The sequence below is a fragment of the Cupressus sempervirens genome, chromosome 7, assembly GCF_028749045.1.
Source record: "Cupressus sempervirens isolate cs-2001-9-10 chromosome 7, ASM2874904v1, whole genome shotgun sequence".
NCBI classification, from domain to species: domain Eukaryota; kingdom Viridiplantae; phylum Streptophyta; class Pinopsida; order Cupressales; family Cupressaceae; genus Cupressus; species Cupressus sempervirens.
Genome location: NC_143124.1, coordinates 509,214,722 through 509,286,810, shown reverse-complemented (window position 1 = coordinate 509,286,810; position 72,089 = coordinate 509,214,722).

Sequence of the window (72,089 nt, the reverse complement as noted above, 5' to 3'; positions counted from 1 at the left end):
ACTTTTGAACCAAGTTGCAAATAAAAAACAACAAGTTTCAGTGATTGTTGAGTCTGAACGTCAAGCTGCATTCAAGAACTATGTTATAGTCAGGAGTCAAGTTACAAATATAAGCTAAGGTACATTCTAATAATGAGATTAGTACACATGAAATAAATGTTGTATTACCTAATAGAGAAGCACACAATTATTCTAAAGTTGAGAGATCTATTGAAGAAAATAGAGCAGAGCCAAGAATGTAAAAGTATGTCAAGAGACATCACCCTACTACACAAATTACTGGAGATAAAGAAGCCATAACTATGATATGAAACAAGTTGAGAAGTGATACATACCTAATAAGAATTCATGAGCCTAAATTAGTTAGGGATGAATTAGAGAATGAGGACTAGAGTCAAGTGTAGGGAGAAGAGATTAAAAAAATTGAGATGAACAAAACCTAGTCACTTGTACCCATACCAAAGAACAAGAATATTGGAACCAAGTGGGTGTACAGGAACAAGTTAGATTAGAATGGTGAAGTCACAAGAAATAGAGAAAGATTAGTTTTCAAGGAGTATTCTCAAGAAGAAGGAATAGACTATGGAGAAAAAAATTACCTTATTACAAGACTAGGAGTAAGAACACTACTTGCTTACTCTGCATACAAAGGTTTCAAAGTGTACCAAATGGATGTGAAATCTACATTTCAGAATTATATATTAGGGGAAGAGGTTTACATCAAATAAGCTAAAGGATTTTTTGATGCTAACAATAAGAACATGGTATGTAGACTACACAAATCTTTATATGGTTTAAAGAAAGCACCTAGAGCATGGTATGAGAGACTTCATAATTATCTTGTGAGGATTAGTTTTGAAATAACTAATGAAAAAAATGGTGTAGGAGCACCTAACCCTCCATTCTCCATATAATCTATCATTTTAACTCTTCATGAGTTCTACTCAAAGGAATTTGTGCCTAAGAGACATTTGTAATAGGTAGAAATAGTTATCTAATAAATGAAGCCTTCTTGTAAGGCTTAGTCATGATTGGTGTTTTATAAACCATGGGTTTTTTACTATGACCATTAGGCACATCTTAGTACTAGGATAGAAAAGGTATGTTCTTAGGTTTCTAAAATTATATACTTGGCTAACACTGGGAATCCTTTGTTAACCAACCCAACTTGGCATGGTCTTGGAGCTCAGCATGGTTTGGGAGCTCGATAATATTGAGAATTACTAGTGAAGATTTTAGATTAACTTTCCTTTTTTATTTGAACCAACTCCATTGACACTATATCTAACATTGGTTAACATTGAAATGCTAGTATAGGATAGGTGTGTTCTTAGGCTTCTAAACCCTAGTACTTGGCTAACAGTAGGAACCCTTTGTTAACATACCCAACTCAGCATGGTCTTAGAGCTTGGCATGGTTTGGGAGTTTGATAGTGCTTGAGAATTACTAGTGCAGAGTTTATGCTGAATTTCCTTTGTTGACCAAACCAACTCAATTGACACTATCTTTGAACTCGGTTAACACTAAAATGCTTGGCACATATGGTGGAACTATCTTCAATGGCCAAGTAGGCTTGGCTAATACTGACTACTTGGAAAGACTGATAGTTTTTTGTCACATTTAACAAACTTTCACCTAATCACTCCCAATAATCACAAACTTTGAAAATTAGTTGGATTCATTGGGAAAGGTCTTAAAATAGCCCTTTTAGGTAAGTGGTGTAGAAACCCAAGATAACTCTGATACACCTTGTAAAAGGTGGATGGACAAAATAAAATAAGATAGAAAAATACTCAATGTGTTGCAGCACTAATATATTTCATTACCTATTTTTTCCATATCAATAACATTAAAATATGCCTCTATTTATTGAGGTCTTTGATTTTTTTTAGAAACATCTAAATTATCCAACATAGGACAAATAGACTTTTCTAGAACTATCTAAACATAATCACTTCTAGAACTTTACCTAGCCATATTCGGTAATCTAGGAATTTCTAGAATCCTCTATTATGCTTTTACATTTCATTTGAGGGGAAATTACACATTCCAACACTCCCACCTAATTTCAACCTCAAATTTTGTCACATACAAATCCAAATCCCTTCTTTTTCCTAATGCCAAAATGCCATTTTTTAATAATCTTCATATCTATGAATACATGACTGCGGTTTGCCTCATCTACCAAGATGTGTGACTCCTTTTTTCTTCCAAGGATGCAACCTTTAAATTTCTGCAAAAATTTTATTAGCAATTGGCTGAATTTTTTACCAATGATTTCCTGTTTTCATAGGATCCACTGATAATCTTGCCTCATCTGTCACAAATGTCAGTGATAGGATTCACTAATAACCTTAATCAGATTCATGTCTTCTTTTAGCTACCCCTGATAACTTCATCTATCACAAATGCTAACAAGGTTCTCCAAATAATCTTTCTTTGCAAAATAAAAAATCTCTTTGCTGCCACAAATGGTGAAAAACAAATTCCTTTTTCTTCAGCCATCCCTTGATTAGTTGCTTCTATAAAAAATGGTGAGAAGATTCTCCCCATTAACTTTTCTCTAATTTGTTTATCACAAATGGTGATAAGGTTTTCTTACCCTATCTTTTATACCAATTGTAGAAACCCAGGACAACTTTGATACACCTTGTGAAAGGTGAATGGACAAAACAAACTAAAATGGAAAAATAATCAATGTGTTTTGGCACTAATATATTTCATTAACCATTTTGTCCATATAAATAACATTACAAGTTTCCTCTATTTATAGAGGTCTTTTATTATTTTTAGAAACATGTAAATTAGCTAACATAGGACAAATATATTTTTCTAGAGCTATCTAAACATAAATCACTTCTAGAACTTTACCTAACCCTATTTGGTAATCTAGAAATTTCTCGAATCCTCTAATATGGTTTTACATTTCATTTGAGTGGAAATTACACATTCCAACTAGTGGAAGAAAGAGACACACAAAATATGTAATTTTGCATTTTGAATCAATAAAAGATCTCATTTTTCTTGTAACATGTTGCATTTTCGTAATGTATAGACTACTATGGCTTTATATATGTGAATAAATGATTGACATTAAATCTTCAACATCTTAATAGAAGAGTACAATTTTTTTGAGGGTTTGAAGTGCTTTATAACTGAAGTTATTTGAATTTCTTTCTCAAGTGCACCAAAACCCTCCATTTGGTGACTAGTTTTAGGAATGATGCCCTAACTAGCAGTCCCACAATGGGAATTTCATCCCAATTGGTAAAATGAAAGTTAGGAGGATGTACAATATGGTCCCTAAAGAATGGTAGATGGAAAGAAAGGAAATCTCTATTTTACCAAACCCTAGGACAAACATATCTATGTATTTGGTGCAGGAAAATAGGTGTTGAAGTGTTGCATGCACTTAGGGGATGGATAAATCCAATTTGACAGTGGATAATGATATCTAGTGGATCCCTACATGTTTCTTAGTTGGTGTCTTAACTTGGGCATTCATCTATTTTGTGCTTCCTTCACAAAACCTATCAATTAGGCCTAAAAGGCAATTTTTCTATCTATGATCCTTGGGAACAAGATAGGTAGATCAAACCCACTAGTTTGAGTTGGATAAATATTTTGGAACCTTTCAACTCCCCTATAAAATCATAGGTTCCCATTGCAAGCCTAAACCTAGTATTTGGGGATTTTGTGCTTAAAACCTAGTTGTGCTCTTTTGGGTGCCTATGCTATGCTTTGTGTAACTTTGTTTCAAAGGTGTAGAGCCCTCTCTTGACTCCATTTTGGGGTGTTTCAAGTAGTTCAAGGACACACCACAATATTTTTTATTGCTTAAGGGGTATCTCCACATCAAACACTAAGCTATACTTGAATATTGAAGGTGTAAAAGGTATTTTACTAGCTGAAATTTTTGTTGATGATATCATATTTGGAGGTCACAATGCATTGTTCAAGACATTTGCTAATGAAATGATGAAAGAATTTGAGATTTCCATGTTTGAAGAAATTAAATTCTTTGTAGGCTTGAAAGTGTATCAAATGGAATATGGTATTTATATCACCCAATCTAAGTATGTGAAGGAAATATTGAAAACTTTTGGATTGGAAGATTCAGAGCCTGTTAGCACACCTATGGTGATAGGAGATAAAATATCAAAGAATGATGATTCTATTGATGTGAATCAAACTTTCTATAGGTATATGATTGGAAAGATGCAATATGTAGTTTATAGTAGACCTAACATTGCATTATTTGTTGGGATTGTTGCAAGATTTTCTACAAATCCTAAGGAGAATCATTTGATGGTTATTAAGAGGATTATGAGATATCAAAAAGAAATGGAGGACATTGGTCTATATTACAATAAATATGAAAAAAATTAATTGAGAGCCTATATAGATGTTGATTGGGATGGAAATTTTCATGATAGAAAAAATACAAGTGGTGAAATATTTTTCTTGGGAAAGAGACTAGTTATGTGGACTAGTAAGAAACAAAATTGCATATCACAATCTACTATCAAAGATGAATATGTTGTTGCTTCAGTGAATTGTACCAATATTGTATGGATCAAATAGCTACTCAAAGGAATGAAGGAGGAAATTACTAAACCTTTTATATTCTACTATGATAACACAAGTGAAATAAACATATCTAAGAAACCTATGATGCACAAAAAGACAAAACATATAGCTATCAAGTCTCATTACTTGAGAGATTTGGTTCAAGAAAAAGAAGTGAAGATGGAATATATACCAAAGAATAAATAGCTGATATATTCAAAAAATATTTTCCTAAAGATGCTCATGAGTATCTAAGAGGTAAAATAGGGGTGATACCCCTATCTAAAGCTATTTAAAAAGCATGAGAAGTGCCTTGCATCAACTAATATGAATGACATATGAACTACACATTGATGTAGTGGATCTTACTTTAGGAGCAGCCTAAAGAAATAAAAGAGCTAGACCAAAAGATTAGTCACAAGTAAGGTGACAGAGGGAGAATCTAAATTGTTTAACATCTACATGTTGAGATGATAAGTCTTTGGCATTGTTGTCAAAGATGTAGAAGTTAGAATGCCCAACAAAGTGACAAAGTGAGAAAGAACTTTACCTTGAAAGAGGGAAAGTTACCTTATAGGGAGTAACTAGAGAATTCAAAAAGTTAGAGGGATTTAGTAAGATAGAGATTAGAAAAACACTATGAGGAATATATGAAAGAACAAAGGAGATTGATAGAGATACATTACCCTACATAGAGGAAGGACATATACAGATAGAAAAAGAAAAATGCAAGTCTTTTTGGTATAAGTTTTCAATCAATGCCAAAGAGGGAGATTTTTGAAAACAAGATTGTTTGTTTCAAATCTAGAACAATCATTATATTGTCAATGATGTCAAACCTATAACTTTCTAGTGGGACAATTGATTATTTTGTCTAAATGCTATCATTTTTTTGATTGATTAAGAGAATTTGATCAAATGTAATAACAAGAGTGCCTAAAGGAAAGGTTGAGTTATTTATTATAGAAAAGAAGTACTAAGACCAAGTAAGACATGGATAATATGTTGTATTATTTATCTACTTAAAGATGAAGTTGATGGATACACTAGCTAAGTCTAAAAGAACATAGAAAGCAAAATCTATCTGTTATGCTTGATAGAGTGATTAGGTGGTGATGAGGAAAGTTAGTTCAAGCCAAGAAAAAAATCAGCTAGTACTGAGAAAAGTGAAGATCTAGTGTATGTCAAGCAAATTTTAGTTGGTGCCAAGCATCAATAAACTTTAGTATGTGCTAAGTGAACTATCAGTGGATGCCAATAAACATAGTATGTGTTGAGCATTAGAGATTAGTTAATGTTGAGCATTAGAGGTGGGAAAAAGTTGATTTCTTGGATTGTGTGAACCTTGTGGAAGATAAGCTTGATGAACTAGAGGCACAAAATTCAAGGTAAACCATTTTGAGGTGAATTCAAGAAGGATTGAGAAGGAAGTTTCTAGAGAGAGAAAAAGGAAAACATGGAAGATTAAATGAATCTAACCTAACCCTAGAATGGATGATTGTTATTATCTAGAAAAAGAGCTAAATTATCTTTATAATAGGATACAAGACTTGAATCAATAGTTGGCATGTGTGAGAACCCAAGGAAAACAAGAAGTCTAAGTTTCTTCTTCATATGGTGGAGGAACTATATAATCTACAATTGGTATACAAAGCAAGAAGGCTTAAGAGGATGAATGCTTGAAGGGTGAACAAGCTATCAAAGGTTTGGTGAATGAAACCAAGTAGAATGGATAACTAAAACAAAGATCTATAATCTACAATTGAGTTGTGATTTGTTATCAGATCAAATCCTTACTATTACTTTCTAATCATTGTATCAGTCTAGGATAAATCCTTTGGATTAAGGTTGGCCTAACAAACATTTGTAAATCCTTTAACTGGGTGACATTGTAATGGAATGGTCTAAAATCCTCTAACAAGGCTCACTCTAAGAGGGTGATTGAAATCCTTTAACTAGGTCAGATTTAATAGTGTGTATTGTAACCTTTAATAGGGTTGGCCTTTCACAAAGCATCACTTTAGAAGAGTGAAAATTAGTAGCATCTGATTGGTGGTTTTTCCCAAATTGAGTTTCCACATAAAATCTTTGTGTCATATGTGTGAATGATTCTATTATGTTTCAAGTTTACATTTCTTCAAAGTGATTTTGACCTAGGATAGTAACCTACAAGTTTAAGTTTTGAATGATATAATGGATGCATGTAAGATATATGATAAGGAGATATATGTATAAGTTTTGTTAAGCATTGAAAAGTTTTATTGGGATATTTGGACCTTGGATAACTGATTGACCCACCCCCCTCTATTATTCTAAATTATTCCAACACAAGAACCTTATTCATACCTATTAGGAAATGATATGCATGGGAGTCTAACTCTCTAAACAGTCAATTGACATAAAGAAATGGTTCTCAAACATCTAAAGGTAGGATATAAGGCTTTGGCACACTGAGAAAGTTGATATAAACTCCTTCACTAGGTAATGGAAATGTAGTGAAGCATATGAAGGTAATATGATCATTAAAGGGAACTTGATATGCAAAAACACATATAATGCATGTGATTTGTTTGACATAATGTCTTTCTCAAGTGCCTATGTGCAGACATGATTCATGGTTGATCATCTATTAAATGAAGTATTGGTGTTGTTAATGAGCATTGGGATCATTCAACATAAGGGAGGATGGAAATAATATCATTCACAATCTTTTTATTTAAATACATTCTACTGAGACTTCAATAAAGATGTGATACATTCTTCACTTTCAAGTTTGGCCTCTTGATGTAATGTGTTAAAATATAATAGCAATGAAAAAGCATCAAATTTTCATAATTAAACTAGTGAAGAAGACTTATCCCATTCATGGTGACTGATAAAACCCAAGTAGGATAGTCATGCATCTTGAATGAGAATCAGGCCTTTGTGTAGAAGTAAATCAATCTCTAACCAAAGTATGATTAGTATAGTTTGAAGGCTCGATGCTATGGAATTAGGTGAAGTTGGGAAGAGTGTAGAGAGTACAAGTGATCTACTAGACATAATACTTGGCCATCTCCCCATTCATTCATGCCCCTATGTACCGAGTCTATCATATTTCTATTGATTTGGGTATGTTTGTAAAGATATTGTCATGGTTAAGTTTGATAAATGCACATTTACAATTGATACACTGCACCTTTTGGAGCCCTAAAAGAACTGCAACAATTTGGCACAAATGATTAGATTTTGAGATGATAGAAGAATCAAATATCACATAATTGGTGGTTAAAAAGAAATGGAAATCCTCCTTATAGGTGAATGGACCTCTCATGACATGGCATGGTAAGATGGAGTAATAGTATATATGCACATGAAGCTAATACTTTCCCAATGTCCATCAACCCTTTAAAAAATGTGACATGACTATGATAGATTCATGAAACTCATAGGGAAGAATATTAAAGGGTAATAATCAATCAATCAAGGGAATTCCATCCAAGAATTTAGTAACATCTATCTAGAAGTCATAAACATGCAAGAGACTGATTGATGAAATGAACACAGGTCAATAATCGGAATGGAATGTATAACTAAAAGACACATTATTTGGGACATCTCCACTAATAAGTTATTGGGAGATTCTTAATTGTCAAATAGTGGGTGTTGACACATGTCTTCAAGTAAATGACTAAGACTCATCCCATTATGTTTTTTCAAGTTTTGTAAGTCTATAACGAGGGTGAAATTAACCATCAAATCTATGATAACAAAGAAAGCTAGAAAAGATTAATCATAATCTTTCAAGAATCAGTTAGGTGGGTAACTAAAAGGTCACTTATATAGAAAGATGTTAAATAGGAAATTGAATAATGGTATAGGGGCTTCTTTTCCTAGTCTACAAGTCATGAGGTTGTTGCAAGGAAGAATGCACTTTGGTTTTGTAATAGAGAAATCAGGGAAGATTATATATTCTTCTACAAAAGTTGATTGTAATCACTTGGATAAGAAAATAGTGTGGTTTCTATTGTTTTGTGCATAAAATGAATAGAAGTTTATATTTAATAGACCTTATGGTCTGAATATATCTTTCTTGGATTGATACTAATCATTTGGTCACATCTTTCTTGTTTTGGATGCAGTCCTATAGTCTCTTATAATTTATAGAATAAATAACATTTTCTTTCATTTTCTTTGCAACGTAAAGAAGGATTAAATAAATGGTTGTGTGGCTATTTGATGATCTTTCTCTCTTTATTTTAATCTATAAATATAGAAATTGTATTCATTTCATGTCTATCGATGAATGCTAGAAATCCTTAGTATCTTTAGGTTAAGGATACATCCTATTATTCAATTCATTATGAATCTTTCAACAAGGGAGTTGTACCTCTCAATTTAGAGGAGAGTTATTAGCCTATGATAGCTCATCCAACTATTAGTTTTGTTTTTTCTTCTTTTTGGGTATTTAAGAATCAATTTATTTCATTATTATTGAAGGACAAATTTGTTTACTAACAAATTTTTGGTAACCCTACTAGGGAATGGGCATAAGGATTTAGTTACTATCTTTTGATTTTTTGGTTTTCATTTCATCTCTATGTATAGGAGACTAGTGATTTTGTGTAATGACCATGCTAGAAAGAAGGGTCTTAAAGAATAAAGAGCCCAACCCTACCATCTTGGACATCAAGAAGACTAATGAAAAAGTGCTGCAATATTTGTGGAAGCACTACAAAGATAGAATTTCACATACTATAAAAAAAAATATTAGCCTTGAAGATGATCATACTTCTACCTTGCTTTGGAGGAGTTTGTGTCATAGGTTCCACAAAGTGAAGACCTAGAAGAATATAAGAAAAGTGTATAACAACTTCAAAAATAGCTAGAAATTCACGACATAGAGGCTTCAGTTATTCAAGTCTCATCCCTCTCATACAACTACCTTGCCATGAAGGAGAAAGAGGTTCAACAAGAAATCTCTGAGCCTCATGAAGAACAAGCATTGGTGAATCTAAATCAACAAGGTTCTAAAAACATAGTAATCTTGGAAGATAATGTTGCATGTGATTATTTTCTACTTCCACAATGCAAAGGTAATGATGCAAACAATCCTCCTTGCATAAAGGTCTATAATGACCATATTCTAGAATCTTTCTCCTCTAAATATAATAATATTTTTAACCTTCTTGATTCTTCTCTTGCACATTGTTTTAATAAGGCTTGTGGTGAAGATGAAACTACAAAGAATATACTCATACCCACAGAAAAACAAATGGTGTAGCATAATGAATATCAAACATCAATAAAATTTGAATGCATAAGTGGAGGAAATATTCTCGAGTCCATTCCTCTTCATAAGGATACAAGTAATGGTATTTCATTTTCCTCTAACAACTCAAAAATGAATATTTTTAGCCACTCATGCAATCTGAAAATATTAGTCCTTTAGATTCCATAATTTTAATAGAAAATGAAAAAGTTGTGCTGTATGTAGTATTGTGTCATGGAAATAAGATTGAGCATGGTCAAGCATCTGCAATTCTATTGGGTGGTGATTCTTTGAATGAAGACAATACTGTCAAAGGGTTCTTGTTAGAAATCAAGAAAGAAGATCCAAAGGTGAATGCTTGGGTAATAATTATGTAGCTTGCCTAATCAAGGAATTTTAAAGTCCATATGTAGCACCAAGCAAGGTAGAGGAATTGTGCATAGAACTAAAGAATAAGGTTACCTAGAGTAGGCTTAACACTTTATACTTGCCAATAGAATCTTATGAACACATAGACCACCCTCTATTCTAGCTATCATCTTTGGATGAGAAAGATTGTCTCTTTTCACTTAGGATAGAAAGTGCTAAGACAAGTAGTGATGCAAGAGCATCCAGAGGTATAAGGTAAATCTTGTGTCACCCAAAAAAAAAAACCTAGATATAGTTTCTGATTCATGTGTTTTCATTTCTAGATACCCATTTGGGTCAAATAAAGGTTGCAACTCTCATAGTTCCACTATTAGTGTTCTGGGTTAGAGTTTTAAATCACCTTGGGATATGTATAAATGTCAAAAAAAATAGGAGTATGTAATTGAGCCATAATTTTGGTGAATTAGAGGGTGTAAATTGGTCAGATGATTGTAATTGTAATTTAGAGCATTCCAGAAAAAGAATCAGGTCAAAAGGCCCCATGGTTTGAAAGTTATTGTAGTTTTTCAGCTTCTGGGGGACCTCCTAAGAATGCTTCAAAGTTAGGTTAGGGGCATTAAATGAGATTGAATAGGGCCAAAAAATGGGGGATGAGCATAGCTGGTCCATAGGGTTGTAGAGCACTTCAAGAGTCTTCTGGAAGTTTGGCTACCATTTTTGGACTCTTCTAATTTTGTGTCAACCTTTAATGCGACTTTTGGAGCCTTCTGTTTGGGCAATGGGTGCCAACTAGCACTTTCTAGAATTTATTCCTAATCCTTAACCCTTCGGGGTCTATTTAAAAATTTTTTTGGCATTGTAAAAGGTAGTTTGGAGTGGAGTTTGAGAGAAGGTACTAGGAGAAGAAATTATCTCTAGATTTATACTATTGTAAGCCCTTAGGGCATGTTTTGAAGTCTATTTTTGTTGTACTGAATGTATTAGCTTATTTACATAGTTAATAAAGTTTTCCCTTTCTTGTTGTGTCCATTCTATTATTTGGCTTGACTGCATCAAGTAGCACATGAAGAGAATGCCAAATTCCCAAGGCAATGCATGTAATGCTACAATATAAGCAATAATATAGAAACAAAGAACAAGTACAATGAACATAACAATTTTTTTTTTATAAAAACAACTTAATACAAGTACAAGTACAATGATAGAGCGACTCTCAATTTGAGAACCTCAAAATAAAAGAAGATGTCATCCAAATACATTTCCATTAAGATACTAATACATATTGAGTTCAGTACAATAATGAAGTATAATATCATTCTTAAACGTCTATGTCCAACATATGGACCCTTCAAGAAAAAAATTTGTTCTAAAAGAAACTTCAACAGTAATCCTTAGCTACCTGATAATCAACTTGAAACATCTGAAAACACAAAGAATTGCAACAAAACACAAAGAGGGCTCAGTACGCACTGAGTTGAAAAGTGTAATCCACCTGCATACATGTTAGAATAAACCTACCCATATTCATAATGCAGATATCTGATCCACTTAACATAGTGCAATCCTAAAATTAATATGCAAGAAGTATACATCTACTTATCAATGCAAAATTAAACTCGCACTAAGAATATCCAATAAATGAATCATATATATACCAAGGTGTCATTGTTATGGCACTAAGATTCTACATCCATGTATGGTATGCTCATAGTCAACACATAACAAAATTCTCTATTATACTAAGTGTCAATGACAGAATAGAGGTTTTCCTTGTTCTTCATACTTAACCCTTTAGGTTTAAGTCATAGGTAAAGCCAATTATCTTTTAGTCTATAATCAACCCACCCAATTCATTTTAACATTTTCATTGAATTAAATAACTAAATAGGATTAACCAAATTCAGCCACCTCGATATACGATCATTACAGCTATCCTTAAAATACAAATCAAACAGATATCTAAGAATGCATATGCAACAGATCTCATATCAGTATACAAAATAACACTACATTCTTCATCTATTTGAAAGTCATTTTTTGTTGCCAAATTTTAGAAGTAGAACTTAGACCACTATAACAAAAAAAACAAATACTATAATATTAAGATCTCATAAATATAACTAAACTGACACATCAGTTTAATGATATTTACCGATCTTAGTACTATACCATTTAACCCTACTGTCATAACAATCTATATTTATCCTTCAGAATGAGAAGATAGTAAGATCAAAGTACAAATGATATTCTTGTTTTAAAATGAATTTCATCAACATATATCATAATCGATACTTTATTTGAAATGAACTTTCCATTTCAATAGTAAATGGAGAACAGTTCTGATACTCAATAAATAGTAGAGTATAACTTTTAAAGTAAGAGGATTCCATTTCATTTCAAACATTATAACTATATTAGAATACTTCATAACAAAATTTAAACACCACTGACAGTTTTCTCCATAATTAGATTCAATCAGTGTTTGAACAGAGGGTCAATAATAATGTTTCCATTCATGTTTAACTATACATCTAAATTGCTGTGATTTTAGTTCTACTCACAATCAAATTTTTGGGTTTATAAAACCTTAAAACAAAAACATTACACAAGGTAACTATCAGCTGAAAATATGTTTTCTCATTATAAAAATATTCCCTTTTAAAACTACAATATCATCATTCAACATCACTTAACGTTTCATATTACAATGACCAACTTCAAACTTTTCCTTTTTACAACAACTAAACAATTTCCTAAATATAAAAGAGTGAATTAAATGCAATCGAGGAGTCCTTTATTGTCAAGTAAGCATAGTTTATTATTAATTCAAAGTAAACTAATTGACAAAATATTACTATTTGACATCGGATAACCATAGATAACCAAAGTTTCCACATTTTCATGCGACTGTTCTAAATGGTTATGGATAGATTTATAACTTATTCAAATTAGAAAGTGTTCGATTGTTACCTAATAATACTTGCTTCCAAAGTCATAGATATACCAAAAGTATGCTATTTCAACTATACAACAATAAATTCAACAACATTTCAATGTCAATAATTCTATAATAGCTAACATAACCAAAACTCATTCCCTTAATTCGATGATAAGCTGCAACTCATCTTTCAACATCACATATTAATTAAGATATGGATGTTCATTCAAAATCCATGAATTCGCAAGTTCATGCTAACTAATTACGTAAATGTCAATGTCAAAAATTTACTGCTGACTGTTAACATACTCATATGTTCTTGTACCAAAATTTATGCTATATAGATTTCCCATCCAAAAGTATTGACTACGAACAATATAATGGTTGGGCCTAAAATTCCCCAAATCTGCTAAAGCTGACATAGTCTACATAATATCTAAATCTTTACTTCACGCAAACTGTTCAAACAATAATTGTGCCTCAGAATTCAAGCAAACTATTTGATATTATGACTAAACACTTAATCCATGCAAATTTATAAAGTCGCAAGCATGTATTTCTTATTGGGTTCAACTCGGTGAAACCACATGTTTGGGACAAAGCCCAAAATATATGCATACAATGATTCTCAAAACATTTCACTATACTTCACATTCAAGTATGGATACGTGCAGACCTGCACTACACACAGTTCCCAAGTTTGCATATATCCATGCTTGAGTGTCAAATATTCACCATTTAAAACTGATACATGCATATCAAAATACAAATACAAATTGTAAAGAGAGAGAGAGTAGGGTAAGAAATTGCCCCTACTTGTAAATTAGTAAAGGGTATATGCTCAGCACGAAGCACTTCAGCAACTCACCATCAGAGCCAAAACCCAACTCAAATCCACACTTCCAAAATGCCAAACAAATAAACTTGCTTGAAACAAAGGATAAAGTAATCAACAGAATAAATTGAATGCAATGCTAGCAAATGATTGGTTGTGTGAAACTCAACAGTGCTTGGCCTCATTAGAAAGTATCTCCTTCCAACCAACACCCTTTTTGTTGCCGATTCTTCAGCAACAGAACACAAATGTTATGCTTATGCAGAGTAATAAGTCCAAATTATTAATATTGCTTCCTTACAAACCCAAACTTGCAAATGTATGGTGATCAAAACCTTTAGTGCAATTAAGGCCTCATTAACTTGCATTAACTCAACTGTGATACTTTACAGGGGCAAGTACATATAGCAATCTCAATGCGACCACCATGTTTGGATTTCAAAACAATGAATATATTACCTTTTACATAGTATTTGAAACCCATTTAAGGTTACATATTACATAAGAAGTAATTAAACCTTTAAAAATAGAAAATGTTCATGCCAATCTCAACGTAGGGTATTTGGACCCTTTTAATAACAAGTCAATATAAGTCATATAATCAAAACCAAAGCAATAATTCAGTCCCTTCTCAGTCACACATACGTAAATACAATGACTAGTTCCAAATACATACAACATATTAACATACAAATGTATTTGCTATGTCAAGTTAAACATACAATATATAACTTTCTTTCCAAAAACATACAAACACAAAATGTAGTGTACAATGAGTTTGAAACATAATAAACATAATCGTTACCCAATCAACATGCAATTATATATATATATATATATATATATATATATACATATATACTAGTTTTTAAAATTATAAAATCCTAAGTAACCTTCAAGGCTAATAAAATAGTTCTGAATAGAAAACATGTTCAACATAAGTCTTGTGTTCCAAAGGACAATAATATAACCAAATTCAATAGAAATAAAAACATAACATTTGAAAGGAACTTATAACAACAAAGTCCTAATATTCAAAAAAATTGATGTAGTGGTCAGGCGTGACACCCTCTCCCACTAGGATTCAAGTTTCTCCTAGAAGTCAGTAAACAAGAATGGATGAGCTAACTCTCATCATTTCAGGGTCCTCCCAGGTAGTAGATGTTTCATCATTGGGGTCCCATAGGACCTTTACCTGCCTTATTTCTCTTCTTGTTAAACTCAAAGTTCTACTTTGCATGATCTGTACTGGTTCCACCATGATTTGACCATCCATAATTTGCAAATTTTTTGAATCAAGCATGTGAGAAATATTAGGGATATACTTATGCAAAATTGAAACATGAAACACATTATGAATGCATGAAAGACTCAATTTGTAAGGCAAGTTTGTAGGCAACAGGTCCATTCTATTCTAGAATTTCAAACGGACCTACGAATTGTGGTGCTAATGTGGATCCCTTTCCATAATGAATTGGACTCTTACACGGTCTTACCTAGAGAAACACTTTATCACAAACCAAGAATTGACGATCAATCCTATGCTTATCAGCATATTTCTGCTATCTATCCTGAGTAGTAATAAGGTGCTCTCTGATCCTCTTCACCTACTGCTCCAAAACTTGCAACATATCAGGTCCTAAAAGAGTCATGTCCTCCAAATTATCCCAATTGAGAGGTGTCCTAGAAGGTCTACCATACAATGCTTGAAAGGGTGCCATACCTATGGAACTATGATATCCATTATTATAAGTGAATTCTACCAAGTGTAGATACTCCTCCCATTTATTCCATCTATCCATTTCGTACATCCTAAGCATGTCTTCCAAAATTTGGTTGACACATTCAGTTTGTTCGTCTATCTTTGGATGAGAAGCTGAACTAAAATTCAGCCGAGTACCTAACTCTTGCTATATGGATCTCCAAAGAGAAGAAGTAAACACTGGATCCCTATCAGAAATAATCTTTTTAGGAATTTCATGTAACTTAACTACCTACTCCATATATATCTTGGCAACAGTTACTACATTATAAGATGATCTAACTAGAATAAAGTGAGAAACCTTTGAAAATAAGTCCACTACCACCATAATAGTGTCATGCCTATGAGCTATAATAGGAAATCTAGTAATAAAATCAATAGAAATGGTTTCCCATTTCCATTCTGGAATACTATGTGGTTGTAATAATCCCGCAGTGTGTTGATGTTCAGCCTTAACTCGTTGACATTCCAAACATTGAGCCACAAAATTTGCTATGTCTCTCTTCATTCCAAGCCAATAGTAATGCTTCTTAAGGTTAGCATGCATTTTCTTGACACCTGGATGAGCCAAATATGGTGCTTTGTGGGCCTCAAACATAACCAAATTTCTCAAATCACCCAACTCAAGAACCTACACACTCCCTCTAAATAGCAGTAACCCTTCAGAATTTACTGAATACCGTACAAAAAGCCCTTCCAAGATGCTACCACTATCCATAACAACCTTAACATCTTGAAACCAAAGATCTGTGGAAAGGTTTTGTAAAATCTTATCCTTAAGATCCACTGTTAGGATCAAAGAAGATAATTCATGTTGCCTTCTGTTAAGTTCATCAGTAACCATGTTCTCCTTCCCTTGCACATATCTAATCTTGAAGTTGTATTCACATAGGAACTCCATCCATCTTCATTTCCTAGCATTGAGGTCTGGTTGTGTGAAAAGATACTAAAGGCTTCGATGATCAGTATGTAACTCAAATCATTGACTCAGAAGAAAATGCTACCACTTGATCAAAGCATGCATAATCACAACAAGTTTGAGATCATGAGTAGGGTAATTCACCTCATGATTCTTTAGCTTTCTAGATTCATAAGCTATAACATGTCCCTCTTGCATCAACACTGCCCCTATCCCATCCAAAGATGCATCAATGCAAACCACGAACTCCTTAGCTAAATCAGGGACTGCAAGAACTAGTGCACTGGTCAAACATTCCTTAAGTTTCTGAAATGCTACTTTGCACTGCTCTGTCCACACAAATATCTTCACTTTTCTTTGAAGAGATGTGATAGGATGCACTATTTTGGAGAAATTTGACACAAATCAGCCCATTAAACTTCAAACCTCTGACACATTCGTAGGTGCTGGCCAATCTACAATAGCCTAAATTTTGGATGGATCTATAGAAATTCCATCCCCTGAAATAATATGTCCTAAGTAACAAATCTCCGATTTGAAGAATTTGCACTTCTCAGGATTGGCATATAGTCTGTTCCTACGAAGGCATTCCAAAACTTGCTCTAAATGCTGCTTGTGCTCCTCAGCAGTGAAAGAATACACCAAAATATCATCCAGAAAAACCACTACAAACTTGTCTAGGTAAGTTCTAAATACACCATCCATTAGGTTCATGAAGATAGAAGGTGCATTTGTTAACCCAAAATGTACTACTGTGAATTCGTAGTGCCCATACCTGGTGCAAAAAGGTTTCTTATGAATATCAGCTTCTTGGATTCTAAGTTGATGATACTCAAATTTTAGACCAATCTTTGAAAAGACTCAAGCACCCTTGACTTGGTCAAACAAGTCATCAATTCTAGGCAAAGGATACCTGTTCTTAATAGTGACCTTGTTTAACTATCTATAATCAATGCAAAGTCTTAAGGAGTCATCTTTCTTTTTAACAAAGATTACTGGAGCACCTCAAGGTGATACACTAGGATGAATCAAACCTTTCTCCAAAAGCTCCTCCAACTAAAATTTAAGTTCAACTAGCTCTTGAGCTTTCATTCTATATGGAGTCTTGGAAATTGGTTCCGTTCCTGGCACTAAATTGATTCAAAAATCAATTTCTCTTCTTGGAGGTATTCTAAGAATTTCCTCTACAAAGACATTCAAGAAACATTGCAAGAATGGATGATCGAGAGAAGAACCTTTAACTATGGAATCTTCTAAGTCATTTATTGAAATGGCAAACAAACTGTAGCCTTTTCGAGCACACCTTGCCAATTACTTTGCAAAAATTGTCCACAAAGAGATGGGTCTCTTGATTCTAGCAATAACCCTAGCTGATCCAAAATCATCTAAATAATTAATTTTCTTACCTTGGCAATGCATAATAGCTTGATTCTATTCTAACCAATCCATCCCAAAAACTATGTCATACGATCCTAAAGGTATAACCCTAAGGTTTACTAAAGTAGTAAAAGATTTCATTCAAATCTTACAATCAGGAGAAAAAATATTACCGTTTACCAAAGAACCTGATGCTAACTCCACTTGCCACCTATTCCTTGCCCTAACCATAGGAATTCCACTATATGCAACTAAAGTAGAAGAAATAAATGAGTTTGAAGCTCTAGAGTCAAATAAGATAGATACTTTCATACCTTGAGTATTACCCTAAGCTTCAATAATCATGTTCTGGTGTTCAACCTGCTTCTGATCCAAGGTAGCAAAAACATGGTGGTTCCTAGTAGAATCACCAATTGTCACTTCAGACCTAGCTAGCTTAGGTCCAACCTTTGGCTTGTCCCAGTTAGGGCACTAAGATTGGTAATGACCTAAGTATCCACAATGATAACACTCAACAGATTTCCTGAATCCCATGTTTTGATGTGAAGGACTAGGAGATGGATTATTACTTTGCACACTCTAAGGTGGTTGAGATGGTCTAGGCTGCTTTGAACCCTTGGAATCCTTATCAAACTTCCTCTTCTTGAATTTCCCACCTAAAAATCTTGATTTTGAACTACTCTGTGGAGGCTTTTGATTCTTACTAACATTTGGGGTAGGTGGATTCACGCTAATTTTGTTTGAAGTCCCATGATAGCCAAACTTCATCTCAATCAGCTTTTCTCGCTCCAAAGCTTCCTGGCATAGATAAAGGTCTGAAAGTTCTTACTTCCTCCCCAATCTTGGGCATAAGCCCTTTGATGAAGTGTTGTATCATGGCCTTATCATTTTTTGCCCACCCAAATTTTTTTTTAAGCTCGTAGAACCTATGTTCATAAGCTTCCACTGTAGAGCCAAACTACATAATCTAAAAGAACTCCTCTGCATGGGCCTGGTGCCAATATTCAGACATGAACCTCTCCTTAAAATGCTCTACAAAGAGTTCCCGAGTAACTAGAGAGATATCAATGCCAAGCTTCTCCAACTCCTGTTCCCACCACAAGGAACCGAATCCCCTCAAATGCATAACTGTCCATCTTACTTTCATGTTACTCAAGTAATGGTGTAAGATAAAGCATCACTCAATATTCAGTAACCAAGCTTCTGTCATTGTACCCTATTTTGTACCATAAAATAATGGCCCTTTCACCTTGGAAAGATCCTTGAGTTGAGCTCTTGCCATTAGATCATCCTCTACAGGAAGGTTAATACCTAGCCCAAGTGGTATCCTAACATTTTCTCCCCCACTAGGAATCTAGTTGTTAGTCTCAATATTATCGAGATGTTCTAGTATCCTCTGAAGTACCATAGCTTGATCAGCCTGGTTATCCTGGTTGTTTCCAATGCCAGAATTCTGATGAAACTGATCAATCCCAGAAATATTTTGGTGCCTAGGACCTCAACCATGGCCCCTGCCCCTACCTCTACCTCTACCAACAAATTTATCCTCAAGATTGCCCCATCCTCGAGCTCCTCTAGTGATGGGAGGCATGATAGCAACCTAAAAACAATTAACTGTTAATAACGCATCTATGACGGGTTAAACCCTATAACCCAAGAGTCCTGGTTATTTTAACCATGCTCTAATACCAAATGTAATGCTACAATATAAGCAATAATATAGAAACAAAGAACAAGTACAATGAACATAACAAAAAAATTTTTTAAACAACTTAATACAAGTACAATTACAACAATAGAGCCACTCTCAATCTGAGAACCTCAAAATAAAAGAAGATGTCATCCAAATACATTTCCATTAAGATACTAATACATATTGAGTTTAGTACAATAATGAAGTATGATATCATTCTTAGACGTTTATGTCCAACATATGGACCCTTCAAGAACAAATTCTGTTCTAAAAGAAACTTCAATAGTAATCCTTAGCTACCTGATAATCAACTTGTAGCACCTGAAAACACAAAGAATTATGACACAACACAAAGAGGGCTCAGTACATACTAAGTTGAAAAGAATAATCCACCTGCATACATGTTAGAATAAACATACCCATATTCATAATGTAGATATCTGATCCACTAAACATAGTGCAATTGTAAAATTAATATGCAAGAAGTATACATCTACTTATCAATGCAAAATTAAACTTGTAGTAAGAATATCTAGTAAATGAATCATACATATACTGAGGTGTCATCATTATGGCACTAAGATTCTGCATCCATGTATGGTATGCTCATAGTCAACACATAACAGAATTCTCTATTATACTTGTCGATGACAGAAAAGAGGTTTGCCTTGTTCTCCGTACTTAAACCTTTAGCTTCAAGTCATAAGTAAAGCCAATTATCTTTTAGTATGTAATTAACTCGCCTAGTTCATTTTAATGTTTTCAATGAATTAAATAACTAAATAGGATTAACCAAATTCAGCCACCCCAATATACGATCATTACAACTATCCTTGAAATACACATCAAACAGATATCTAAGAATGCATATGCAACAGATCACATATTAGCATACAACATAACACTACATTCTTCATCTATTTGAAACTCATTTTTTGTTGCCAAATTTTAGAAGTAGAACTTAGACCACTATAAAAATAGAAATAAATACTATAATATTAAGATCTCGTAAATATAACTAAACTGACACATCAGTTTAATGATATTTACCGATCTTAGTACTATACCATTTAACCCTGCTGTCATAACAATCTATATTTATCCTTCAGAATGAGAAGATAGTAAGATCAAAGTACAAATGATATTTTCATTTTAAAATGAATTTCATCAACATATATCATAACCGATACTTTATTTGAAATCAACTTTCCATATCAATAGTAAATGGAGAATAGTTCTGATACCCAATAAATAATAGAGTATAACTTTTAGATAAGAGGATTCCAATTCATTTCAAACATTATAACTATATTAGAATACTTCATAACAAAATTTAAGCACCACTGACAGTTTTCTCCATAATAAGATTGAATCAATGTTTGAACAGAGGATCAATAACAATGTTGCCATTCATGTTTAACTATACATCTAAATTGCTGTGATTTCAGTTCTACTCACAATCAAATTTCTGGGTTTATAAAACTTAACACAGAAATATTACACAAGGTAACTATCAGCTGAAAATATGTTTTCTCATTATAAAAATATTCCCTTTTAAAACTACAATATCATCATTCAACATCACTTAACGTTTCACATTACAATGACCAACTTCAGACTTTGCCTTTTTACAACAACTAAACAATTTCCTGAATATAAAAGAGTGAATTAAATGCAACCAGGGAATCGTTTATTATCAAGTAAGCATAGTTTATTATTAATTCAAAGTAAACTGATTGACAAAATATTAGTATTTGATATCTGATAACCATAGATAACCAAAGCTTCAACATTTTCATACAGCTATTATAAATGGTTATGGATAGATTTATAACTTATTCAAATTAGAAAGTGTTCGGCTGTTACCTAATGACACTTGCTTCCAAAGTCATAGATATACGAAAAGTATTCTATTTCAACTATACAACAATAAATTCAACAACATTTCAATGTCAATAATTCTATAATAGCTACCATAACCAAAACTCATTCTCTTAATTCGATGATAAGCTGCAACTCATCTTTCAACATCACATATCAATTAAGATATGGCTGTTCATTCAAAATCCATGAATTTGCAAGTTCATGCTAACTGATTACCTAAATGTCAATGTCAAAAATTTACTACTGACTATTAACATACTCATATGTTCTTGTAGCAAAATTGATGCTATACAAATTTCCCATCCAAAAGTATTGACTATGAACAATATAATGGTTGGGCCTAAAATTCCCCAAATCTACTAAAGTTGATATAGTCTACATGATATCTAAATCTTTACTCATGCAAACTATTCAAACAATAACTGTGCCTCAGACTTCAAGAAAATTGTTTGATATTATGTCTAAACTCTTAGTCCATGCAAATTTATAAAGTGGCAAGCACGTATTTCTTACTGGGTTCAACTTGGTGAAACCACATGTTTGGGACAAAGCTCAAAATATATGCATACAACAATTCTCAAAACATTTCACCATACTTCACATTCAAGTATGGATATGTGCAAACCTGCAATATACACAGTGCCCAAGTTTGCATATATCCATGCTTGAGTGTCAAATATCAACCATTTAAAACTAATACATGCATATTGAAATACAAATGCAAATTGTAAAGAGAGAGAGAGTAGGGTAACAAATTGCCCCTACTTGTAAATTAGTAGAGGGTATATGCTTAGCATGAAGCACTTCAGCAACTTGCCATCAGAGCCAAAACCCAACTCAAATTCACACTTCCAAAATGCCAAACAAATAAACTTACTTGATATAGAGGATAAAGTAATCAATAGAATAAATTGAATGCAATGCTAGCGAATGATTGGTTGTGTGAGACTTGATAGTGCTTGGCCTCATAAGAAAGTATCTCCTTCCAACCAACACCCTTCATGTTGTTGATTCTTCAGCAATAGAACACAAGTGTTATTCTTACATAGAGAAATAAGGCCAAATTATCGACATTGCTTCCTCAGAAACCTAAACTTGCAAAGGTATGGCGATCAAAACCTTCAGTGCAATTAAGACCTCATGAACTTGCATTAACTCAACTGGGACACTTCACAGGGCCGAGTACATATGGCAGTCTCAATGCCACTGCCATGTTTGGCTTTCAAAATAATGAATATATTACCTTTTACATAGCATTTGAAACCCATTTAGGGTTACATATTACATAAGAGGTAATTAAAACTTTAAAAATAGAAAATGTTCATGCCAATCTCAGCGCAGGGTATTTAGACCCTTTTAATAACAAGTCAATATAAGTTGTATAATCAAAACCAAAGCAATAATTCAATCCCTTCTCAGTCACACATACGTAAATACAATGATTAGTTCCAAATACATATAGCATATTAACATAAAAATGTATTATCTATGTCAATTTAAACATACAATATATAACTTTCTTTCCAAAAATATATAAACACAGAATGTAGTGTACAATGAGTTTGAAACATAATAAACATAATCGTTACCCAATCAACATGCAATTTTATCTATATATATATATATATATATATATATATATATATATATGCCAGTTTTTAAATCATAAAATCCTATGTAACCTTTAATGCTAATAAAATAGTTCTGAACAAAAAATACGTTTAGCATAAGTCTCGTGTTGCAAAGGACAATAATATAACCAAATTCTGCAGAAATAAAAACATAACATCTGAAAGGAACTTATAACAACAAAGTCCTAATATGCAGAAAAACTGAAGTAGTGGTCAGGCATGACAATGTAGCCTAAAGAACCATCATATATCTTAGCGAGCACATTACTTGATATTAGAGAATTTTCTGTCTCATCCTTCTCATCCAATAAAGAAAGGGTTTCTTCTTTGAAAGCTCCAAGAATAAGTCCTCATTTCTCTATTTTGAAGCAAGAATTTCCAAATCTAGAAGCTACAAGTGACAATGATTCTTTGAATAAGGAAGAAATCATTGATAAAATCCTATCAATTATCAAGTATGAAGATTCTAGACATAAAAATATAAATTCTAATTTGATTGATACATTTGGCTTGGATAAAATATTTTCTAAAGTAGTAGCTATAAAATTTGATGAAGCCTACCTATTTCATGTTGATCCTATGCTAGATGAGGTATTTGCACATTTTGAGTGTGTTTCTAATGTTGAAAGTCTTTCATAAATTTACGTTTTCATGGATGCTAATAATATAGATGAAATGAATTTATTTGTGAAGATCTTTGATCCTAAATTGTTTTAGCCACCAATTAAAGATGGTCTTGAGAGTTTCATACTGGAGACTCAAGTAAAGTAAAAGTATATGATGAGCTATAGCTATTTAAGTAGAGAATTGGTTCACAAGGATCTTCCACACATTCTTATAAGCTTGAAGGAATAAGGAGGTTGTCATGTATAGGCTACCATCATGTATAGGATATTCCAAGCTATCTCATTCAGGAATTACCAATTTTTCTGAAAGGGGTCTTTCTTCTCTCAATCGGTAAATGGTTTTGTGTAAGATTTCATCAACTTTGATTCCTATAGTGAGTTCTTCTCACCTATATATACTTGTAAATAGCTTTCTTCTCTCTAAGCTTTTGGTGGTGTTTAGTTTTGTTGGTTGGTTTTGCTTGCCTTGTTGGTTTTGGTTTTATTTTATCACTTTTGTGGTGTTGGTGGTTTGGGTGTTTGGTATTCCCTATCCTCATGCCTTTCCCATCTCCACAATTAGTTTAATTGATCTATTTTTTACGCCATGACTTCATTTCCCAATGGCTATGACACTAGTCTTTACTAGATTTTACTTCATTCTTTATGTCCCTCATGACCCACATCCTTAGTCAAAGCCAACTATAAGCATGCTTTTAGCATCCTAGTTTTAAACTTTAAAATTTCCTCCTAATATTCAATGGTTTTTATTACTAATGATGTTGTAAATCTCAGTGTGTATGGAAGGAAGCATTTTGAATTTATGTTAAACTTGAACTTTGAACCTCAAGTTTAGAGGTTCAAATTCAAAATTCAAAGATTCACTAGTTCAGAGGTTCAATACAAAAGTAATGGTTCAAGGGGGTCATATAGCTTAGGTTCAAATGTTCAAAGCTTGAAGGGTTGGAACCTACAAGTTTAGGGATGTTGATTCAAATTTGCAAGTCTGTTCAAATATCATAATTTGAAGTTTAATTTTTCAAAGAACAAGTTTACTAGTTTGAAATTCAATGGTCCAAACTCCCCTATATCGACAGTTATCTATCTCCATTGATTGCATATACTGGAGGATGAGTATGGGTTCTATGAAAAGTACACATAGGGGAAACATGGGTCTAGTTTTTCCATAGAGACTATTATTGGTAACATATACTTCATATAAGGATCACAATCTATCAAATTGAACCACAACAAGTATCTAGGTGTTATTTGATTATAATAAAAAATGTCAAGTAGACCTTTCTAAAGACATGACACCAAAATCTTTGTAACAAGTGAAATATTTTTTGATGATGGAAAATGAAAAGCTACATTTTTATTTCTTGGCATGCAATTAATGAAATTCTCAAGCCCATGAAACATATGTAGGAAATGGAAACATTTTTGACAAAATGCTATCTCTGACCCATCTCCTAAATATGAAATGTGCAGGACTATGATATAAAAGGAATCCTCGAAATGGGATTTAATCGATCTGGTGTGAACACTTTTCTTGTTGATCGAAAGATAAGATCATGGGTTCCGTACTTGAGTAGACTTGAAAAAAGGAGTAGCTATTAGGTTATGAAAATGTGTGTTGTGCCTAGTGACAATGTGAAAGCAAAGCATCTCATTCCAAACATCATGCCTTGGAGTTTCTATGAAATCTCTTCAATCCCAAACCATGGCCAAAGACCTTATTAATACCTATTAGGAAATGATATGTGCATGAGCCTAACTCTCTACAATAGTCAATTGACATGAAGAAAAGGTTCTCAAACATCTAAAGGCAATATATAAGGCTTTGTTACACTTAGAAAGTTGATATAAACTCATGTGATAGGTAATGGTGATCTAGCAAAGCATATGAAGGAAATGTGATTGTTAGAGGGAACTAAATATGAAAAACACATATGATGCATGTGATTTGTTCAACAAAATGTCTTTGGACATATATGGAAAACTTTGCACCCAAGCTCAAGTGCTCTTATGCAAACCTGATTCATGGTTGATGATCTATGATATGAAGTAGTGGTTTCAATAATGAGCATAGGAACATTCAACATAATGGAGGATGGTAAGCATATCTTACATAATCTCTTTATTTAAATACTTTCCTCTAAGACTTCAATAAAGATGTTGTGATGCATTATTTACTATCAAATTTGAGCTTCTTGATGCAATTTGTTAAACTATAATAAAAATGAAAAAACACCATATTCATATATTTAAATTAGTGAAATATAACTTCTCCCATTATTGGCAACAAATAAACTTGAGCAAGATAGTCATGCATCTTGAATGAGCATCAAGCCTTTGTGTAAAAGTAAATCATTTGCTAACTAAAGTAAGTTTTGTATAGTTTGAAGGCTCAATGTTGCAGAATTAGGTGGAGTTGGGAAAAGTGCAAGAGTGCAAGTGATCTACTCAACATAATACCCAACAATCTCCCCATTCGTCCATGCCCCTATGTATTGGGTCTATCATAAATCCATTAACATTGGCATGTTCATAAAGAAGCATACAAAAGAAAGAGATTACCATTGTTAAGTTTGATAAAGGCACATTTACAATTGAAGCATTGAACCTCTTGGATCCCTAAAAGAACCACAAAAATTTGGCACAAATGATCAGATTTTGAGATGATAGAAGAATTGAATATCACATAATTGATGGATAAAAAGAAATAGAAATCCTCCTTATAAGTGAATGGACTACTTAAGAAAGAGTATGGTAAGACAGAGTCTTGGTATATATGCACATGAAGCTAATTCTTTCCAAATGTCCATCAACCTTTTCATAAATGTGACATGACTATGGTAGATTTATGAAACTCATAGGTAAGGATATTGAAGGGTAATAATAAATCAATCAAGGGAATGTCATCTCAAAATGCATTAACATTTTTCTAGAAGTCATAAATGTGCAAGAGCCCAATTGATGAAATGTACATAGGCCAATAATTGGCATGGAATGTGCAAGTAAAAGACACATGATTTGGGACATCACCACCTATAACTGATTGGGAGGCTCTTAACTATCAAATAATGGGTGTTTACACATGTCTTCTAGTAAATGCCTAAGAGTCATCCCATTACTTTTTTGCAAGTTTTGTAAGTCTATAATGAAGGAAAAATTAACCATCAAATCTATGATATTCAAGAAAGATAGCAAAGGTTAATCACAATTTTTCAAGAATAATTTATGTGATTAATCAAAAGGTGACAAATAGGGAAATATTTTAAATGGGCAATTGAATAATGTTACATGGGTTTCTTTCACTATACTGCAAGTTGTGAGGATGTTGTAAGGAAGAAGAAACTTCTTTTTTGTAATAGGGAAATAGAGGAGATTATTTCCTTTTCCACAAAAGTTGATTGTAATCACAGGGACACGGAAATGATGTGGTTTCTTTTATTTTGTGTATAAAATGAAGAGATTTTTATATTTAACAAATATTGTGGTCTAAATATATCTTTCTTAGATTGTTACTAATCATGTAGTCACATATTTTGTGTTTTGGATGTAGTCCTTTAGTCACTTATAGTTTGTAGAATAAATAACATTTTCTTTCATTTTCTCTACAATATAAAGAAGGATTGAATAAATGGTCTTGTAGCTATTTGTTGATCTTTCTCTCTTTATTCAAATCTATAAATGTAGCAATTGCATTCATTTCATGTCTATGAATGAATGTTAGAAATCGTTAGCATTTTCAAGTTAAAGATACATCCTATTACTCAATTCATTTTAAATATTTCAACGAGGGATTTGTACCTCTCAATTTAAAGGAGAGTTATCAGATTATGATAACTCATCCAACTATTAGTCATGTTTGTTCTTCTTTCTAGGTATTTAAGAGTCAATTTATTTAATTATTATTGAAGGAAAAATCTATTTACTAATAGGGTCTCAGGTATATTTTTTTCCTCCTCTCAAGGGCTTAGAAAAGGGGACCCCCTCTCTCCTATCTTATTCATCATTGTAACATAAGTGATGGGGAGAATCTTAAAGGCCCTGGCAGCTAATGGAAAGATAAAAGGCATATACCCAACTTTCTCCAGCCCTTGTAGGTGTTAATGACACCTTCTTGTTTGGCCTATCTTTATTTCATGAATCTAGAGCTTGGAAGACCCTTCTTAACAAGTATGAGATGGTTTTGGGACAATGTATAAATTATCAAAACAAAAAGTGTAGTTTTTAAATATAGACAAGGATCAGAAGAGGAAAGTTATCAAAATTTTGGAATGAAAGGAGGAAAGCTTACCAGATACCTATCTCAACCTCCCTCTCAAAATAAAATAAGAAACCTCGCAATACTAGAATGGGTTGGTGGAATGCTTATAGAGGAGGTTTGCGGGCTAGAAAGACAAAATTATTAGCAGTGCGGGGAAACTGCAACTTCTCTTAGCCTCTTTATAGGTAACCTTTGTGTACTTCCTTTCACTCTTTAAACTCCTGGGTAGATATAAAGAGATTATTAAAAAAATTAAAATATTTCCTATGGTTTTGAATGGAGGACAAGAAAAAAATAATTTTAATTAGCTGGGAGAAGTTTTTCCAACCTATGTTCGTGGGGGGACTTGTATCATCTTAAAATGGAAGCACTTCTATTGTAAGAGAATTTAACCTTCTAACTAAGTGGTCTAGGGTCATATCAAGTGCCCTGAATAGGTCTTTACATGGATTTGACTATTTTCTCCCTATTCTGCTTCTCTCCTACTATTTCTAGCCTCCTTCTAACAAATTTCTTTAAGAAACTAAAGACTTTGACTTTCTAGGTCAATGACAACCTAAAGGGTCAAGGTCAACCTTGACCCTCACCTAGGTCAAGGATGACCTCAACCCTTAGCTAGGGTAGATTTGACCTCATCCCAAACTCTAGTTCCAAATTTCAATTTCTATAGATTTTGGGATATTAGGCTTTAGAAAGTTCCATTTTCTTGCTTTTGAGTCAATTGTTTCATGTTTCTAAATGGTAAATTCTTAAATTACATTTAATCTAGGTCCATTTCTATGGGTTAAATTTAGTTGGGATTTAATTCTCCAATTTTAGCCTCTCTAAAAGTTTGTGCCCTAGATCACTATAAAAGGAAGCCTTCCTTTCTCATTTGATCTAACCACTATCCACTTGCTATGGGTGACTACCTACTTTTCATAAGGAGACAATTCAAGGATAAATTTTTGTGATCAAGCATCCATATTTGACCATTAAAGCATTCAATTTTTCCATTGAAGATCAAAGACTCAAGCATTCAAGATTCATCACTCAAACCCTAGATCTAGCCATCATGGTGGTGTGATCTTTCTTCAAGATGCTTTATTCATCTTCTAGATCTATTCATTCTTCTTTCAAGGTGAATTACAAGCATACAATCATGGTTTTGATTTACATTTGCTAATGTTATCTTCAACCTTTCATATCAATATACTTGTTTAAATTTCAAATACAATTGTATATCAATTGAATAATGTAGCTTCATTGTTGTTTTTAAGCCTTTATGCACATAGGAATTAAGAGTCTCATCTTATGCTTCATGAAGGTTTAATTTTATTGATTGAAAACTATTGTAAATGTAAGGCTATAAAGCCCTCACCAGTTCTTGAGAAAAGGAAAGAGTCTTGTAATACTCCCCACTCTAAGAAAATAAAACTGGAAGAAGGGGCTAGTGATAGAAAGAATGTTTTCAAATGGGAGAGGACTAAGAAACATGTTGAGGAGATTATTGAATTAGATAATTTGAAAAATGACGAGAAAATGGAAATGGGCGATCTTAGTTCTAACCTAGATAGTTACTCTGGGAGTAAATGGGTGTTTACTGGTAAAGACAATGTGGATAGAGGTAAGGATAGAAATACAGACTCAAATATTGGGTTGGAAGCCCTTGGGGAGGATGATGAAAAATAAACTAATCACCCTTCTCATAATCCCAATGAGGAGAAAATCAAGGAGGATGCTAGTAACCGGATTGAAGAAAAAGGCCTTGTGGGTAAGGACAATAGCTAAATTAAAGAAGAAAAAAAGGAAGGGATGGAGAATTTGGACATTAATACTGATACCTAGATCAATACTATGACCACTATATTTGGTTCTGAGCCTAGGGATGTTGATGACACGAGGGATGACTCTCAAGATGCTAAGCTCTTCTTTCTTCACATTGCTAAACTTAAAGCAAAAACTTCCCTTCATAGTCATTCTTGGTTGTATAATGAAATAATGGTTCTCAAGAAGAAAATGGGGGTTATGCAAAAAGAATTGGATTTTGAATGCACGAGGAGAATCAAGATGAAAGTTAAAATTGGTAAAATCCTTGATAAGCTTAAATAATATGAGTGGGAGCTTCATTACCTTATAAAGGAAAGTGGTAAAAAAATGGAATAGGTCACTTCTATTCTATGTGTTATGGTAGCCAGTCTAGGTAAGAAGAGTAATGAGGATATAATATCTTTTGGTAATGTAGGGATGGGGTGTCCAAGTGCTCCTAGTAAGGGAACTAGGAAAAGCAAAAGGAAAAAGGTTGTTGAGGCTCTTGAGGCTCCTCTTCTTTCTCTGGTTGACATTATCCAGAGTACTATAGAAGTAGGTAAAAAGGTGGTGAACATTATCAAAGAGCTATTATAGGTGTTGTTTTTGGAGTGAGTGTGTTGGTTGATAGTCTGGGTGGCTTTCTTGGTTTTTTTCTTTTTGCTTTCCAACTTGTTTAAAAACTAGGTTCCAAGTCATTGTAAAACCTGGTCATTTTTTATCGTCTAAACTTTTGGTTTTAGGTCCCTATAAAACCTAGTTCTATTATTTTTAAACTTTAGGTTTTAGGTCCTTGTAAAACCAAGTGGTCCTTTATTGCTTATCTTTAGTTTTTTTTAAAGGGTTTCGTGTCTTTTCAAAACTTTCTTTTAACATAATCTAAAACATAGCTTCATTGTTAAATTTACTTCTACTACTTGCTAACATTGTCTATTTCAATTCCATTATTAATATCGATTCCAAACTGGGGTTTGATCAAGGAAAACTCATCATCCAAACAAAAAAACAATTATTCTTGTAGGTACATGTACATGATAGTGAATTGAAGTGCAGATTTGGATACCCTTTTTTCCAAACTTGTGAGACCCACAAACATAATATTTGTTAGAGTATTACAGGTCAAGGTTGAATTTTTGGGGTAAGACTATGCCTTGAGGTAAGATTATGCTCCACTATATGGGTCAAGGTTGACCTACCCTTAGAAGGACCAATTTTTTTGGGTTTTATCTATGTCATCATTTCTAGTCCAGAGTAGGTTACAGAATTTCCTGAAACTATACATAGACATTAGAAATCAACATTTTCAAGATTTTCCCTACTTTGAGGTTAGTATCTGTCTTTTACTCATTCAATATTTCAAGTACATACTTTCTATAGTCGATTATAGGATTTTCTCCTTTCTTCATATTCTCTGTCATTTGATTCATTTGTGCATTGATCACTTCTTTGTGATTGATCAATTTGGATAATTTCTTTTGGGAATTTGGGTTAATGATAGGTCCTATATTCCCCCTCTCATCATATGTCACCCTCATCCATATTCTATCCTATTCATTTTGGTAAAGCTGACATGCTTACCCCCTATCCTTTGAGGAATTAGGCCCTATTTTATTTTGTGGTGTTAGATTTCCCTTCGGATATGTTATGATTTTTCTTGCTTAAAGATTAGTTTTAGTTTATACTCCTGTATTTTGAATTAAAAATCCAAAAAAATCTATATATTCAATAAAATACAATTTTTTTTCTTGCATTTCATTTACGATGAAGATAATTAAGATGTTTTGGTGTGTGGTCATGTTCTTTATTACCCTTATTTTAGCATCTCTTTGTCATATCTATGATGTTTATGAGGGTATCATTCACTTTTTTATGTTGATGATCCTTCATCTTATTATTTCTTATGCTTTTATGAATTTGACTGATACTAGTCTTCCTACATTCAAAACTTTCATTAAAGATTCATGCGGTAGACTTATTATTCTCTTAAATTATGTGAAGAATTTGGTAGATGATACATTATCTACTAATCTTCCTAAATCTAATTCTATTATTCCTAATCTGATGACTAATTCTCCATCCATTAATCCTCATTCTTCCCACACTTATGATGAAATTCAAGCTATAGTTTAGGATGAAAATGTGCAAAACTTATTTGATTTATCTTCTCCTCTGATTCATGGTGATATTAAAGGAAAGGGTAAAGAAACTTCTTCAAAATCTATTATTCCATTTTTTTCAACCTTTACTCATGAACATGATAAAAAATCACCTCCTATAGAATTTTTACATGATATGTACACTATAGGAAATACTATTATAACTAAAAAAGGATATAAAGGTTTAGGGCTTGGAATTAATGATCATGGTATCAAGTATCTAGTTTATATATCCCCTAAACTAGATTTGTATGGTATTGGTTTTTCACAATATCAAGTCAAGGTAGGTGATGTTGATCATCATCATCATCTTCATATTCTTCTCCCTACACTTTAACTAGATAATCCTACTACTCGTCAAGATATAGCTAAGAAGGTGTATATTCAATTAATGAATTCAAAAAAATAAATATTTAAACCTATATTGTTGATTGTAAACATTTCAAATTATATGTTTCAAAAAGAGATGCTTTAGAAATTATATCTCACTCTTGTGTAGTTTTACAATTCCTTCATAATTTTGATATAGAGAATTCCCCTCATTATGATATAATATAGATCTCTTATCCTCTTGTCTCTGGTTTGAGGGGCAAGATGTTTATTTCCATCCAATCTCCTAGGATCCATTAGGCCTTTTATTAGGCTTAATTAGTATTCTTTCTTACTATTTTTCTATGATTTTATATTATGTTCATATTCATTCATAGGATTTGTTCAACAAATATTTTCTAAGACATTTGTTTTGAAAAAGTATCCCTTGTCTTCATCCTTGGGGGGAAAGGATCTTCCTTCTTTTTCTTTGTCTAGGGAACTGCTTTCCTTAGCTTAATGGTACTTATTTATATTGCACTATTATTTCATCATATTGATAGTATTTTGACTATGAATAACCTTTTTATATGAGACATTATTTCCCTAGTTCATCACCTCTTCTCTATGTTGCAAATTATGTTAATTATATAATCTTACCCTTTCTTTGGTTTTAGAGTTTTTTTCTCATTCTAAATATTCCTCTCTCTTCTTTATAGGGGGTTTGATGAATGAATCTTTATTCCCACACCCCTCTATGGTGTGGGTCTTGTTGATAAAATATCTTTCTTTGAGGATTTTTTTTTTCCATAAGTGACATATCCTTTTCACAATTATCTCTACTCTTGGATGTAGGGGTCAATACCCTTCACTAAGAACATAGTTTACATTTTTGTTAATAGGATATCTTCTTATGTTGTGAAGTAGGTATTCTCTTCCTCTTCTTTATCATGTCTAGTAGAAAGAAATTATAAGGAGGGGGGCATATATAAGGCCTCCCTTGTACTATAGTTGTTTATTTATATGCTAAATCTTGAAAAGTAATGCACATAAGTTGCTAAATCCTGAAGAGACAGACATTTTTCAATTTTCAATATGCTAAATCCTCTGAAGGTAACACACATAAGTTTCTAAAATCCTAAAGAGTCATGCATTTTACATTTTTCAATATGCTAATCTTCCAAAGGTAACACACATAACTTGCTAAATCCTCAGGAGACATGCATTTTATATTAATAGTGATACAAGAAGGTGGATCTATGTGTATTCTAGAAGCTGTCAAAAGATGCATTACAATTGCAAGAATATTTTATGGGTGAACTATCAAGTTTGGCCACCTTGTTGGCTCTCCCTCTCTCTTGGTGATTTAGGGTAAGGTGAACATCTTACTAGCTAAAGTAATCACTTCTTCTTTTCTTTCTTTTTGCTTTCATGCTAGTAGGACTGGATCATTAAACTATGTTATTTATAGTATTTCTCTTATATTTCTTGTGTAATCATTTATGTTTTTATGATAGCTTTCCAAATATTATATTAGTATGAGAAATATTTCTTAGCAAGGTTTCTTGTGCTAGTTGATTTGGGTTTGTACTAACCTTTCTTTTGTGTTTTTTTAGTTTTATTTTTTATTTTTTAAGCCTTGTGCATTTATGTTGAGTTAGAAACCTTAGCCTAGGGGCTTGTGTTCTTAGCTAAGTGTTATTTTATCTTGTTTTGAATCCACTTGGATCTCTTCTTTCTTCTCCTTTACCAAGAGTTTGCATTGAATCCATACTCTTGCTAAAGTTGGGGCTTAATGTATCATCTTGAAATGGAAGAAATTCCATGATAAAAGCATTTAGCCCTTTGAGTAAGTGGTTTGGGGTCATTTCAAGTGCCTTGAACATGTATTTGCATGGATCTAGCTATTTTCCCCCAATTCTACTTCTCTCCTCCTATTTCTCACCTCTTTTTAACAACTTTCTCTAAGAAACTGAAGACTTTGACTTTTTGGGTCAATTATGACCTCAAGGGTCAAGGTTGATCTTGACCCTAAATTAGGTCAAGGATGATCTCAACCCTCATCTAGGGTAGAGTTGACCTTGTCCCTGTCCCGAGGTCCAAATTTCAAGTTCTAGAGATTTTGGGATATCAGGATTGAAAACATTTCATTTTCCTACTTCTGGGTTGCTTGTTTCGAGTTTCAAAATGGTAAACTCTTAAATTGCATTTAATTATCCAATTTTGGCCTCTCTAGAAGTTTATAGCCTAGATCACTATATAAGGAAGTCTTCCTCTTTCATTTGATCTAACCACTATCCACTTACTATGGGTGACTATGTACTTTTCATAAGGACATAATTTGGAGATAACTTTCTGTGATTAAGAATCCACATTTGACCATTCAAGCATTCAAGTTTTCCATTTAAGATCAAGGATTCAAGCACTCTTGAGATTCATCATTCAAACTCTCAATCTAGCCATCATGATGGTGTGATCTTCCTTCAATATCATTTATTCATCTTCTAGATCTATTTATTCTTCTTTCAAGGTGAATTCCAAGGATACAATCATGGAAGTTTTGATTTACATTTGCTAATGTTTTCGAAATAAAAAGTGACCAAAACAAGGGGGTCAACCCTTACAACCAAAAAGCTAACAACTAGCACATTGCCAACAAAAAAAGTAGATGGAAATCACTTACTATAGAGGACTACAGCTATCAACCAAAAAAAAAAATACGAAAAAACATAGCTAATAGAGTTAAATCTATACTAATTCAGAAACTATAGTACTAAGCATAGGATTGTTCAAAACATGAACTGTTGGCCTAAACAAACCAACCCAGTTCAAAAATAACACACAATCAGTTACATCTACCAAAGTATCATCTATAATAATTCTAAATACTATATTAATAAACATACTATTAAAGTTCAGAATATAAAACTGTTGACACAAACAAGCCAACCCAAGTCTGAGAATAAGTTGTAGACCAGCAAACTAGGTATCAGCAGGAAAAAAAATAAAACAACTAGGGCTAAAAAACCCCTAAAAACCACCACATTATTTTTCATCTTTATCTTTTCCTTTCCCATCCAAAAGAACTCTAGCCTAATCCTCAGCAAGAAACTTATATAGGAGCTTCTTGTCCTCCATGTTGAACCCCATCTTGTCGTTCTCCTATGCCAATAATTGGAGGGTGGTAGCAGTAGCATGGGTAACCTTCAAGGAAAATTTAGAGAAGGAATAAAACCCATCCTCTAAAGATTTCACCCTTCTCTATATCCATGCATTCTTCTCATTTTGTTCCTCCTCTTTCTCCTTGTTTCCTTTTTCAACATTCTTATGCACCTTCTTAGTCTTTGTCAATGGCTAGTTTTCATCATGCAAAACCTGGGGGTCAGTAAAAAAATTGTTTTTTTCCTTTTCTAGGGAAGAGACAATGATAGGGGAGGTATCCACTTTATTGCTATCCTCATAGAAGGAAATAGGTTGCAAGGTAAAACTAGCCAACACATGCATCATCTTAGTGGTATTGATATTACTAGCAGACACCTGGGTGTTATCAATAGAGTTTTTACTTTTTTCTTTCTCCTCATTCCCCTTTTCTCTCTTGGAGTTAGATACAATATTTTATATTTCAATATTAATGTTTATGCTAATGTTATGTTCAATACTTCATATCAATATACTTGTTTACATTTCAAATACAATTTCATATCTATTCAATAGCATATCTTCATTGTTAGATTTACTTCTACTACTTGCTAGCATTCTCTATTCCAGTTCCATTATTAAGGTTGATTCCAACTCAAGGTTTGACCAAGGTAAACCCCTCATCCAAATGAAAAAACCATATTTCGTGCAAGTAGGTATAGGATAGAAAATTGAAGTGTAGATTTGGATACCCTTTTTGTTGAACTTGCAAGATCTACAAAGATAATTTTTTTTAGAACTGTAGAAGTCAAGGTCAAAATTTTGGGGTAATATTATGCCCCACTATTTGGGTCAATGTTGACCTACCCTCAAAAGGAAAAAAATATTTTGGGTCTTGCCTATCTTGACATTTCTAGTTCGGTGCATAATTTCCCAAAACTGTACAGAAACATCAGAAATCAACGTTTTCCAAATTTTCCCTACTTTGAGGTTACTATATATCTTTTACTCATTCAATATTTCAAGTACATACTTTCTATATTAGATTATAGTATTTCCTCCTTTCTTCATATTCTCCATAATTTGATTCACTTATGCATTGATCACTTCTTTGTGATTGATCAATTTGGATCATTCCTTTTGGGAATTTGGGTTAAGGGTAGGTCCTATATCCCCCCCTCTCATCATATTTAACCCCTATCCATATTTTATCCTATCTAGAATTGAACATTAGAAGAATTCAACATTAGAATAAGGCCCTCCTGGTGAAGGTTGGTTGGGCACTAATGAGCTCCTTGAATAGTTGGTGTAGTATTATCAGGGCTAAGTATCTTAGGGGTGAAGCATTGCACCAACATCATTGATCCATGACAATACCCCTAGGATAAATTTTTTTGAACAATATTAAAAAAAACCATAAAATGTTGATGAAGGGTTCTCATTGGGTGGTGAATAATGGGAACAAAGTCAACTTTTAGGAGAATCATTGGCTACAATATGGTGCCCTCATGAATACCAAGTTCCAACCTCTAAGAGATTCATGTACCAAGTTTCATGGTACTTTGGTCTACAACTATATTAACCTTCAAAATTAATGGAAATGACTTTAAAATTATTATAATCCTTGAATGAGGCTAATTATATAACTTTAGGAGATTTTACAACATTATTTTATCCCCTCTATCCCATTGGATAATTCTTTTGTATGGAAACTTAAACCCTATGGAGAGTTCACAATGAAATCTAATTACGCTTTTTATCTTGACGATGGTTATTCCCTAAAGGAATGGAAATTTTTTTGGCACCCCTAGATCCTTCCATGGATAAATTTCTTTTGGTGGATGGCTCTACATAGGGCAATCCTCACCATTGGTAATCTGCAAAAGAGAGGATTCTAGTTGGCTAACTAGTTTGGGTTATGTGATAACATAGCAGAATCCATTCAACACCTCTTCATACGATGTCCCTTTTCTATAGAGGTTTTGAGGGATGTTCTCTCTATGGGAGATTCCATCATGCTTTAATGAGAAACTCCATCAATTTGCTAATTGGGATGCTCCCTCTAACCACCCATACCTCAAAAATCTTCTAGAGAGCCATCCCCCCTTATGTGTCATGGAAATTTTGGAAGGAATAGAACAATCACATATTTTGTGACAAGGTTTCTCCTAGCAAGGTGGTGGATCAATAAGTGATTAGGGTATTAGAAGAATGTACTAGGATCTAGCCTTGGAACCCTACCCACCCCACCTAATCCCCCACTTGGGACTTAAGTCTAAAGGTGGAAATATTTGAAAACTCTAAAGTTGCTACTAGAAGTAAAATAGGTTGGCACCCCCCTCGCAAGAAGATTGGTTTAAACTAAACTTTAATGGGTTGGCCATTGTTGGGAGGATGATGGCTAGAGGTGTTGTCCAGGATAATACTAGTAAGGTGGTGGTTGAACTATGGGGAGTGGGTTGGGGGGGGGGGGGTAATATGATGAGCACGTGTCCCTAAAATTCATCAACACCTAGAATAATAGGAAGGTGTGATGCTCAAAATGATAGAGGAAATCATTGTGATGGGTGGTGGGTTGTCTCTTAATGGCATGAGTTGGTGAAAGAAGGCCATGGTTTTTGATGAAACAAGCTTGAGAAAGGTCTTCTTCTCTAAGGAGGATCCTGTGTTTGCATGAAATGTAGTTTTTAAAGGGAGGACCTACCCAAACCTTGGGAAATTGTGTGCTACACCATTATATGCTACATAACTCTTGAAGATTGGAATTAGGTGTTCTATTATTACCATTTTCCTATTCTAAACCATTTTAGGAATTGGGACTTGATTTCATTCCCACACCTTATTTTGCATTCAATGGAGGATAGTGTCTTTAATGTTAGGAAAATGAGGGAGGTGTTGGAGTTTCAAACTACTGAACAAAAAAATGTTCAATACCAAAATGATAACACTCATATAACCTAAGGATGAGCAAATTCCTACTATCAATTACATAAGTAAACCATTTGGACTAAACTTCAACAAAACCAAAGGATGGTTTCCTACTCTTTTGGCTCTGCTAAACCAAGGCAAGTATACCTAGGGATGATTCTAATGCAAACTGCTATGTAGAGATTCTTGTAGTTTCATTATAATTCTCATCTATTACCCACTAACACATGAGCAATTTACTTCACTTCTTTTAATGTTATCAAACTTGTATGCATCCCTTATTAGCAGATCTAGTCGTCATTCTCCTTGAATTTACAAATATTCCTAATAATAGAAGCTACCTAAGACTGAGAGAATAGATATAAATGAGTATTGACCAACATTTATAACTTTGAACAAAATTGAATGAAAAATGATTTTGATTTTATAATTGTTATGATATGCAGCAACAAAATTTATCCTTGTTCACTTCTGACTTATATAACCAGTGCCTTATCCCTTGGGCAGAAAATTGACTATTGGTGGGAGATATAATTCAATTAACTTGTAAATGAATTAATCAATTGTAATCACCCATTTCCATTCTTATGAAGTATCCTTTCTATAAACTCATAAACCCTACTGATTCATTGAAGCATTTCTATAATTCCTTGAATTAAAAGCAACAATGATATCAACATACAACCCATCTAGATTACATTCAATCAAGTTAAACCTTATTTAAAATTGCTTCAAAGTAGACACACTCATAAAAAGGAGACCAAAATTAATGACACAAATATAGTGTAAATACCCCTTTGTATTATCCTTTCAGATGATTAATACAATGACCAATAGAATTCAAAGGATAGCCCAAAAACAACTTGCTAGTTCTGTCATTTCAATATATCTTCAGAAAGTACAACTAGAAAGTAAACTCAGAATAGATACACACTGTTGGACTGACTATATTCTCTCAAAGACTTAAAATTGTACAAAATTCAGACCATCACATTGCCTTGAAAACTCACTTATATAGGCATGAGTTGCAACAAGCAAAGAGCAGATGTGATTGACATGTGTCCTTCAAAAGTTTTACATACACCTATCAAAACAAGAAAAAAATGAAAATAAGAGAAAGACTAGCACATTGAACATTCCTTTGTGGGTCCATTTCTATTATTTCCTTTGGAAAGACAAGAATAATTTGATCGAATTCCTTTAGTGCTCTGGTTCCTTAGGATAGGTGGCCATCAAATGTGATAGTGATGAGTCATCTCCTGCTACCTGAGGATCTTCTTTCTCTTTATCATCAACAGAAGAGGTGGCTTCTACTTTTACACTCTTCTTTATCATCATCCTCCACCTCATCACCTTCTTTTGTTTGTTCTGTAGACATAAACTCTTCCTTCCACTTATTGTAGATAGTGTCCTCTGGCTAGTCAAAATTTAGAACTTCTCTTTGTACAGTTACTAAGGAATTAGCAATTGCCTCTATATCAACAAAATCTTTTCTAATGGAGTTATAGAATATCTGTACTTTTACCAACTCCTCATTTGTCATTGCCCACAATAAATGGCCTGTTTCATTTATAACCTTATTTATTCTCTCACAGAAGGCTTCATCTAGGTCCCTCTTCCATTCTTCCTTTCTCTTTATTTTATCAATTATCTTTAGAGCACAAGAGAATAAATCAATTTTTTTTGCAAAATACTTGGAAAAACAATTAGTTAATCTTCTATAGAAAGAATCTTGCTTATCATCAAAACCTTGCAACTTATTTAGTAAATCAAAAATTCCTTCTATCTAATGATATGTTAGCTAAATAATAGATATACACATAGCAGTGATATCTAAACTTCTCTCTGTCCACCTCTATACAATGGGTCTGAATATAGCTTCATTTTGCTTCAATTCATCCCTAATTGCTAAGATCCTTGCTAATTGATAAAAAAATGTGGGCCATTCTATCTTATCTATTAAATACATGATATCCTACCTCAATTTTTCCTCATATTGATTATTAAGTTCTACATGCATTGCATATAACTTGTTCTTTTCTTCTTCAAAATCTTCTACATTGTAGAACTGTGGCCTTTTAGGGGTATCTGGTACCTCAATCATTGGAGTGGACTTGAAAGGTTCAATAGGTGGCCTAGGAGGGTATACAATCCTGGGTCTGCTAAATTCTCCTACTTTTCTTTTCCCAAGGAGCTTCTCCATTTGAGATGCTTTTCTTTCCAATGACTGTATCCACATACCCCTTTCCTCATATGCTTTCAAAACTTCTTCAAACCTAGCATTGAGTTGGGCAAATCTATCTTCTTCTTGGCTAGATACAACACTGCTAAATTTTAACATTTCTGAGGCCATACCTATTATCTACTTACTGCCTACCTCACCAAACCTAAAAACTATCAATGCACCAGTATGCTCTACAGTGGGAATCTCATGCATTTTGGTATTTTCCCTTTTTTCCATGGACCATATAAAAAGGTCTTGGTGGTCATCACTAAATTTGACTCCTTTATGAGCATGTAGTATTTCTTCAGCAATCCTCAATTGAACATCCCTTTGTTTTCTTATTGAATTAAAAACAATGGCATTTGTTGTATCCCATTCTGGAAAAAGGAGGACTCCTGACTGTCTAACTATCTGCCTCCTAGATTTAGGAGTAAATGGAGCAAAATCATTTAAAAATTTAGATTTCACCTCATCCTTAATATTTAAATTAGGTTTGTCTGGTTACTCAACCTTGATCCTCTCATAGGTTTTCTCAAAATTTCCCATGTTTAATCTCCACAGAAACTAAGCAAAAGCCCTAGACTTTACAAAATTCTCATCATTAATAAACCTTTTAGAAGCTTGGGAAACTATCGCATCAATTTCCTTACCTTGGTAATCAGCAATGGTTAGGTCCAAGGAAGGTGTAGGAGGTTCTTGTGGCTCTCCAACATCCAAATCTGTAGAAGTAACAATCATATCCCCTTCTCCACCCATTTGTCTAAGCTGCTCCCTTAGAGATGCTTCATCATCTATCTAGATTAGGGACTGGCTTGGGGAGTATTGTTCTTTTTGAGAAGAAGAAGACCCCTGCTCTAATTTTTTCCTTTTTGGAGAGCTGGCTACAGATGGACTTCTTGACCTTGGATTTTAATGAAGGGGTGCCTATTGCACATTTTGAATCATGACATAACTTGCCCTTCTCTACAATGTATACTAGCCAAGAGCCACTATATTTTTTTTGCTTATTTTCCTTTGTACTTTTGTAGCCTTGTCTAGATGTGTCTCAATATACATGGCTTTCTTTCCATTCATAGTCTGGATGATCACAGCAAAATTATTCATTAATGCTTGCATTTTGGTTCCCGAATATTTCTTGTCTTTCACTAGGTCATACTAGGGGTCAAAAGCATTAATAAATTCTAGGGTCTTGCTAAATATTATCAATTTTTCTTTCCTCAATTCTTGTTCTTGCAAAGTGAAAATATTTTTGATTACATCCTTTGGATAGTAAACTGGTTGTACCATTTGAGAAGCTTTCACCCTCTCTCTTAAGAGGTCATAGAATCCCTTAGGATCAATAAATTTGGTAAGAGATTTTGCCATATTATATTTATCTAGAAACAAATTAAGGTGCTTCCACCCTTTCCTGACAAAGACAAAATCATGTACCATAGTAACAATTGGAAAAAAGGTACCCTTGTTAGACAATCCCCTCTCATCTATAGTGGCTATCTACCATAAGAGCTCAGCTATACCTATCTTCAAAGGCACATGAAAGGGAAACAAATGTGGCTTTCCCACAAAACAATATACTCTTATTATAGTTGAAACACTATAAGGGATTATATCCCCCAAATTATGACTAACCAATAGTCCTTGTGCATGGTCCTTAGGTCTAACCAATTCCAACAATGCTTGTGGAATTTTGAGGCTATCACCTTTCAAGAGCAACCTAAGCTTAGAAGCAAAGTATCTATCAAATCTCACATAGCTGGCATCTATAGCTTCTAAAGTCATATCTACACTCCATAGCTGCACTAGATTCCTCTCTCCATCCCTAATCATTTCCAGCTCCATACCCTTGTAAAAGAAGGTAAATCCCTTGTACAAGCATACATGCATAAGCAATGAATACCAATAGAATAGTTTGTCCACCTTTCCCCATGCTATTCCCACCAGACCATTGTGAATTTCTTTTGTAAGAAAAGTAGCAAAATCCATAATAGTTCTCATCCCAAATTGAAGAGTTTGAGCCATGATAAGGACAATAGAGCCTAGAATTTGATCAACTTCATCTATCCCAAAAATTTGGCAAAGAGAAAAATACAGTGCTTGAGCTCTTAGGTTGAAATGTCTTCTCAACAATGGCTCTGGGGTACTGGCTGTAATCATAAGCAAGGTACCAATTTTAGTAGCATGCTCTTGTAGTGGCCCTATTCTTAGGTAAATCCTTTGTGCATCACACCGTGCTTGTTGGTCATCTATGTCAATAGTTTCATGTACAACATGGTTAGGATTGAGGTTGAAAACTTCACTGAATAGCTTAGGGAAAACCCTAAAAAGATTGACTCCAGAATGATTTTTTACCTACCTTGTAATTGGATCATATTTCTTTGCCAGATCCATCAGTAAATCACTATCAAAGAAAACTGTGGGGACTATTAATTTACCAATATCGAACTACCATATATTGCTCAAAGGAGTATCTAGTTTTCACTCTAAAAACCATTTCTTAAACAACTCCAGACCCCTATGGAAACCTAGGCATCTTTTACCCAATTTTCTTTGTCATAGAAACCTTCTTCTACAACCACTCTTGGGTGTTTTGGAATGAGTTCCTTCCCCTTAGTTATTTCATGTACTAATAAGGGGAATTGTTCAAGAAAATCATCATGCATAGAACATTTCAAATAATCCATTTTCTCAGTGAATTATTTTTGGGGAGGCATTTTGAATAAAACCCTAGAAAATTTACAACAACAGATACTTGAATTTAAAAAAAAAAAGAGTTGCAGAGTATTTACCAGCTAGAATTCTCACTTCTGCACTACGTGACTTCTTTTTCAATTTTACCAGATTGCTAGCTAAAATATTTTGTGGCTTGGCTCTAAGAATTTTGTATGCTCTAATGCTCTTTCTATGCCTTGGTAATTCATTAATGGTGAGATCATGAGTTCTCTTCATACAATTAAATCCCACAAATAAAATCTACAACATATTTACTGTTAGTAACCGTTACCTCCAAATTACAACTAACTTTGAATCCTATCTATAGATTTTCACCAGATTAGATGGCTTTGATTTAAAAGGCAACAAGCTTTATGGATTTGAAAACAAGGCTACGTGTCGCAATACCGCTTGCCTGCATTTCTTAAATTTCTTCCACCTTAGAATTGTAGGGAAGTGCTACTCATTGATCAAGACAAGATCAATGATCAAATCAATTCATATTTGAACAAAAATCCAGTCAGCTATCCTGACCAATAGGAAACCTTCATATGAGTTCACAACTTCTGACAACTTCCATGCCAACAGGTCCCATATCTTCTTTTGAACGAGCAAGTACTTGACATCACCTTTTCCACGTGTCATGTTGGTGCATTCCCTCTTTTCTTATCTAATGAGCATCTTTAAATTGTGGGCTTGTGCCAGTCGTCGATCTTCAAAAGATCAATGGTGGTAGTGCTTATACCCTGCATAACTTCTGAGTTAAAATTTTAGATTTCACCATGGACACATATCGCCATAACACATTCTCACTTTGTTTAAACTTCACTTAAGTTCTTTATGTGGGAAAGCACCCTTCATTAATCAAGATAGGATCAACAATGTGAAACAAATCATGCATTTTATGCTTCCACCATCCACTTGGGCCAATAAAATGATTGCTTTCAATCCACATGCTCTTACTCACCTGACTACAACATTAATTTATGAAACTTTCTATGCCCACATCATAAGTATTTCCAGCTAAGCATGAGTGGTAAACCACATGGCACGACCCAACATTCTTCTATAATTCAGCCCCACTATGACACATGTCACAAAGGTACATACCCACATTCCTTAAATCTCTAGCACCTTCATAATGCAGGACTGTGCTAACCCTTGATCTTCTAAAGATCAACGATGGTGAGGCTTCACTTCCATTTGGCAGACAAACTTCTTCATTGGCACATTTGCCAGTACACATCAGTGATCATTTTACAGCATGGCACACTATATCATACAGTTAAAATCTCTTTACCCCACCTTGCCACACATCCAAAAATTGCTTGCCCACATTATTTATCTCTCATGCAACTTCAAATTGCTAGCATGCACTAGCCTTTGATCCTTGACAGATAAATAGTTATAAAATCATGCATTTCAAATACCACGCTGGCTGAAGTGATGAATAAAGTATCTACATTCATTCTAGCTCATCTGACACTTTCCATGGAGGACATTTCAACATCATCCTTAAGAATAGTGGGCCCATCTTGTTAGACTGTGCCACTTGTCCAATTTTTGCTTCCCCACATTATTTATTTGATGAGCATCTCTTTCTTGTGGGGAAGCACTAGCCCTTGATTCAAATGAAATCAATGGTTGATGCTTCTTGGTGATAAAGGCATATCTCTATTGGTAGCTCAACTAATGATATCATAGGAAATCCAGAATGTTCACAAAAAGTACTGACAAACCTACAAAAGTTTTTTACAACTTATGTCTCCTTTTATAGTTCACTGGAATTTTAGAAAGGAAAGGGCTACGTGTCACCAAGTCGCATGCTCGCATTATTTAAAATCCTTGCATCTAAAAATTGTGGGCATGCGATACCTATTGATCTAAACAAGATCAACAATTATAAAACTTTGTGCTATCAGAGGTATTTCCTAATAGAATGATTAAGCAATTTACAAGCCAAGCATGGCCATGCAAGGTTTAAACAAAATTATAATGAATTCATGCTTGTGCAAGACCTTCCTTAGGTGAAAAGATATACCATTAAAAATATTTTTTCTAAAAATATTTTTAGGGTTTTTCCAAAACTAGGGCAATCCAAGGGTTTGAAAATACAAGGAACAAAACCCTAATTTGGAAGATTTAAAGACTCAAATTATTTTTCACTAAATTTTTCCAAGTTTTTGCAAATGTGAAAAATCAGACCAATAGGAGGAAAGAAGACACCTTCATATTTTGCACTAAGTCTTCATGTTCAAACTTTACAAGTTTCAACTTTCCCTCAACCTACCTCTTCTGGTTAACCCTCTCACCACCATTACTCCCCAAGTCTCCATGGACCCTATCCCTAGTTTTTCCTCAAAGAAGGTGGAAAAAAATACCTAAGTAATAGAGAAAACATAAGAAATATTGACTCTAATACTAATACTAGGTGGAGTAATAAAACTGCAAGAAGGTTCAACAAATCACCTAAAATTGAAAATTTTAAGACACCCCCCAAGCAGGAGGTGAGTTTCGAGTCTAAGAAAAGTAAAAGTAGATGCAAAAAAAGAAAGAGGAAGGTTATGAAGCCTGGTTAAGATGGAAAGGATGGTCCAAACCCATCTCAAATTTCAAATACCTTGGAAGCCAACTCATCCTTGGATAAAATATTAGGGGAAGATATCACATCCTCAATAAAGGATGCATCTAAGGGTGGGGGGAAGAAGGAGCATCATAGCCATGGGCAGGATTAGAGTAAAACCCAATTGGATAGGTTAGAGAATTTGGTGCATGACCTAGTTGATAATCAAGATGCCCTTTGATGAAAGTTTGAAACCCTAGTGGATTTCTCTACTAAAGTCATGCACTCAACAACCACTACTTGTTATTATTTGTAGGTGAACAAGAATGAGAAGGAAAAAGGAAAGAAGAATGAGACAACCCACTCCCTTTACAACTTCTTGACATATGATTGGTTCAGGAATCTATTGGAAAAACTCATCAAGGAGGAGGTGGAGAAACTATCCATAGAGGATCTTGATGAAAATGAGGACCTGGAGGAGAAGGAGGGGAGATAGCCCATGTGATTTCTTTTATTTATTTTTGTTTAATGTTATGGCTAACTATGAACCTTATGCCCTTGGTGGCATTTTTAATTGTTATTGATATTAAACATTTTATAAGTAGCATTTGTAACCTCGACTGCTAGATCATTTTTTGGCATTGTATTTATGTTAAGGTTAGCATACTGGATAATGATATTTTTAAGGTTAATTCTATGGGGTTGAGCGCTAAGATGTTTTGGATTTTTTTTATGTCTATAAATGGAATTGGTTAGATAGTAGGGGGTAACTATCGGCTTGTCTAAAACCCTCTATACCATGGGGTCAATTCCCCTCTTTTTCCTCCTATATAAATACATCAAAAAATTTACATCTTTTATCAATAAAAATTCATTTGGCTATTCTAAAGATGTTATAAAATAATCATATATGAGATTAGTATTGCAACCTTCATTTTCTTCATGATCAACTTTGACCTCTTCCAAAACATCTAGAAAAATAGCTATTATATTAGATGTCTCCCTTAATTTTTCTACAATAATTCTCATTCTCAAAATTTCATTATCCTCAACGAAATCAATTCCTATTGCTACATATTCAAAATGCAAAAGCAAATTATAACAACACTCCAATGATGATTTTTCACATTTATCAATAACTATTTGAGGGGATTCATCAAAGTTTATTGAAGCAACTAGACTTGGCATAATTATTTTAGACTCATTATCAAGATGACCCATTATATTAATATTACCTCCTATAGAAAAACATAAAAAAATATAAAATTAAAATTTATTACATGTAATTCATCATATATGGTGGCTAAGACAAATATAGAGCATGTATACAATATTTTGGTCATGTTTTTAATTTGTTCTTTCCTAAATATGTTTTTCTATGAATTTTCCTAGTTCTTTTATGTAAATTAGGGTTTGGTATTTTCAAATTTAGTTAACCCTAAGAAAATCCCTAATTAAAACAAGATTTGTGCCCTAAGAAATCCCTTTAGGTCATACGTTTCACCTTTTAAATTGAGTAGGAAAATAATTTTGAAATAAAGTATATTTTTCGAGAACCTTTTAAAGAATTTTCATTTTTTCTTTGTAATCTCTCCAACTATTCCTTACCATCAAATATTTTTAATGTCTATGGTAGTCACATTATTGTTATTAAAATTTACATGAAGTTTACTACATGTGACATAGCAACCAAGGAAGTTCAACACATGGGACCCAGTAATATATGTTTGGTTTCAAGATAAATTGTCTACACCATCAGATCTTTCTAGGATCAATGGTGGTCACTATGTAACCACCAAAAAGTACAAGGTTTTTACCAATCGTGACATGGTGACCTCCCAAAAAGTGAAACATAGTGGAACCAAACCTAAAGATAGGTGCTTGGATTTGGTCCATCATTAATGACCTTCATTAGCATGATGGAATGTTAGAAGTGTCAATTTTAGTAAATAAAATATCATAACAAGAATGTGTTGTCTTCATGACATTGAATTTCTTTGAAGTATATGGTGGTCACTATGTCGCCACCATAAATTGTGAAAACTTCATCGAATGCAACCTAACAACACCCATGAAATTAGAAAAGCAATGGGACCTGATTAAAAGGTATCACCTAGAGACCACTTGTCAAAAAATGTCTTCTTGTGTGTAAAGATGGTATTACATCATGTGTCACATGGATCTACACTTAGAAGAAGATATGTGTTGGTTGGCATTGTCAGATCTTCTTAGATCAATGGAGGGCACCATGTCACTATGGAAACATTCTCAAATTTTAGTGTACATGACATGGTGACCAAAAGGAATTTTAGAGGGACCCACCATAGTTGCAATAAAATACTCATAAAATGTACATCATCAAATTAAAGATGCATCATCGATGGTCACTATGTTACGTGCAGGAGTTGCTCAATGTTTATGCATAGTGATGTAGAAAGAGTGTGACACATGTCCACAAGTGCCATTGGGTCCTAAATAAGTTTCTAGTAGTGGAAGGAAAGGCTTATATGGAGAAATTTGATTGGATTGATTGCCAACCTTGCTGATTGAAACTGAGTCATTAACAATCTTGTTCTTGAATCTTCAGTTTTTTTTGAAATCAACTACTTGTTTTCAAATTTAGAAGGTGATGCCACCCTATGTTCCTTATGACCCATTTATGAAAATTAAGGCTCCTTGTGTGAAGTAGAACCATGAATACATTACAAAGATTTTACTAGTTCTTCTCTATATGAACAAGTTCTAGATTTCCAAAGAGCCAAGAGCCTATTGAAAGCCTTCCTCAAGAGATCAAAGTGCAAAATAATTTCTAGTATCCATCATGTGTTTCAAAATTGTAGTGAAAGAGTAAAAAATAGCCAACTAAGTATCCAAATCCATTAGACAGTAAAGAATTCTAGTATTTTGCATTAGTAGTAAATATGCTCCAAATAATTTTGTTTTAGAAAGGTAGATTATGCAAGTAGAAATATCCATGATGACTTTCTTGAACAATTACTTGAATCCACGATTGAGTTAGCCTAGGATAAAAATTTAATTCCCATGAACCCTAGAATAAAAATTGTAGATGGCTTGTATGACAAAGGGAATTGGGTCAGAGATACTACCACTTCCAAAATATGGCTCTATCTTTTTAAGAAGTGGTTTTTAGAAAGAAAATTGTTTTCTCCCCATGGGAATATCTAGAATTTTTACTTGGGAAAACTAGTGGTCCCTAGTGTTTTCATGGATGCTGACTTACTCACAACCATTGCTAAAAATTATGAACTAGTAGTTAGGATAGTAAGAAGAATAAATGGGGAATGCTTGGTAAGAATAAATGCTGAAGAAATTTAGGAAGTTTTTGGTTTGGAACCACTTTTGGATTATCATGAAAACATTGACCTATCGAGATTAGAAAAAGATTACTTATCTAAGAGGGCTAAGATCAAGCAAGGCACACTGAGGGCACACTTGGGCTCAATTGGAAATTTTCCATTGGTTACAACATCTATTGAAGACCCCTTTAAGAAAGAATTTTTCACTTCTAGGGCCATAGAAATATATATGACTCTATGTAGGTTTTTTGTGAGGATGAATAGAATTTTGTGCCAACAAAATTTATGTATATGATGACTCAAATTTCTTCTTTTGGTGTGGATATTATTTTTGATTTTGCATCCTATATAGTAGAAGAAATCTACATAGGATTAGTTGGAATTACAAAAAGTAAGGTGGAAAAGACTTTTGGCCATTATTCACCATTAATGCACATGTTCTTATTTAAGGGGGTAACATATTTTGAAAAGGAGATGGTTTTGAACTAAAAATATGAAGGAGAGGCTCTACCAGTCTAGTTGTGAAGTGTAGACATGACATGGGATGTAGAGGATGCTAGTTTTGTCAAATTTGAAGATATTTTGCATCAAGGTTGAGAAGTCTCTTATTAAGTGACAATTCTAGAATCCCAAAGGCATTGTTGGATTTTATTAGGCCCATAGACAATCCTTTCAGATTGAAATTATCTCATAATTGGGTAGATATCATATCATACCCCATTTAAACTCTTTTTAGGCTTTATGGTTTCCAAGGGACTCCTCATGTATTGCCTTACCAAGTACCTCTTAAGGTAGGGATAGCTAAGATGCTATGGCTGATAGGTGGGTTGGAAGACACTCGGTTGGTAGATCTAGAAGCTCACTTTTCCCAGCTTGTACTGTGGCTCACCATTTTGTTATCACTAAGGGTGGTTGTATATATTTGTATAAATTTTTGGATTGGTACAAGATGGTTGTATCTCACCCCCATTTTTATGACACTAAAGGAATTTTTAATGTGTTTAGGAAAAGAGCTAAAGTTGGCTCAAAAGATTATGAAACCTACTTCCCCAAAGATATAATAAGGAATGAATTCTCTCTACAAAAGCATGAAATAAAAAAGGAAAAGTGGAGAGTTTACTCAAGAGTTATGAAATTCATTAATTGTTTTGATAATAACTATAAGCCTCTAAAGGATGCAAAAATAGAAACAAATAGGTTGAATAAACTAATAACCACTTTTCCTAAAATTATGAAGGTCATGAATGAAAAAAAACTATTCTTTATTAATTCTTTTCTTGAAAAGGCTAGAGAATTTATGAGGAGGTTATCATTTACTCCTACAGTAGGATTAGGGTAGCTAATTATTCAAAGGAGACCTAGTTATAGCATGATTCAAAATAAAAAGGCCACTATAGATAAGGGAAAATAGATAATGGGATCAACCAGTGTTGTTCTTGAGGAAAGACCAAATGAGCCCATGCCTAAGGGGCAAAGAGTGGAAATAGAACAAGCACCTCAAGTTGAGGAATATTTTCCCACCCAGTCCCCATTACAAATAGGAGATGGAAAACTTACTATGGAGCAGGTGGAACAACTAAGGTGCCAAGGGGGAGTCTTCATTACTACAACAAAATTGGAGAAAGGAAATCCTCAAGAACCTCCAATGCCAAGCCTTGAGTTAATAGTGGAAAACTATAGAGGAAAGGAGTTGGACCCTATGATGGAATAGGCCAGCAAAGAATTTATCTCTGATGATAATTTTGTCAAATCTAGAGCCTTTTACCAATTTTCTTGGAGAAAAAACATTGGAATGTTTGAAGAAAGATGTAATAATTTGAAAACTTAGCATCCATAAATGGAAGAAGAAAACATACAAAATCAAGTAAAAGAAGAGACAATACAAGAATTCAAGATGTTGACCACAGAAGAAGGGAGACAAATGATAAAAGCATCTGGGGTTTTGTTGCTACCCAATTGGGATATTGTAGATGTCATGGTCTTCAATTCTATTACAAATAAATTGAGTGTAGAGGAAATGGGGAGGAAAGAAATGAAAGGTTTTAAATTTAATGAAGACCATGTTGCACTAGTCATTTGATCAATAAGGAAGGGATCCAAGATTGACTCTTCCCAACTTGATGATATTGGCTTGATAGATAACCTAATTGTAAAGAGAGTTGAAGAAACTACCACTAAAGAAGTAGCATAGCTAGGTGTTTTATCAACCAACTTCACCTTAGCCACAACCTAGAGAGACAAGAGAGAAAGACTAGAGCTACAAGAAAATTATGATAAAGTCATGGCTACATACAATAAAGAAGTTCAAAAAAGAATTGAACTTGAAAATAAATTGATGGGACACTAGGGGAAATCTAGTAGGCCTAAGATTGCATATCCCTACCCACTAGTGGAGCCTTTTAAATCCACTCCTCTCATAGAAATCCTAGACACACCACAAAGGCCACAATATTATATTGCAGAAGATTTTGAAGAAGAAAAGAGAAAATTGTGGGTATTGCATGTGGAACTGGATGTATAACATGAGGATAAGCTAAGGAAAGCTCTTAAATATTTAGTTAATAAAATTGATTGGCCCTCATTTTATGAGCAACTAGTAAAGACAATAAATGTATGGGATGATATAAAGGTAAATGATAAAGCCTTGAAGCCAATTGCCAACAAGAGGTTACTCTTTTGTCATCAAATTATCCTATGATCATGTTGAAAAGACTTATGATATTGCCAATGATCTCTCAAAATTTGATGATAAAAGAATTTAGCTACAAAGGAGGAGCACTAGTTATTTAGATAACTATAAGAGTGTTACTTTTAGACTTTTCCCACATGCCATAGACAAAAAGGGTAAATTTAATGATAAAGAGGAGTGGGCCTAAGAATTGAATGAATTATTTTGTTTAAGGATGAATAGATCATAAATGAGAAAAGAAATTTATTCTAGAAATATGCTACCAAAGAAATTGTAAAAGTTCAATTATTCTTTGATTCTTTAAGACAAGATTTTGTTGAAATTGACAAAGTTGTAGAATTTGTGATGAAGAAGTAGTAGGACATTTTACAATTTAATTGGCTAGATAAAACACTTTTTGACAAGTGGATGATAGAATTTGTTGATGCAAAGTAGTTAGAACATGTTGAAACTAATGATGAAGATATGGAACATAATGAAGTACAAATTATTAACACATTATTAAAATCAGAATAGGACAAAGGTGAGCAACTAGCTATAGTTGCAAGCACAAAAACCCAAACTGGTGACTTGGCAAAAGAGAAATTAGATATAACTATTGTCTTATCAGTTCATGATGATATACATGGAGAGCCTTGAATAGAAGTAAGCCTACAACAAGCAAAGCTAGATATATCACAATCAATCCCATTGGTTACATGCTCTGAGGAGATACGATAGTAATAAGGCCAATCATCAAATTTTTCATCAATAAAGAAATACAACAAAAGTGTAACAGAAAATGGTCCCACAAAAGAATATTATGATGTAAATTTTTTCCTATTGTACAAATTTTTGTCTTTTATGATAGTAATATTTTAGATATTTTTCTATCTTTAAGACAACTGTAAGTTTCTCTATCCCTAAAGCTTGTTGCATCTCACACTATATAAGTGAAATCCCAAGGCTAGAGAAAGGGTTTGAGTCATTGCATAATTTTAGTTTTACTAAATTTTGTTTGGTCCAGTCTTGATGTGTTTAGGTGAATAGCTAAAATTTTCTCAAAATATCATGAACCCTACTTTCCCAAAGATATAATAAGGAATGAATTCTCTCTTCAAGAGTAGGAGATCAAAAAGGAAAAGTGGAGAGTTTACTCTAGAGTTATGGAATTCATTAATTTTTTTCATAATAACTATAAGCCTCTAAAGCATGCAAAAATAGAAATACATAGCTTGAATAAACTAATGACCACTTTTCCTAAATTTATGAAGGTCGTGAATGAAAAGAAACTATTCTTTATTAATTCTTTCCTAAAAAGGCTAGAGAAGTTATGAAGAGGCTATCATTTACTCCTATAGTAGGATCAAGGTAGTTAATTTTTCAAAGGAGACCTGGTTACGGTGTGATTCAGAATAAAAAAGGCCACAATAGATAACAGAAAGTAGATAATGGGATCAACTTGTGTTTTCCTTGAGGAAAGACCAAATGAGCCCATGACCAAGAGGCAAAGAGTGGAAAAAGAACAAGCACCTCAAGTTGAGGAATATTTTCCCACCTAGTCCCATTACAAATAGGAGATGGAAAACTTATTATGGAGTAGGTGGAACAATTTGGGTCCCAAGAGGGAGTCTTCATTATTGCAACAAAATTGGAGAAATGAAATCCTCAAGAACCTCCAATTCCAAGCCTTAAGTTAATAGTGGAAGACTATAGAGGAAAGGAGTTGGACCATATGATAGAATAGGCCATCCATAAATTTATCTTTGATGATAAATTTGTCAAATCTAGAGCCTTTTACCAATTTTCTTAGAGAACAAACATTGGAATGTTTGAAGAAAGATACAATAAGTTAAAAACTTAGCATCCAAAAATGGAAGTAGACATACAAAATAAAATAAAATAAGAGATGATGCAAGAATTCAAGATCTTGACCCAAGAAGAAGGGAGATAAATGATAAAAGCATCTAAGGTTTTGCTACTCCCCAGTTGGGATATTATAGGTTCTATGGTCTTCAATTCTGTTACAAATAAATTGAGTGTAGAGGAAATGGGGAGAAAAGAAATGCAAGGTTCTAAATTTAATAAAGACCATGTTGTACTAGTGATTTAGTCAATAAGGAAAGGATCCGAGACTAACTCTTCCCAGCCTAACGATACTGGCTTGATAGACAACCTGATTGTAAAGAGAGTTGAAGAAACTACCATTAAAGATGTAGCATAGCTAGGTGTTGGATCAGCCAACTTCACCTTAGCCACAACCCAGAGAGACAAGAGAGAAATACTAGAGCTACAAGAACATTATGAGAAAGTCATGGTTGCATACAATAAAGAAGTTCAAAAAAGAATTAAACTTGAAAACAAATTGGTGGGACGTGAGGGAAAATCTAGTAGGCCTAAGATTACATATCCCTACCCACCATTGGAGCCTTTTAAATCCACTCCTCTCATAAAAATCCCAAACACAACACAAAAGCCACAATATTATATTGCAGAAGACTTTGAAGAAGAAAAGAGCAAATTATAGGTATTGCATGTTGAATTGGATGTACAATATGAGGATAAGCTAAGGAATTTTTTAACATATTTAGTTAATAAAATTGATTAGCCCTCATTTTATGAGAAATTGGTAAAGACAATAAATGTATGGGATGAGATAAAGGCAAATGATAAAGCCTTGAAGCCAATTGTCAACAAGTGGAGTAAGAGGAGTAAAGATGTTTACTATCTTATGTCACTTTTTCATTAAAAGACTTATGATGTTGCCAATGATCTCTCAAAATTTGATGATGAAAGAATTGAGCTAAAAAGGAGGAGCATTAGTTACCTGGACAAATATAAGAGTGTTACTTTTAGACTTTTCCCACATGCCATAGACAAAAAGAATAAATTGAAAGATAAAGAGGAGTGGGTCCAAGAATTGAATGACTTATTTTGTTTAAGGATGAATAGAGTCATAAATGAGAAAGGAAATACATTCTGGGAAGCTACTACTAAATAAATTGTAAAAGTTCAATTATTCATTGATTCTTTAAGACAAGATTTTGTTGAAATTGACAAAGTTGTAGAATATGTTATGAAGGAGTAGTACATTTTACAATTTAATTGGCTAGATGACACACTTTTTGATAAGTGGATGATATAATTCATTGATGCAAAGTAGTTAGAACATGCTGAAACTGATGATGAAGATATGGAATAGAATGAAGTAAAAATTATTGACACATTAGTAAATGAAGAAGAGGAAAAAAGTGAGCAACAACTTTAGTTGCAAGCACAAAAACCCAAACTGGTGACTTTGCAGAAGAGAAATCAGATATAACTATTTTCTTATCAGCTCATGATGATATACATGGAGAACCTTGAGTGGAAGTAAGCTTGCAACAAGAAAATAAAGATATATCACAATCAATCCCATTGGCTACATCCTCTAAGGAGCTACAATAGTAATAATGCCAATCATCAAATTTTTCATCAACAAAGAAATACAACAAAAGGTGTAATAGAAAGTGGTCCCACAAAAGAATATTATGATGTAAAATTTTTCCCATTGCACAAATTTTTTTCTTTTATGATAGTAACATTGTAGATATTTTTCTATCTTAAGGACAACTATTAGTTTCTCTATGTCTAAAGCTTGTTGCATCTCACACTATATAAGTGAGATGCCAAGGCTAGAGAAAGGGTCTGAGTCATTCCATAATTTTAGTTTTATTAAATTTTGTTTGGTCTAGTCTTGATGCAAACTTTATAATATATTTTCTTTGTAAGTATCTAAGAATACATTGATGTTACGAGATTTTGATATCTTATTTTGAGTCATTCTGAGTTCTATTACAATTTTATACTATTTTCAAAGGAAAATAATACAAAGATGAACTCTCCCCATATCTTTTCTTCCTAAATCCTATCTGCATTTTTATTATCTAGTTATTTTGAAATTGTATGAGCAAAGCTTGTTCAATTGAATGCAACTAAGATAAGTTGTATGTCATTTCACTATTGCTTTTAACTCAATGAATTAAGTAAATACTAGAGTGAAATTGATAGGATTTCCATGGTAGTAGGAAGGATGTGTGTAAGTATGAGTTTTAGTGAGAATTGCTGACAATATTGATTGTAATGCAGTCAATTAGGTCTAGGAAATTGAATAGACTCTGAATCCCAATGGATGAGGCATTGATCAATCATTTCAGTCTATATATGGAGAAATCAAGAATGAGCATCAAGCTTAAAATCAAATCAAATTTACTTTAATGTTTGAAGAATGTCAAAGCTAGTCAACACTTGTTTACATTTAATTTCTGAGTCTTAGTTAGCTTCTCTTGGCCATAATTACCTGTAGGTCTAAAGAAGAATTGCAACTAATCTACTATTAAAGATGTGTATTTCTATAAAAATGTCATGGAATGAGTGAAATATGTAAGTAGTATTAAATTTTAAATCTTTCATCCCTCAAGTGCACCTGCCTTGGTTTTGTAGAGGCAAAAGAGTAGAAAATCTTTCTAATTTTGTTGAAGTTGGGTCCAGATCTAAAGTGCACATAACTATTTATGGGAATTAGTTAATCCTTAGGTTTTTGTGATCTTTATTATCTTGGTAATAAGAATTTTGTTTCTTAATAGTGTAAAAACACCAACGCGATAGAAAGTATGATTTACAATAATTGAAAATGTCAAAAGTATATTGAGAAACACATATTATACCTATTTCCAAAAATCATGCATAGAAAAGATTGTTATTCATTTTTAATCTAAACAAAAAGAAACACATTATAGAACTATAATTTATCAATATTGTGAACAATAAGCATTGTAGAGTTTCTATGGTAACTTAAAAGTATAAATATGTTTCATACAAAAATATGAGAGGTTTTATTTTTGAATAAGATAAATATGTGTTCACGTAAATGAATAGAGGAAAATGTACACGATAGAAAGAAATGTGTGTGCAGGGGGGTATATAGGACCTATCCTTAACCCAAATTCCTAAAAGGAATGACCCAACTTGATCAATCACAAAGGAGTGATTAATGCACAAATGAATCAAACGATGGATAATATGAAGAAAGGGGGAAATCTTATAGTCCAGTATAAAAAATAAGTACTTGAAACCTTGAATGAATAAAAGAAAAATACTAACCTTAAATTAGGATGAATCTAGAAAATACTGATTTCTAATGTCTATGTATAGTAATGAATAATTCTGCAACTTATTCTAGATTGGAAATGTCAAGATAGAGAAAACCCAGAAAACTTTTGTCCTTTTGAAGGTAGGTTGACCTTGACCCAGATAGTAGGGCACAATCTTACCCTAGGGCACAATTATGCTCTAAAATGTTGACCTTGACCTGCATAGCTCCAACAAAAATTATGTTCACTAATCCTACAAGTTTGACAAAAAGGGTATCCAAATCTACACTTTAATCTGTTGCTCTCTACTTGTATCTACAAGAAAGAGACTTTTGTTCTTTGGATGGGGAGTTTTCCTTGGTCAAACCCCATTTTGGAATCAAACTTGAAATATAATTGAAATTTCATTATAAATAAGCAAAGTAAATGGAACTATTCACCTTATATTGAAATCCTTGTAGAGGATTTGAATCCTTGAATCCACAAGTACAGATCCTCCAAATGAATGTAGGAATGAATGTAAGATGTCTCAAATTAGTGATATTAGATCTTCAACACCAATTTTGAATGGACCTTTGCATGGGAAAAGTCTTGGATGAATATGGATGGAGAAATCTTGAACAAGAGGGCTCCATAGACATTGAATCCTTCAATGGCTAACAAAGGATCTCCTTGATGAATTGGACCTTGAATGTTTGGATGCTTGAATGCTTGAATGTTTTAATACTTGATAGATAGTAGATCTTCACTTCATAAACTAATCATTCATCCAATATATCTCTTGTGCATGAAGACTTCATAGTAGGTGGATGTCAAAATGAGGGAACAAGGCTTTCTTATATAGAGATCTAGGACACAAACTTCTAGAGAAGGCCAACATGGGAGCATTAAATCCTAATTAAGCTTAACCCCTATAAATGAATCTAGATTAAATGAAATTTAAGAGTTTACCATTTCAAAACTAGAAAGTGATGACCAAGAAGTGGGAAAATGAAATTTTTTGAAGCCCGATATCCCAAAACTCCTTGAACTTGAAAATTAGACCTAGGGTTAGGAACAAGGTCTACCCTACCCTAGGTGAGGGTTGAGGTCATCCTTGACATAGGTTAGGGTCAAGGTCAACCTTGACCTAGGTCAAGGTTGAGGTTGACCTTGACTCTTCAGGTTGTCCTTGACCTAGAAAGTCAAAGTCCCTAGTTTCATAGAGAAAATTATAAAAAATAGGCTAGAAAGAGAGAAAGAAGTAGAATAAGAGTAAAAAAACTAGATCCATGCAAAGAACTATTCAAGGCACTTGACATGATCCTAGAGCACATTAACATGGAAGTGATTCCATTTTAAGATGATACATTAAGTCTTAACTTTAGAAGGATTATGGACTTGATGCAAACTCTTGGTAATGTAGATCATAATGAAAAGGTAATCTTATTAAAATCAAAGGGACAAAGGGATCCTCAACCCCTTAGAGATTCAAGTCTTCATCAAATCCAAGATCACAATATGAGAGATATCTCTAGAAAAATAGAAAAAGAGAAAGAGTGTGATTATCTTGCCTAATGAAAAATTATGTCCCATTGTAAACCACACAAGGAAATTGGGAAACTGGAAAGATGGAATTAAACCACCTAGTAAATGTGGCTACTCACTAGTCAACCCATCAAGGATTCACTCTTAAGAATATTCTATTCCATAAGAGTAAAACCAAAAATAAAAAGAGATCAAATCTTAAGGACACCTTCGACCTTAAGGGATCAAAAACATTTGAAACTAGAAGGATCAAGAGATCCTAAGTGCATGTGTACAATAATTGAGTAGAGTGTATGCCACTACATTAAAGTCATTACTAACACTTTAATAGGAGAAATGACTTTAACAAACACATAAATAACTCTATTGATTACATTTCCACTATGAAATACCCCCAAAAAAATACAAATCAAGGGAAATACCACATAAGCATACATAGAACATAGAAGGTATCTACCTATTATGGGGTCGGTGTGATCATAAGATTACACACACACACACACACACACACACACACACACACACACACACACACACACACACACGATATATTGAAAATGAATTGACATCATTCCCCGGATGATGGGGACACAACCCAAGAACAGAATGGACACAAAAGAAAAGGGAAATTGTATTAACTGAGAAAATAAGCTAGTACAAATAGTACAGAGAAAATAAACTTCAAAACATGCCGTAAGGGCTTACAATAGCATAAATCTGGAGATAATTTCTCCTTTCAGTACCTCCTCTCAAACTCCACTCTGAACTGCCTTTACAATGCCAGAAATCTCCTTAAATAGACCCTCGAGGGTTAAGGACTAGGAGTACATTCTAGAAAGTGCTAGTAGGCATCCACCAACCAAATAGAAGGTTCCAGAAGTTGATGCGAATCTAGAAGAATCCAAAAATGGTAACTAAACTTTCAGAAGGCATAACTTTTGAACCATAGCTCCGATTGACAAACTGTTTACATTTTCAAAAAGCTCTCGAAGTGCTCTATAGCCCTATGGACAAGCCTAGCTTGTCCCTCATTTTTTGACCCTTTTTGAGGTCAATTAATGCCCCTAACCTGACTTTGAAGCATTCTTAGGAGGTCTCAAAAACCTAAAAAATTGCAATAACTTTCAAACCATGGGGCCTTTTGACTTGATTCTTTTTTTGGAATGCTCTAAATCACAATTACATTCATCTAGCCAATTCACATCTTCTAGGTCACCAAAATGATGGCCAAATTGCATGCTCCTATTTTTTTGGGATTTTCAAACACACTGATAGTGGAACTGTGAGAGTTGGAAGCTTTATTTAACCCAAATGGGTATCCAAAAATGAAAACACATGAAATAGAAACTTAGTCTAAGTATATTTTTTTGGGTGACATAGGATTGCCCTTATACCTCTGGATGCTCCTGCATCACCAGAGAAAGTAGAACTACAGTCACAAAGGTAGAAATATCACATAAGAGATACAAAGAATATATATTTTTTGACCATGACCTAGAGACCAAAAAGAATCAATGCCACCAAGTTGTGAATCCAAGTAGATCACACAAGGAAACATGTACAAAGAATATCACAAATACAACATAACACGAAACAACATATGGAAGAATAGAGATACATATAAAAGAATAATACAATAGGTTTAATTCTCTTATCACCTTGTACCAACAAAGCAACAAAGATCATATACAAAAAATTGAATGACATTTATCAAACGCATCATGGGAGAAACATAGTAAAACAAACAAATACACAAAAGAGCTACCATGAAGGTAAATCCAATCAAGTGAACCACCTACTATCCCCATCTCATTGTATATCATTTAGGGAAGGTGGGTAACTCACAAGTGGGACTATGTCCAACATAGTAGGAATGATAGCTAGTTCCAAACAAGGAACCTCTTGAGAATCACAATGTTCAATAAAAGGTGTAAGTGTCAATTGTGAGTAAATCATATTAGGTAAATCAATGTCAATTTCTATAGATTCATATTCATCATTAACATCATCAATACCATCAAGAGTATCTTATTCATCTAGATTAATCAAGATATGTTCTAAGATACAAATAGAATTCTTAGAATCATGTATCTTAAAATCATTATTAGTAACAACTTCTTCTAACACATCACATATAGTTGTATCTAAAGAAGGTAAATATTTTGGAAGAACAAAATAAGAAGCTTTGGCTTGAGCATAATTCTTCTTATGATGTTGATTAGAAAATTTATTACATTTTGTCTTACTTGAAATGTGTTGAGAACTAGGATGAACAATTACTAGATCCTTCGCAAGTTCTATAGGAGGATTAATAGGATTATCAAGAGACTAACAAGCAACAAGAGGAGCTTTATTAATAGATGTAGAAGCCATAGATAAAGGAGGTATAGAAGGTGTAGGAAAAAGGCCATGATTAAGATCCATAGGAGGTAAACATAACTCAAGAATATTATGATTCTTATAGGATTGATATGAACAGAAAAGATGATTAGGTTGAGAAGGACATGAATTAAGTAATGAAGGCCAAAAGAAGTTGATGGTAGCATAGTCCCTATTCCTAGAAGTATATATAAACTATGATTAATAGTCTTCATTTCTTCATCATGAACAAATTTATGACATTTATGGATAGGGAAAGTAACAACATGCATGGCATTTAACCATGGAAAATAAAGCTTAACTTGAAACTGATCAGAAGTAGTAACAAAAACAAAGGTAGTGTTCACAATGTTTCCACAAAGTTCAACCAATAAATCAATAGAACCAAATGATGGATAAAGAAAAACATTACAAGTTTGAATCCACACATCCAATGTATTATAAAAATCACATTGCAATAATTTCATAAACAAAATTTCTTTAGTAATAACATTGACTAAGGATGTAGGATCAACAAGAAAACCATGACCAATTATCTAAGAAATCCTAGCAGCAATATAAAGGGGACAATCGGGAGCTTTAATAGTATTAGAATCATCAAAGGTACTCAAAAGTTTGCGAGGTCTTTTATTCTTACGTTTCAGTTGAGCTTGAGATGAAACTTGAGATTGAAGTTGAGGTTGAGGTAGAAATACAAGCTAAACAACATGCTCCACTTGATTAACAACATGATTAATATCGTCCATCTTTGAATCATACATAATATCCATAGAATATGGCTTAACAATAATATTAGTATCATGTCTAGGTAAAGGATTTGTATAGATTTGCAGACTTTGATTACAAGGAGAAATGTATTCATTCCCACTACCATAAAAGTTATCAATAGATAAAGAGTTAGAATCAATTAAGTCTTGAACCTTATGCTTTAAAATATATTTTTTCTTAGTATCATGACCATTCTAATGATGATATTGACAAAAAGCTTTAAAATCAAAAGATTTAGATGCAATTGTAATAGGTAAAAGAGGTTGAATAAGAGGTTAAGTAATCATACTAGTTGTTAATAACCTATTCATAATAGAAAATAAATATTCAAAAAGAGGAGTAAATGTATGATTTAATTGAAAAGAAGTGGATGTAGAAGTATCATTGTGAGATGCAACATCAAGTTGACCAACAACTACATTTTCTTTTTTGTTTATCTTGACATAGTTGTTGAATTTTTGAATTTTAATTGGATTAGGAGTAGCATCAATTTTATCAATAGGAATAGGATCCATTGGAGTGGTGCTCTCAAATTGACTCACTTGTAATTGATAATGATGAAGTGCTACACAAAGTTGTTGAAAAGAAGTAAATTCAGTAAGAAGAATCTTATCTCTAATATCCTATTGAAATTTTGAAATAAAAACATGTTGAATATCAATATCAAGAACATGATAGGAAATATAAGTACATAAATGCATAAATATACTAATAAATTTAGTCAAATTTTCCTTAGAACTTCATTTACAATGCATCAAATTGGTCAAAGACACTTGTGGGCCAATATTGTTTTGATATTGTTGACTAAAAGAATTGGCAAGTTGTGAAAATGAATCAATAGAATAAGGAGGAAGAGAAAAAAACTAGTGTAAGGCCTTGCCAAAAAAAGTTTGGTTAAAATCCTATGATCATGAGCATAATCACTACAAAGGATTTGAAATATTTTAACATGATGACTAAGGTCTCTCCTACCATTGTAATTCTCAAGATGAGTCATACCAGCTTGCTAAGGAATGGGAGTATGGATGATATCTCAAGACAAAGGACTTCCTATGTCACAAGTAGGAATAATAAACTTGTTTTGAATAAAGGACACAAGTTGTTGTAATGATGACAAGGTTTGAGCCAAACTAATAAATGTTGAATCATAAGAGGAAATAGGAGAACTAGAAACATTAGAAACACTAGGTAAAGTGTATGAAGCTATGGGAATGGATGTAATGCCCTCCTCAGAGATACTTGGAACAAGGATAAATAAAAGCCAATATTTTTTATTTTTAAAACAAGTATGGATGCACATGACAACATCATACATGGATTACAAATATTGCAACAAAAGACTTTACCAACAATCCCAACAACCAAAAAATCTCTAGAAGACACAACCAAACTAACATACTCAAATTGACAAGAAAAATCCAAGATGACAATAGAACCTAAAATCTTTGATCTGTCAAAGTGTGGAAATAATAGCATTCCTAAAGGGTACTCAAAAGTCTAAATTGCACTCTCCAAAAAACAACATAGATGCCCCTTGTTTTTTGCATGAGAGAAATTTACAACTGACAGTCTCACACGAGAAAGTAACTCTTCATATGAGAAAGTGCATAGCCACATGAGGAAACACCATCTTGGGCAAGGGAGTGTTGGGTTAAGCATCCAAAAAGCACTACACTAGTGCTGAGGTTCACACAAGGAAGTACAATAAGCCGCATGAGGAAATGCAAAGAACCATGCAAAACTTCCACACTCTCACACAAGAAACTACAACGTTGCATGAGGAACCATAACAATCATACCAAAAAAATAAAGAAAAAATAGATAGAAAAGAAAGTTCCTCCACACTAGGGAGTATCGAATCCATAATTGAGGCATAGACACTTGAACATAATCACTAAAAGACAAAAACTACATCTAACCATCTAACATAGTAGTAAAAGAAATGAATTGAAAGGAACATTGCAATGCACTAAAACAACAACTAAGTGCATGGTTCCTCCCAATCATAATAGCATCATGAGACCTTGAAGGCCCTAGTCATCCCCTGCATGTAACATCCCAAATTGCCAACTAGCTAGTCAGAGCTATCTTATGAGGACGTCACTACTAAAATATAATAACATCATAAGTACATGAAATATATCATGCTAACCAATAAGAAATAGATACTCCAACTAAGAAAATCATATCGTCTAATCATATGCTAAATGCCATAACATAGGAATATGTCAAATAAGTAACATCATCTAAACATGTTATCCAAGCATTGTAATGAAAGCATAAATGATAAGAGAGCATACTCTGGAACCTGAAGTATCAAGTAAAAACCTCTAGCAATGGTTTCAATAGGACAATAGACCATCTTTGTACACTTGTCCCCTATAGTGGTATAGGTAGCTACACCTCCCAACTATGTGAAACCCATAGGTCTACTCTCACCATGCTAATGGAGATAATGATCCAACCACAAACATACATAAAATAGACATCCATGGCTAACACTCATACTAGATAGTAATGATGACTAAAACTAAGAATATGAGACAATGCAATTACTACAAGTCCTTGTTGGACACTCAATGGGTTACTATGTAGGGGCTGAAATCATGGAGAGTTTTTTAACATTAAAAAGCCCAATCTCAGAATATGAAACTCAATTCCCTGATGGAATTCTTTTTCACTAAATATTTTATTATCTTAAATTTTATTATCACCTAGTGTTTTATTTAGTTATCACTTAAAACTTCCTCATCCAACCCACTGGGAAATAGTCACCTGGCTACAAGATAGAAGCTCCCTCCATATCCTAGCCTACCCTACCCATGCTCATGTTGGAATCATGAATGTTAATGATATTCCTATGGGGGATTATTGTAGAAACATTATTAGATCATTATCATGATGATATGTTACATTGATGACTATGTTTGTCATTGATGTCAACATTGCAGTTTTATGTGTTATCTAATAGAAGAACAATAGTAAAGATTAAGTTGGTATGGGTATATTGTTGAGTATTTTCACTAATGAGGTTAATGGGAGATACTACTAAGTTTCTAGTATATGCAACTGACCTTGGGTACAAAAGATAATAAGTCTAGAAGAAGTTATGCAAGTTTTGGTGAAGACTATTCAGAGATAGAGTTTATAGAAGCACATTCTAGTAAAATTGTTAGATCTCGTAGTAGAGTTGTAATTTTGAGAAGCAAGGTTAAAGGAATGTAGAAGACATGTTGGAGGTTATGTGGCTAAGCTCACTCATCATAATATTACATGTATGGAAAGTTATTCAAGTTACAAGGTGACAAATTGATGTTATCGCTAAGTAAAACATGTTCTTAATGAGGTCATATAATTATTAATTGAAAAGGTGTAATAGCTGAATAAAGGGAATTTTTTTATGGACTTGGTATAAAGGAAGTACATTTTCCTTTGTTATATATGAATATATGAAGCAAGTAAGAAGAGAAAAAAGGAGGAAAAAAGATATGAATGCAAAGTAGTTGCAAAGATAAATAGAGTATAGTGAAGTTGAAGAAAAATTCATTGCCAAGGTTTTATTTTGAGATCCAAGGTTAAATATTTGGATCCAAGGTTTGTCACATGGTCTACAAGGTCTAACAATGATTGATCTAGTTGACAAGATAGAGATAGGAGGATAAAGTATAGTATGAACAATAATTTGACAAGGAATATTTTAGAGATCAATTGCACAATGAAGTTAAGTGCTTTTGCTCCAAAAGCTATTTGGATAGTGTGTCTTTCTGCCTTCTACAACTCCTAATAGGGTTGGAATCTTCTAAGAACAATTCAAAGTCTCCTAATAGGGACTCTTATGTAATGAATGTGTTTATAAACTCCTAACAAGGTCCATCCTCTAAGAAGGAATACATACATACATACATACATACATACATACATACATACATACATACATATATATATATATATATATAGATATATATATATATATATATATATATATATATATATATATATATATATATATATATATATATATATATCTTTGTGGGTATCATTCCCACTGGGGTTCCCTCTAATCAAGGGTTTCCCTCATTAACAAATCTAGCATAATTATGTATGTGCATCTTGTTATGGTTGTTGTTTACTTTGATTGCATGGTTAAGATTAATTAAGGGCCCCCCTCTCAGTTATCTTGGTAGACTATTTTTTCTAATAGCTCATCCAATTATGAGTGCCTATAAGCATACATATTCCCAACCTAACCCCAAATGATCATAACTCCACCAAAGTACAAATGGGAGATCGGGCCTCTTAATTCACTTGACAAATGTAAACATACTCATGTGTGGCACACCACCATAATGAGGATCATATCGCGAGGGCTAGATGAGAATGCAATGAAAAAATAACACTCAATCCAAAATAGACTTGGGAGGATGGATTCTACATGAATACCGATGAACAATAGAATCATACATCATGAACTCACTCAACTGACCTCAATCTGGGAGTATATATTCTACATGAATCCCAATGATGCAACAAGACCAAACATCATGAACTCACTCAATTTACCTCAATCTAGGAGTATGGAGTTTACATGAATCTTAGTGTCCATGAAATTATAACAAGGGTCCATAAGAAATAATAACACTAGGTAAAAACATTACTCAACCAAACAAAAAGTTAGGAGTATGGATGTGACACACATCCTAATGCAATATAAAAGTGAAACAATGGTTTTAGTGACATCCTATGGATATTCCAAGTCCATGAAAAACATCATGCCAAGACACATGCATTACTTTTCCATGATGCAATTGTGAAACTATCTCCCATTCATGTTTTGTAATAGCAGCCTGACCAATATTATCTTTGTTTTCTAAATCATTAATATGTTTAGTATCTCCTAATTTTGTTACTCATTTCACATGCCATGAAATATAATTAAAATAAATTCCAATTTCTTTGAATGATCTATATAAAAGAAACTCTGAGAAATAAAATTCTACAAATTTCTCAGACTCACATTTGGGAATAGTTACATATCTTGGATATACCCTAATAATTGCATTCTTTTGTCATCTTTTCCATTTATTTTCATTTTTTCTATTCATTTTATATATCCATGATCTTGAGACATCTATCCATGAAAAATTTTCCATAGAGTTTGGTCTTCTTCTATATTCTTAAAGGATTATGTTGGCTCGTTAGTTTTACCTTCATTTCTATTTGTTACTAGTTTGGAAATTTTATATGAAATATTTTAAATTAAAAAAAATTCTACTACATTCAACCAATGTAAGTTCTAGTAGCATATTACATGTCTCTTGAGCTCCAACATCTCTTTCAATTATAGTTTTGATTAAAATTTTCTTATACACCTTTGAGGTAAAATCACAAGGATTCTCTATATTGGCCAAATGCATCAACATTTTATGATAGGTATCTAAGTTTCTATATGTCTTTGCTGCATATTTTGCAATGTACCTAATAAGTGCATGCTTTGATAGAATTGGCTTCCAATCAATATTATCTCTCTAGAAATAAAGTATGTAATGATTGTGTGAGTTAACTTTGTCATCATTTCTAGTAGGCTTAATTTTTCTTTAGTAGTTTCAATGTCCTTATATATATTTGAACCATTAAAATTCATAGGCCAAGGAGAATTATAAAAAATATTATAAAAAATATATTATATTACACTAAATGGTCAATATATTTATTTTCTATATAAAATATATCATTGAAATAATTTTTACCTACAAACCTTGTTTCCTTTTCTTTCCCTAAGACATGGATCTTCCTTATACATTGAATTCCTTTCAACACTATTTGGAATTTCCTCATAAGCTCGATCAATATCTACATTGACAAGTTGTAGTGTGTCTCTTAAGCATGGATGTTGAGAATTTTTTTGAAATTCCTAAATCAAATCATAAAATTTAAAATATGTTCAAAATAGAAATGAAAACCTCTATATTAAAGACAAACAAATTTTTTATAGTTATTGTTGATATACCTACATGTTTTATTGGAGAACATTAGCTCTTGGATTCCATGCATGAATGATCTTGTGAAAATAATTTCTATCTTCATTTACCTACTCTTTATTATGGAAATCTATTGAATCCATATTTGGGGCAACATGAAGCCATAAAAACCATGTACATATGTTGACCTCCTATGTTTCCTTTCATATCTAGACCAAAAGTCATTAACATTCAATCCCTTCTCTAAAATTTCTTTTTGAAACATAGTATATCTAAGATGCATGTAATGAGTGACAATGTGAGGGTAGTCAATAACATTTTTCTTCTCCAATTTTGGGCTTCTCTTGGGTTCATTGGTGGAGTTCCTAGCATTAACACACATAGATTGGGATAATACATATTAGTTGAACTTAATGTCAAATAAGTTATTGACATCCCTAATTGCCTGAGCATGTCACATAATTCTCCTTGAATCTTATTCTAATATGACCTTGTACCTCACAAAGTTGTGTTAAATTGCACCAATTTACTAGCAAGATGATAACTCACTACATGTTACATATGTTCTCTCAAGTAATCTATGGTGATTATAAATTCTTGGATATATCTTTTTGCAAATATAGCACTATAATTTTACACTTCATGTCTCACTATCATGTTCATCATGTAATACTGAAATCTAGGATGTTTCCCAAATCTATTATCGCTAAATCAAATTAGATGTTTCACATATTTGTGTATATGTACCTATCTCACTCATGGATCTAGCCAATCATAATCTCCTTGAGAAAATAATGTAGGAAAATCCATATTCAATAATCTTGATGTTACATATTCATTCACCAAATATGCACCAATCAATGGATAGTTAATCAACCTCAAAGGATCAATATTTGGGATTTTTACCAATGCCTAAATAAATTCCATTTATCTTTAAAGGTTTGGTGGTTGAGTTTCCATAGATGTGTTATTTATGTTATCCTCATCTTCCTCTATTTCAGGCTCTACAAACAACATATCATTTGATACTAAGTCAAAGTCAATATGAAATATCTTTATCTTATTAAAAATATTGCATCCACTTTATCATTGAACATCATCCAAAGAATGATCATCTACTTTGACATCAAAATAAAATTTATCATTATTAATCTTGTAATTAATTTCCTAGTACAACTAATCTTTGTTGGTTGCAAAGTCATAATTTGCACCTTAGTGATCCTTTTTATGAACAATTATTATTTGTAACTCTTTAATTGTACATGGGAGAGTTTTTAATATTCTTTCTATATTTTTGGGAAGCTATTGTGTGTCCTTTGTATTTCAAGTATCCCCCTATTGTATGTGTCACTTGCAATATTGGACATATGCATGAGATCATCATCTCTTCTACTTGAGTTAAATTCACAAGTTCCTCTAGTTGTGAGCCTAGACTCATATTTCTCAATATAGAGAATCTATTATTTCCTTTTTCTTGTTGACATATTGAACACATTGGACCTTTCATTTTATGTCTTACTTTTATGCCAAGATAGCATTCTTGACACATATAACACATTTCTAGGTGTACCTAACTATCTAGTTGATGGCAAAAAAGTAAATGAAGGTTATGAAAAGTATTCCCAAAAAAATCATAATAGCTCTCATGCATTTTTACATTGCAACTATGAGTTATTAAATTATTGTATTCAACTTTTAATTCTCATACTGTATTGATCACTAGGTCCTTTTGTCACTTTTTTGTCTTTCTTGTCAATTTTGGTCCACCCTTCAACTTTCCCTTTCTATATCATTCATTTGTTTTTTTAAATCTCTTTCTTTGTGCCCTTTGATAATTGCTTTTGTATTTAATGTAGGAGTATCTTGGGTTGTCTTTCTATCCCACTCATATTTATTCATTCTTTATATTGGTGCTAAGTGCCAATGGTTTCCAAGTTGCTTTTACTACCAAGTTGTTCAATGTTGGCCGAATTACTATAGCTAGTATTAGTCAAGTTACTCTAGGTAGTATTGGTCAAATTACTATAGCTAGAGTTGGAAGAGTTACTATAGTTGTTGAGTTGCTATAGGTATCCAATCTTGGCCGATCTATCCAGTATTGATCAACTGATCCTTCATGTGCAGATTCATCCTAATATTTGTTGATGCCTAGTTATTTCTTTGAACAAGATTTTTTGTGATTGATTCTTAGTTTGAGCCGACTTATGTAATTAATTTGGATCATGAATTTAATGATAAGATCCTATCCTGGGATGTGTGTGGACCATTTTAAGGTTGATCTTTCTATTATGTAATGATCTAGAATCTTTTGTAAGCCATTTTGGAAATTATAAATAAGGGTTTTCAGGTTTAGGTTAGGCATTACTAAGATTGTTGAGAGCATATGTTCTTAGAATAACAAATTTGAAGTTGGATAGTGGATTTTGAAGTTTTGTTTTTCTGGTTGTAACTCATAAGGCCTTACTGTATGTGTGAATATGTGGCCTTTGCTAACACACACACACTTCAACATGGTCATTGTATGCAGATTCATCCCAGAATGAACATTGGATTGTTCATCTAAAAGTTAGCCGGCAAAGCGACCTATTGCCTTCTATCTAAAGGGATTTTTCCTATTAATATCCTCAGAATCGAGGTGTTTAAGCAACCAGACCCTGTAAGAACAAAGGATTTAAGAAATTAAATTAATCTATATGATTATGCAGATTAATCTAGAATGAGAAATGCATTCTAATCTAAGAACAAGTAAAGGAAACTAGATTAATCATATGCATATTATGCTAAATGAAATTAAGCTAGAAAATGAATATGAAAGTAGGGAGCTCAAATGAATGCACAATCCAGCAGCAATTCGATGCAAATTCTCATTCAACCTCCTCCAAAATGAAGAGATGAGGGTCTCTTAAATAGACTTTCTTGGAATCCATCAACGGTTGAGATCGATTTCAATCAACGGTCAGGATTAAAGGTGAAGTTTAGTCATAAAGGAAGATTCCCAAATTAAAGGGAGTTAACTGATTTAATTTGAGTAAAATAAGGAGTTAACTAATTCAATTTGAGTAGAAAAAGGAGTTAACTAATTTAACTCATTTTTTATCAATAGTGAACTGGAAATTTCCTTTTTTGAACTAAATAGAGATTTTGGTGAAATATTTAATTTATTAAAATGAGATATGCTCTCATAATTACCTTTTCTATTTAATTAAATAATCCTTTAATTAATTAGAGACACTTCTTATTTAATTAAATAATTACATTTAATTAATCAAGATAGGCATATTTATTAAATTAAACAAATTTAATTCCATAGTACATTAGCCTTAAGATATAATTTAATTTAATTAAAGTATAAATACTTAGCAATTAAATTAAATATTAATCAATAGGTTTAATGTGACTAATATGAGTAAGTACTATAGGAATTAAATAATAAGCATGATGAATGCAGATTTAGGTTTTCTGCATTTGACAATTAAGTTGAGTAGTGAGTAGCAGAATGAGAATTGCCTATTAGAATAGGTCTTAGGATTGGCTAAAAATAGACCAAAATTGGTATCATGGCAATGAGAAAATTTTGGGGTATTACATTTACAAATGGGCACATATGTAAACAATTTGATGAATTAATAAAGCATTTCAAATTTTTGTCTCCTTTGTATTGTTCTCTATGTTGTTTTCTTCCATTTTGTTTCTTAGTAAAGTGATTTGGATAGTAAGGTGTGTTTCTTACCCTAGCTCTTCAATCCCTCCTTGCATCAAATGGTATCAAATATTGAGGTTCATCCTTGTGGATATTGGATCATGTAAAGCCATAATTTTGATTTGGTTATAGAGTGGGAGATCTACAAATTTGACCTATAACTTGTAGATGTTTATGATCTTGGAGGAACCTATTTGTATAGATGGTTCATGTCAAAGGAAATAATGACACTACTGTTATGGACATGTTGAGACAAATTGCATCTAGATTAGATGCTATGGAGATAACCCATAGGAGAGGATGGAATCTTGACAATGTGAGTGATGATGAAGCAATGACACCAAACCCTAATCTGCAACCTAAGGAAGATCAGGATGAGGAAAGATCATTGAGAGTATAGTCTAGAGAACATTCAAATATTATTGTAGAAGTTGTTCCTTATGATTGAAAATCTTACACCAAATCTATGTTGGATTGGATCTCTAATATGGAGAAGTTTTTTGACTTTGATGACACTCCTAATAATGGGAAGGTGAAGATTTTAGTAACTGGGTTGAAAGGTCATGCCCTACTATGGTAGGAGAATTTGCAAACTAATAGATAGAGAAGTTTAAAAGAGAAGAATAGGGCCTTGCTAAAAATGGTCAACAAGGTGAAGAAGAAGTTCATTCTTATTGATTACAAAGTTAGCTTGTT